The following is a 72,089-nucleotide window of genomic DNA, read 5'->3' as shown; positions in this document are numbered from 1 at the left end:
TTATGGTCTCATGATCCCTCCATTAAAGTTTATATGTACCTTTGACATTTTTATCGTACTTATCAACTGGGATAATATTTTGACAGTGCACAGTTTCTTTATGTGGCTAGTATATATAGCCGTGTGTCGCTTTCGGTTTACGTCCCTGTTCTTGTTAATCATTTTGTTCCGCACCCGTTTTGCTTTTAAATATATCCTCATTTTTCGAAGATAGCATCTAGTTCAATAAGTGATTCAATGCGTCGTTACTTTGTTTGTCACGAAAATTGTCATTGTCACGAAAAGCTTCGACGCACTAAGGGAGGTAACTCCAGTTTCTTGCCTGACGAGGCTTTTATCGATCACCCATTCAAACGCATTGACAAGCCATAATAATGGGCAGGTAATTACAACGTCTGTTTTGGACAATATCTACACTGGCTCCATCGCATACTTATTGCGTTGATAGATAAACGATAGCTGTTGTTTCTGCACTGTTGTATCGATGTTCTCGTTAAACAATCAAACCGCTAAGTTGTTCAAGATATACCATTGTAGAAATTAACGAATAACAATACAGTTTTTCTAACGAACACGCTTATATGGAACTGACGGATACGAATTGGGGGTGCGTACTTAATTCTAAGGCCGTTAATAGGAATAAACAGCTTTTGGTGATCCTTGACACACTAAATATGACAAACAATCCGACGATAAATTATAATTCAGTCAAATTCAATCAAATACATGTTAAAGTATTTGAACGGAATTAAGAGTGAATGAGTAAGTATGGTTTTACGCCGCTTTTAGCAATATTCCAGCAATATCACGGCGGGGGACACCAGAAATGGGCTTCACACTTTGTACCCATGTGGGGAATCAAACCCGGGTCTTCGGCGTGACGAGCGGACGCTTAATCACTAGGCTACTCCACCAGAGGTGACACACATAAGTGGTGAACATGTACAGATATCAACTTCTTAATTGTGAGTAACACGACGTTTCGGAGTATATTCTTACTCCTTCACTATCTTCCATAACCGGGGCGGTGGGGTAGCCTAATGGTTAAAGCGTTGGCTCGTCACGCCGAAGACCCGGGTTCGAATCCCCACATGGTTACAATGTGTGAAGCCCATTTCTGGTGTCCCCCGCCGTGCTGTTGCTGGAATATTGCTAAAAGCGGCGTAAAACCAAAACTCAGTCAGTCAGTCTTCCATAACCATTCACCTGATAAGGAGTAAAAATATATTCAAAACGTAGTGTTCTTCATAATAAAGACGATGACATCATTACATATTCACCGTCTAAAATAAATGAGGTTTATTCTATATATGGGACCAGTGTCCATTACAAAAGAGTGATGACCGCTTTACCATGTGCTATCCTTTTGAAATTCTGTCCTCTAAATTCCTTCTAGGAGAGTCATTTAGAAGTTGGCGTACTAGGGAAAGTTCCATATAGTGGAGGGTTATCGTAACGTATACCCTGGAGATTATCGAGGATGAGGAAAGTTAAGATATATAAATGATCACGTTCTTTATTACAATAAGAGCGACGTTTCGGTTTGGGGTCTAACTCCGTTATCAAGCTAGTGATGAGGAGAGCATGGATAGAGAGACATTTTTACAAATATGAGGATATGGCTTTACAGATCATTGGATTAGGACTCCGCTAGACCACACAATAGGGTGAGATCAGTGTAAAACACTAACAGGTGAAGCCTGTACAAAAAACAAAAGGATCATGAGTGAGTGAGTATGGTTTTACGCCGTTTTTAGCAGTATTCCAGCACTGTCACTCCGGGGGACACCAGAATGGGCTTCACACACTGTACCCTTGTTGGGTATCGAACCTGGATCTTCAGCGTGACAGGCGAACGCTTTAACCACTAGGCTACCCAGCCGCCCCACTGGAGGAACGATATCTTGTGGGTTGCCCGGGCCTCCGGCTTTAACCACTAGGCTACCCCACCGCAGCAAAGGATCATGACTGTTGAGAATCTTTGATGAGTTGATGGTAAGATGGAGGTGTGTAAAAGTCATGATCAAGTTAAGTCTTTTTTTAAAATCTGTACTTTACACTCTACCCTAATCCAATCAACTGTACACTTCCCAGCTTTTACATACATGCCTCTCTATCCATACTCTGTACATCCCTTGCTTAACTGATGCAATTACAACACAACGCAGGTTTCAAGTGAAAGTTACTAATGCTAGTTTTTTACCTGAAATCCATATTAAAATAATCATTGACGAATTAAAACGTCCGTAATTGAAATGAAAAAAGTTTCGTATACACAATTAAATTATTTTAATGATTTATATGAAATCAAATATGTAAAATGCTCATAATATCAATCACTGGCTGGTCTGGTTCAGACTCGATTAATCACATTCCGCAAAATAATAGCTGAAATATTGCAGTGTCTTTAATAACAAAGCTAAATGTACCATATATCGTACACGGCATTTGCTGCCAAAATGTTCTGTCCGTTCTCTTGAAGTGATGCAGACTGCAGCTGGTAAGACCACACTAGTAAGACCAACGAACACGGGTATGACAAAACCAGAAACAAAACAAAGGCGAAACGGGATTCAAACCCTCGCTTACAGGTTTCTGGAACAGCTTCAGAGCTGCATAAAGAAGGGTTGTGGCATGGAAGAGTAAATCCAACTCATATTGCATGTTTGCAATTAAAATATGACTACAAATAAGTTTGGAAAAAAATCATAAAAAGATGTTGATCTTTATATGATTGAGCAAAAGAGCATGGATATCGCCCATGACGAACATTGACAATGGAAATTATTACCAAAGGGACGTAACTCCAGGTATCCCAGTGGTTCAAGTAACCGATGCGCTATAATTGGCCTGTTGCGTAAGCAGCGGGAACATCTACTTATCGACCGCTGGAATTCCCCACAGATTAATTTGCTTTAACGATTAGTAAACAGAATACATGTATAACCTATTCTTTGATCGTGTATGAAATTGTATGGATGAGAATAGATTACAATATGCGACAGTAACGACACACACACACATGTACGCAACCATTTTATGATTACTTAATAGGGAATAAGGTGGACAGAGTTACCTCCCCTGCACTATTGACACAGTGCAGCCACGAGTTGGGCCGGGACACACGGCAAGGTAATAAGTTAATAATTTCACTCTTCAATTTCTTTAGAGCCAAGTAGGATGTTGGAGGATATTGTCAAATATATAAAAACGAAATGGAGTACACCGCATTACTTCATCCCGGATCGATTCATTATATCTAAAATTAAACCACACGTAATCTAGAGGTCACAGTTTCGGTTTTGCTGTGTTTATCTGTGTTATTATATTAGGGAATGTATCCATCGATTCCTGTGTTAGTAGTTTTATCAATTAATAAGTGAATCTGTATAGTGGTATGTTCATGTGGGACAGCAACAGGAATTCGGTCACTGGGTCACTGACCCAGTTAGCGAGGGAAAGGATTTTACTGGCGCTTCTAACAATAGCTTTAATCGGTAGATTAACGGTATCATAGGGACAGGTTATTTACTAATTTTGTATTCTGAATTTGAACTTTTCGGATATTGCTTCCAATCCAAAAAATATATTTTTGAGGGATAATCAAACCATGCATTGAAGACCAAAACCTTGTATTTGTTCAAGAATCCGGTGCTCAATTATGTTATTTGGAACAAAAAATAACGGCAGTGAGAATAAACACTGGTCGGTCCCTTAATTGTAAATATACGGCATTTATTTAAATTACCATGTAGTCAGTGACTCGATCTGCTCCCTCTGACCCTAAACGGTGTTATTTGACCTTCCCTTCCAACCGTTACTGTAATGCAACAGTCTATATGAAGCTAGTCTAGATTTTCCACAGGCTCTGAATCTCACTGGGACTCATTTTTATTTGTACGGTAGTTGTTTATGTTTCTATCAAAATGACCTATTTTCGGGGTAAGTGTTAGTCTGTTAGTGACCCTGTAACTGTGATTGAAACACAAGCTGAGGAAATTTCATTCGATTTCATTCCAAAAGTTAGTATTTGTTTATCACTTATACACCGAAACATCACCCGACAAGCATGGTCACCGCCTAGCATGTCCACCTGTTTAAACAGGCATTGTTGCCTCTTACGACAAGCTTAGTCACTTCTTAGCACAAGCATATTCACCTCTTACCACATAGTCACAAAATTAACATAAAATATGGAAATAGACGTTTTTCTCTAATTGTATAACTTATTTTGATGAAATTGTAAAATGCAGATCATTTTGTATTAATCTTTAAGTTGAGTTATGACGTAGATCAGGTCGATTTGCTTCGGAAACATACATAACACCGGGGGATAAATTTCCTCATCCGAAAATTGGAACAAGAAAACCTTTCCGGAGATCGGAACCAAAGAAAAATGTTTGAATTAATATGATACTGACTGACTGACGCCGGTTTTACGCCGCTTTTAGCAATATTCCAGCAACATCACGGCGGGGGACACCAGAAATGGGCTTCACACATTGTGCCCATGTGGGGATTCGAACCCGGGTCTTCGGCGTGACGAGCCAACGCTTTAACCATTAGGCTACCCCACCGCCCCGGATTAATATGATAAACGATATCATTCAATGATATACATATAGGAGTGTTTCATTATCAGTTGGTAATTGTTTAACGTATTAATGGTGATATCGAATGAATATAATATTGCTCACACATATTCGTTTCTGTAGAAACCATTAAGCCTACGAAAGCCCTATATACGCTTTATGCTCATCACGTGACATTAATCTCAAGTTATGGTTATTTATTATATTTCAGGTACATGTTTAGCATGTAAATTGTTCGGCATTCACATCCCCGCCACGATCATTGGTACGTTACACCACTTTCCCACAGCCGGAGCATACATATAAATGACAATGCGTGCTACGGGTTCAAGAACGTGCGACAGCCGGACTATAATGAAGTTACAGGGAAACAACGTAGGTCTGATAAAGGAATGCAGTGCAAACGATGAGCCATGATCATGGCAGTGACGGGATCAATGTTACCCAGTTGTTTCAAGACAAGACAGGCCTGTCTATGGTGTTTCTCGTCAAACTGTTCAAGTAAAATCTCACATGATACCTTCAAAGCAGTTGGTTCACCTGATCGTCAAGAATGTGTTTTAAACAGACCCATCGTATGATTCAGCTGGACATGATTTCTTAATGGTCTCCTGAAACCTAAACCTCAAGAAACGGCTTGTGCACATAAGGGCATAAATTTACATGCCAGAGAAATGCATTTTCAGAAGTGGATATATCTGCATTCCATTACGGGGATGTGAAAAACAATGAGGTTTAGGGTCCTGGAACAGTGAGCCCTGTACAGCCGTGTGTCTGATTATGATATGCTAAGCTGCATGTAAAATAGTAAGTGGCATTGTCATAGATACATCAGAGGGTGCATCGTAAGTGTCGTTGCCATGGATACATCAGAGGGTGAATAGTTGGTGTCGTTGCCATGGATACATCAGAGGGCGAATAGTTAGTGTCGTTGCCATGGATACATCAGAGGGTAAATAGTTATTGTCGTTGCCATGGAAACATCGGAGGGTGCATAGTAAGTGTCGTTGCCATGGATACACCGGAGGATGCCAAATCTGAAGCACAAATGGATGTTGGAGATAAATCATCAGCATGTGCAGACAAACTTCAGCTTCTTACACTTCGAACTCATGACATGGGACTGAACACAGAGAACAGATGTAAGTCACACAAAAACGAAAAGAAGCCCAAACGACCCAGCCTCAACGAATGGAACGAGTTGACCAAATTCATAAAAATCCGTGGCTTTGAAAACGTACGGGATTGGTTCGAGACTCGGGGTTTAGGTTCAAACGCCAGAGAATTCTGGGATATAAATGCCCATTGGCCTCTTCAAACTGCCGCAAAAACTGGATGTGTTGCCATTCTGGATGCTCTGCTGGAGTACGGGTTTGATGCTTCGGGGTTTTTCTTTGGGGACGGTCTTGTTAAGTGTGCTGCAACAAATGGCCACGTAGAAATGATAAGGAGATTGAGTCAGCTTGGTCTTCCTTTAACGTCAAACGACGACTATGGGTTCACGCACTTACACTACGCCGCAAAGAGTAGTGGTGATAATTCCCTTGCGATAAAGTATCTGAAGCAGAGAGGAATTGATCCCAACTCCAAGAACTGTTTCGGTGAGACTGCGCTCCATATAGCTTCCTCGGATGGATCAGTTCACAACGTGCGTGCTTTAATAGATGCTGGAGCTTCCGTGAACATCAGAACTTGTAGAGGCGTATCTCCTCTTTATAATGCAATACACAGAGATGATGGCGTTCTCGAACACGTGATGACCCTTCTTGAAGCAGGTGCTGTCTCCCTCTGGACAAAGAGCAAAAACTGTGAGTTCCTTGCAGCCAGTAGACTTAGGAACATGACTGTAATTTCGTTACTCGTGTCCAAGAACTTCTATATGACCGGAGAGGGTTGTGTTCTGGCGGAGACTCCATTGTATAACCTGGCCATGATGTCCTGCTCGGATAGGGAACTGGCCATTGATATCACAATCACAGGCGGTTATGATATCAAGCCCGATTTAGCTTGGATAATGGACGATAGACACTATAACGGATTTGTTGAGAAGGAAGCCCTCAGGAGGCAGTTATTATTTTATGCAACTAACCCACTGACGCTGGCGCAGTTGAGTTGTGTGGTGATACGGAAGGTGTTGGGTCCATCACTGCCGTCCACGTTACCCTCTCTACCTATACCGGAAAGACTAAAGGATCGCATAAGAATCCAATGATATCATGTACAGCTGTGGGCCTACCGATAATTTGTAACCGCCCAATCAGCAATAGGCCAATAGACGGTAGTCGGTATATAGTCGAATCGAGCCAGACAATCCAGTGATTGAAATCATGAGCATCTACGTAAATGGGATACGAAGACATCAATCAGCCATCTCAGAGAGCCTGACCACCAAATCCCGTTAGTCGCCTGTTTGGTTGCTGTGCTGCTGAAGACCAATTCCAAGTTCTACACAAAGGACCATCTTGGTGATTCCCATGGCCACTGGTTTGGTGCTAGCCTACCGAGGATCATGTTCAGGGCGAATGACGGCGCCTTAGAATATTCGACAATCCGTATGCTTGACTGCCGAAATTACACTGCCTAGGTTAACTGGAACCTCAATAATGTGGCCTTGTTATTCTACAGGCCTTGACCAAAGTGCCGTGACATTCACAAGACTCGCATCTCTCCACAACCTTCGGAATGACACAAGTGATCGCGAATACTGATACTGGTAATAACTATGTGATAAATCACCCATGTGTCCGCTACCATGTTATTATTGTCTTACAAGAATGAACTGTTAATAATGATCGATGTATAGTAATAACCAAGCCATTTCGGAGAACATTTCTCCATCGAAAACTGTATAATATGTATTTGTTAAAGGCTTTTCCACAATATATTTTATCAATTATTCAATAGGAATTGCTTACATTTATATGTTGATTTGTACTTGTTATTCCTGGTATGTGCATTACACCACCCAATATGTCTTGTAGTGCCATTGAATCAGTGCCATACATAATTCTTCGATGCTGGCGATGTTGCAAATTGTTGTACACTGTGTTGGTAGTGGTATATGTAAGTCTTCAGTTGTTATGTAAATACCGTTACATTTATCTGAAACAATTTCCAAATGATTTGTTTGTTTTTACCTATACGTTACTGCTGACATGTCTTTAGTAAACATCTGTTTGTTAAATATGCCATAAAATATGTCTTGCAATACCATAATATTTTAGCCAGTACCATATATACTAGCCAGAAAAAGAAACTGTGCATAAATGAAATTTCTTCTAAATTTGAAAGTATAACTACGATGAAAAGTTTACATGAAAATTTAATAGGTGGATATTGAGATCATAAGAAGATGGTAGAGCAAGCATGTTTAATATTCATGACATTGACGTCACAGGGGGCAACAATCTCGCCAACTCAATAACGGTATGCCAACCATGAGCAGCAAGAACAGCAGGGCATCGTCGACGCATGGGAATGGTAGGGCTGTGGAATGGCATGCCATATCCTCTGCAACTCTGCTGCCAAATCACGACCGTTCATCCGTATGAGGGCGGACATTATCCTCTTGGAATGTCAATCCTGGCCTATGACGGGTGAGAAACGTAATGGTCACTGGTCCGATAATCTGATCTTTGTAGACCACACCTGTCAAATGGACCTAAGCAACAACAACACGTGGACGACCTGCACGTGACCTATTGGCAGCTTCATTATTGCAACGTCACGATCAACAATGACAATGGGCATGCGCGACCACCTGACGTTGAGACATGCCCCAACGTATCATCCCAATAGCTACATGACCTTCTGCAGTCATGAGTCATGCCATGATGTGCGCACAACCGTGTTGCACGTGACCATACCGAATCGCCCTAGTACCTGCATGTGTTCAATAAAGTTGACTATTTACTGTTTACATGTGTATTTGTGTACACACACGTAGTTCCAATATACACTGTGATTTCCAATATGCACAGTTTCTTTTTGTTGCTAGTATATATTCCCTCAATACAATTATATACTTTATATATCGTTGTATATACGCTCCATCTGTTGTCATAGGAACAGTACCATTGCATTTGTCTCGGAATGCGGGGTTTATTTATGTGAGTGTCACATAGCATAATATTTTTGATTATTCGTTACAAACAATATGCATCTTCTGCCTCAGTGCAATTGCTGCTGTTTGTGCCTTATTTTCCAGAACCTTGTTGTCTAGTTCTTAGTAATCAGTAGTACGTGCGACACACCTCAAAACTGAAATATATCTGCAAGAGAATAAAGAAATCATGCTTTGTGATATAAGTTTAGTTTCATTTTGCTATGTCTGGAGGAACGAGTGAGTGAGTATGGTTTCACGCCGCTTTTAGCAATATTCCAGCAATATCACGGCGGGGACGCCAGACATGAACATCACACATTGTACCCATGTTGGGTATCGAACCTGGGTCTTCAGCGTGACAGGCGAACGCTTTAACAACTAGGCTACCCAGCCGCCCCACTGGAGGAACGATATCAGTGTCCTGGTATCTTCCAATGGCTTATGACCGCCTCCGTGGTGTAGTGGTTAGAGCGTCCGCCCGGAGAGCGGAAGGTCGCGGGTTCGATCCCCGACCGCGTCATACCAAAAGACGTTAAAATATGGTACTTGTTGGTCCCTGCCTGGCGCTCGGCATTAATGGGTACAACAAGGACTGATCGGCTCGGAGTCAGTATAATGTGTCTGAGTGGGGTATTCATGCTTCACTGCGGCATGGTATCTCAGTGGGCTAGCACTATAAACCAGCTTAAGTCTGGGCTAGTACAAGCAGCCGCACATACACATACACACGCATGCACTTCGTCATATGAGCGAAATATTCTCAAGTACGACGTTAAACCCAATTTCACCTCACCCCAATGGCCTACAGTCAGTTCCCGCAACGACACAGCGCAAGTATGCGCACGCACGCGCACACACATACATGCACACTATGATTGTATTCCCATGTTAAAAGTGTATTGTTCAACACATATTCATCAAGGGACTCCCTCCACCATAAGGTCGTGATTCATCATTTGCACGTGCATGACCATGCACCTCTACGTTTTGAAAATTATTGTGTTGTTTGAAGCATAATACAGAAGTAACTTTTTATTTGAACAGCTCACAACGATACTGTAGCCGATACTGTAGCCAGTGAGTATGGTTTTGCGCCGCTTTTAGCAATCATAGCAAATTACACCTGTTCACATATTGAACCCATGGGCCACAAATATATAAATGCACCTGCTTACTTAAATGAAAATCAGTGTCAAAGAACCACCAGTATGCTGCACTCCCGGAAAGTGTAAAACGAACATTTTAATATTCATTGAAACACAATATCTGTGGACACGTTCAGCACCCTTTGTTACATACGTTTTTAGCTACATAACATTTTTTGGGATGAGATGGGTCGATACTTACGACAGGATCAGGACGAAGCCTGATCCGAAAGTCAGTTGGATTTTAGTACAACACTCCATAGGCTGCTACTATGGTGTTTTACCGCCGCCGCTGACAGTATTGAGTTGTGCCTGTCTCTCTGTCTCCAATGGCCAGGTATAAGCGTATGGTTGTCTGGCATTTTAAAGTGAACACTTCTGGCCATTATTCTAGAATATGTCATTCTTCTGGCAAAGTTCGTGCAATTCGAGCAACAACTGCTTGGTTACATTTTTATCGAAGATTTTAACACACTCTTTCTCTGGTTCAAATTCAAAACTACATTCAAAAGATGGAAATAGAAAACAATTTATGTCACAATAATTTTTGCCTCACAGTACATAAACGTTTAGTAATAATAAGTTTACTTGCTCTTTTATCTGGTCAAATTTAGTATGTCAAAGGACAAGTCACTCCTTGCAGGGATTATCATCGTGTTATGTCAGTCGAGTGCAAGTCATGAGTGATTGTGTCACGTCAGTCGAGTGTAGGTCATGAGTGATTGTGTCACGTCAGTCGAGTGTAGGTCATGAGTGATTGTGTCACGTCAGTCGAGTGTAGGTCATGAGTGATTGTGTCACGTCAGTCGAGTGCAAGTCATGAGTGATTGTGTCACGTCAGTCGAGTGTAGGTCATGAGTGATTGTGGCACGTCAGTCGAGTGTAGGTCATGAGTGATGGTGTCACGTTAGTCGAGGGTAGGTCATGAGTGATTGTGTTACGTCAGTCGAGTCTTGGTCATGAGTGATGGTGTCAAGTCAGTCGAGTCTAGGTCATGAGTGATGGTGTCAAGTCAGTCGAGTGTAGGCCATGAGTGATGATGTGACGTCAGTCGAGGGTAGGTCCTAAGTGATTGTATCACGTCAGTTGAGTGAAGATGGTATCACGTCAGTCGTGTGTAGGTCCAAAGTGATTGTGTCACGTCAGTCGAGTGTAGTACGCCATGAGTGATGGTGTCATGTCAGTCAGGTGTGGGTCATGAGTGATGATGTCAAGACAGTCGAACTTCGGTCATGAGTGATAGTGTCACTTCAGTCGAGCGTAGGTCAAGAGTGATGGTGTCACGTCAGTCGAGCGTAGGTCAGGAGTGATGGTGTCACGTCAGAAGACAGTAAGTCCTAAGTGATGGTGTCACCTCAGTTAAGTGCAGATCACCAGTGGTTGTGTAATGTAAACCCAATGTACGTCCTAAGTCATAGTGTCACTTGAGCAGAGCGAAGGTCGCGGGCTTTAATTCGCCGTGATATTGCTGGAATATTACTAAGAGCGGCGTAAATCCAACTCACTCACTCGTGGGCTTTAACAGGCGCCTCAGTATGGAGGACATAAGTAGATCCTGTAAGTGGATGTTGCACATGTGTAACATGTGTAACATATTTAACCGATAACTGCATTGGACACGCTTGCATTGATCCTAAAAACACAATCAGAGATCATTACGACAGACAGTTTACAACTGATAAAAGTAAAACGTTCAGGTATGAAAAAAGGCGCTGCGTTATCATTGCTCAGGGATGTTCCAACATGTGGAAACACTGTCTCACGCGGTGACAGTAGCAATCATGCTGAACTGTCGATTTGTACGCTTCATAGAAAATAAATCTTTTAAAAGTTTATCGAACGATACATGACCGTATAAATCCATATGCAGTACGCCACAGTGACAAAGCCATGTTTGAGTTTATTGAAGACACATACTCAATCGATGACAGGTAAATAATGATGAGATTTATCATCGATTATGAATGGAACTGCGTGTATAGAAATACCATTGGAGGCGGTGGCACTGCTAGCATCAAATTTTAGTTTGGTGACTGCAAGGAAAGCACGTTAACACCCATGTCCAACAAAACGTACTAAAGGTGCCTGATTAATGTTTAATGGTGTATGTGAATTACACAAGAACAACGTGGTATTGTGGGTGCCATTGGATTCGACTTCGATTGTTTTTCGTAGGAAAAACGTTCGTCGGATTTAAGGATAGAACTTTGAAGCAGTCTATGAAATTCAAGTAAAGGACATCACAGAATCCGAGGCAATGGTTCGCTTTTTGATGATGATGGTTATGATGATGACGATGGCTTTGTTGTGGAAACAGGCTCGAGGTACGTGTACACCTTCATTTGAATGTCAAACACCAGGCAAACTAATTAGTTTAGTTGCTACCTTGTTTGCGTACGATATGATGATATTATAATTATAATTACAGGATATTAATATAGCGCACATATCCACGCAACTAGTACATGCTCAAGGCGCTGGTATATTTTCCCTCGATCATTGGACTGACTGACTGAGTACGCCGCTTTTAGCAATATTCCAGCAACATCACGGCGGGGGACACCAGAAATGGGCTTCACACATTGTACCCATGTGGGGATTCGAACCCGGGTCTTCGGCGTGACGAGCCAACGCTTTAACCATTAGGCTACCCCACCGCCCCGATCATTGGATGTCAATCTCAACAGCACATCGTATTTTTAATCTCAACTCCCTGGGGAGTATACATCTCTTGCAGCCACTAGGCGCACTAAGTTAATGTGACTTTCGCATCCTTACGATGATATTTCGAATAAGAATATTGTACCCCAATTGAGGATGTTCTGTATGTTGTTTTGAGCTGTATATAAAACATCAGCGCCAAAGGACAACCTCGGAACAGATTCCATGGAACATAAATATAATAAAACCAGTAATTAGGATCATATTAATGGATCAGTGAAGATAAGTGATGACGCACGGTTTCGGGAAGAGAGTAGGCACATCCTGTAACTATACACGCAATTACCAAAAGTGTAAGTCTTTACTGCTTAGCTCTGCACCCAGGGATATTCCTGCCATAGGGAGCGTTCATAATTTATGGCTTGGGGGTGGTGGGGTGGGTGGGGTGGGGTGATGATGAGTTTAATAGGTGTGCGTGTGCGAGTGTGCGTGCGTGCGTATGTGAGTGCGTGTGTATGTCACCCATTTTGTTCTGGGGAGATAGGGCGGGTCATCAATTTTGTACACATGTACGGGGTGAGGGTTGGGTGGGGGGTGTCAGCAATTTTGTACATAAAAATATTAACATATTATGCTTAAAAATCACGGGGGTGGTGGATTTTGTAGATGACATGGGGGTGCATAATTTATTGGGTGTGTGTGTGTGTGTGTGTGTGTTTGTCATTCCCATTGTACATGTTTCCCCATATAAAATCATCACCACAACCCCCAGCCATAAATTATGAACGGTCACTTACGACAGCGGCCTTCAAACAGTTAAGCCTAAACCAGACAATCCAGTTATGTTAAAACCACGTGGTTTAAGAAAGAACCCAGTTTGACCAAACTGGAAACGTTAAAATTTGAGGTTGCCACATATGTTTGTATTGTTAGACATTGATTCTAACTGACACAGACATTAATATCATAAAACCGTTTTGTCAAACCATTCGATGGCAAAATGTATTTATGAAAAGACTGTATGTAAGTATACTATGAATAATTGGTTTTATAATACGTTTTGGGAAATTTGCAGCTACAAACAGCCTGGGCGGCCCAGGTAAGTGGACAAATTCTTTTACATGTGGTGTGGTTTAACTTCGATGTGGTGTGGTGTGGTGTGGTGTGGTGTGGTGTGGTGTGGTGTCCTTTAATTTAGCATGACTCTCATTTAACATGTGAAACGTTCGAGTAAAACAATGTGTCTGAGTCCCGAATTTCCAAGTAAAATCTGAAAATCACATATAGATGTGAGCAGCGATGAACAGGCCATTGAAGAAGAAGCTTATTCAGTATAGAGGCCACAAGTCCGTATACATTACATAACAAACAATAAATACATACACCGTGGTGGTGGTGGTTCAAAAGCTGTACAGATGAAGGGTATACTATCATAATAGTGAGGAACGTATAGATAAAGCCTCTTTGGCATATTTTAAACACTTACTGAGGCCGATGAATCTTCAGAATTGAGTGTGTACATAAGCGGGTCTTTTATCTTAAACTGTATGTATGGCAATATGTCTCTCTCACATCATAAGAAATAGGACATTTAAACATAAAATGAACTTCAAGATGATAGCAACAAATGGAAATATCTAAATCACTTAGACTCTTTTCATGTGGGACGTTGGAGGCACTTCTTAAATTAGTAGCATAACGGTTTTCATAGCACAAGTCAATTATCTGGAATCAGATGGACCGACCCTTACGACAGGACCAGAACAAGTCGTAACACATACTGAGTTGGGTCAATGTTAATTTGACATTTGGAACAACGTCGATCCCCCAGGATGTCTTTAGTCATCTGGTATCTTACAATCACCTCACCTGTACGTCCCCTAAAGAGGGCCACACGTGATAATGACATTGATCTATGGAACCACAGACATGCCTGCTGGTTTTTCCTCGAAGCACGTAAGCTACTTTGTTATGACTGAGAGTTGTGACTATATACATTTCAGCTGAAAGTTCCGGATCGATAAGTGACCCTGGAGAGAATAGCCTTTCGGGTCAAAGTAATCGGAAACATTAATACGCTTATTGTTTGTTTGTTTGTTTTATTTATCCCCACATACAAGAATATACCAACTGCATAACGACAGTCAGAAGGTAATCGGGCCTTGAGCCCCCGAATATCATTAGTCAACATCTAAACACTACCGCTGCCTCGCCTGTATCATCCCAACAGAGGGCCCACCACAGGCCCTCGTGTCTTTGCGAGGATTAAAGATTTTAAAAAGAATTTTTGAGATGACCCCCGACTCGAAATGCTTCACAGTACAATACATTATGACCTTGTCATGATGTATTGTACTGTGAGGCATTTCGAGTTGGGGGTCATCTCAATTAATTTTTTTTAATCTTTAATCTTCGCAAAGACACGAGGGCCTATGGGCCAGACGTGATAATGACATGGATTTATAAAAGAACAAACATGCTTGTTGGTTATTCTCTGCACGCCTTTTGAGTTGTCACACAATTTAGACATAAGATTCTTAAAATATAATAACATATGTTATTGCACCCGGGTATATAGGTGGCATTTCCCCGAAGCACGTATGGTACTTTGTTATGAATGAGAGTTGTGACTACATATATTTCAGCTGAAGGTTCCGGTTCGGTAGCTGCCCCCGTAGAAAGTAGCGGCTCGGGTCAAAGTAAGTGGAAACACTATGTTGATTGATTGATTGATTTATTTATTGATTGATTGATTGATTGATTGATTGATTGATCTCCGCACTCAATTGCAAGAATACTCCAACACACATTTCAACAGTCTTGGGGAACTTGAGAATGCCTTGCAACAAGAGTGGAATGCATTGCCTCAAAACATTATTCAGAGACTTATCAGTTCAATGAGGAGACGTTGCACAGCTTGTGTTGCTGCTAACGGTGGTCATACAGGTTACTGACTTTCCAATTTGACTCCATCTTTCTTTCATGGTCAGCTGAATTAAAACTGCACTGTTTTGCTGGATTAGTTCTTGTTTCCTTTCTTTACCAATCACTGGACTACAAAGGTATGTAAAATTTACACCGATTGCTCATTTATGCTCTTGGAAATCCAAACTAATACAGGTGGTGCGTTTTCAATGATGTTCAGTATATAATAACATATGTTATTGAACCCGGGTATATAGGTGGCATTTCCCCGAAGCACGTATGGTACTTTGTTATGAATGAGAGTTGTGACTACATATATTTCAGCTGAAGTTTCCGGTTCGGTAGCTGCCCCCGTAGAAAGTAGCGGCTCGGGTCAAAGTAAGTGGAAACACTATGTTGATTGATTGATTGATTGATTGATTGATTGATTGATTGATTGATTGATTGATTTCCGCACTCAATTGCAAGAATACTCCAACTATACTAACGGAAAAAAGTGCATAACATAAAGTTGCATGAATAAAAGTTATTTGAAAAGTTACAATAACCCTAATTAAACAATTAGACTCTTGACTTCAGTATCGTTGTGACTGAATTTCATCCCAAAGATGTTCAATTGGGTTTAAATCAGGACTAAGGGCTGGCCACTGCATAATGTTGACAGCATCGTTTGTGGTTGTTACGACGTTGGCATGGTGTTGTGTTCTCCGACGAGTCACGTTTTCACTTGCGAAATGCTGACGGGCGTCGACGGGGAGAACGTTACCATCAGGACTGTGTTGTGCAAACAGATCGGTGGGGTGGAGCAAGCATTATGGTGTGGGGAGCAATCAGTTATCATCCTAAAACCGCTTTGGTAGTTTGTCGTGACAGAGTGAATGCCCTTTACTACCGTGACACCATTCTTCAGGACAACGTCGTTCCCTTCTTTAACCAACATCAAGATCTGCACACATTCAAGCAGGACAATGCTCGTGCGCACACTGCACGTGTTGCAACACAGTTTCTGGCAAACAACAACATTCCTCTACTGCCATGGCCTGCATTGTCACCCGATTTGTCTCCCATTGAACACTTGTGGGATTACATCGGCCAACGCCTCTCACGTCGACCACATTTCAACAGTCTTGGGGAACTTGAGAATGCCTTGCAACAAGAGTGGAATGCATTGCCTCAAAACATTATTCAGAGACTTATCAGTTCAATGAGGAGACGTTGCACAGCTTGTGTTGCTGCTAACGGTGGTCATACACGTTACTGACTTTCCAATTTGACTCCATCTTTCTTTCATGGTCAGCTGAATTAAAACTGCACTGTTTTGCTGGATTAGTTCTTGTTTCCTTTCTTTACCAATCATTGGACTACAAAGGTATGTAAAATTTACACCGATTGCTCATTTATGCTCTTGGAAATCCAAACTAATACAGGTGGTGCGTGTTCAGTGATGTTCAGTATATAATAACATATGTTATTGAACCCGGGTATATAGGTGGCATTTCCCCGAAGCACGTATGGTACTTTGTTATGAATGAGAGTTGTGACTACATATATTTCAGCTGAAGTTTCCGGTTCGGTAGCTGCCCCCGTAGAAAGTAGCGGCTCGGGTCAAAGTAAGTGGAAACACTATGTTGATTGATTGATTGATTGATAGGTTGATTGATTGATTGCACTCCTCCGCTCTCAGGAATACTTCAACCATACTAACGGAAAAAAGTGCATAACATAAAGTTGCATAAATAAAAGTCATTTGAAAAGTTACAATAACCCTAATTAAACAATGCCATGTAGCAAAGCACTTTGCATGAAATTTGATGTATCAGTATGGCAAGTGCATTTTGTGCACAATGAACTTACTCATTTTTGCATGCTTTTTGACACCCGAAGTTCACACACCTGATATTGAAAATTGAAGAACGGCTGATTATTCTCTAGCCTCTGACTGTTGTGGAAAACACGTTAATTTCAATCTAAACTGCGCGCACGTCAAGTCACGGCTTACAGAAAATCAGCGTCTCCGTATACTGGAGACTGGAATGGGCCCCTAATGAAGTGGCCAGACTTTTTGGTGTCCATCGAAACACGATCTCATCTCTATGGAGACGTTTTCAACATAACGGGAACACGAGAGATTTGCATGGGACCGGGCGCCCACGCGTGACGTTACGTCAGAAAGACAGATCTAAGGACATGCATCAAACAAATCAGTGAGCCAAGATAAATGACCAGCATGTCTTTAGTCATCTGGTATCTCCTAAACACTACCGCTGCCTCGCTTGTATCAGCCCCAAACAGGGTCACACGTGATAATGGCATTAAAACCACAAACATTTTTGTTGTTACTGTCTACATGTCTTTTGAGTTCACACAGAATTTACTTTAAGATTCTTGAAATATACTCAGCAGCATAAAAGATATCAGTACGAATTCAAAATTAGATAGGCACTGTAATCAAATCATTACAGAAATTGACATAATAAGCGGAGCAAAAACATTTTTGTGTACAATATCTTGACACATCAATAAATAACTCAGCACAATGTCAAGACATTACGTAAACGTTTGCAGACCATTCAGACTCTTGACTTCAGTATCTAGTGTGACTACCACGAGCATCAAATACATCGGCCAACGCCTCTCACGTCGCCCACAGATCAACAATCTTGGGGAACTTGAGAATGCCTTGCAACAAGAGTGGAATGCATTGCCTCAAAACATTATTCAGAGATTTATCAGTTCAATGAGGAGACGTTGCACAACTTGTGATGCTGCTAACGGTGGTCATACACGTTACTGACTTTCCAATTTGACTCCATCTTTCTTTCATGGTCAGCTGAATTAATCTTCACTGTTTTGCTCGATTAGTTTTTGTTTCTTTTCATTACCAATCATTGGACTACAATCATAATAACATATGTTATTGCACCCGGGTATATAGGTGGCATTTCCCCGAAGCACGTATGGTACTTTGTTATGAATGAGAGTTGTGACTACATATATTTCAGCTGAAGGTTCCGGTTCGGTAGCTGCCCCCGTAGAAAGTAGCGGCTCGGGTCAAAGTAAGTGGAAACACTATGTTGATTGATTGATTGATTGCACTCCTCCGCACTCAGGAATACTTTTGTGCACAATGAACACCCGAGTGAGTGAGTGAGTTATCATTTAACGTCACATCGGCAATATTTCAGCCATATCGTGACTTTGACACCCGAAGTTCACACACCTGATTTTCAAATTTGAAGAACGGCTGATTATTCTCTAGCCTCTGACTGTTGTGGAAAACACGTTAAGTTCAACCTAAACTGCGCGTACGTCAAGTCATGGCTTACAGAAAATCAGCGTTTCCGTGTCGTGGGTATACTGGAGACTGGAATGGCCCATAATGAAGGGGCCAGACTTTTTGGTGTCCATCGAAACACGATCTCATCTCTATGGAGACGTTTTCAACATAACGGGAACACGAGAGAGATTTGCATGGGACCGGCCGCCCACGCGTGACGTTACGTCAGAAAGACACATCTAAGGAATCGATTCCAGACTACCAGTTTGAGTGCTGGGACCATTCCTGGCTTAGCTCCAATCAGTTCCAGGGCCTAGATTTTCGAAGCTCTCTTAGCGCTAAGATAGTCGCAAGTGCCATACATTAACATTAACTTACGACTATCTTAGCGCTAAGAGAGCTTCGAAAATCTAGGCCCAGGACTGTACAGAACCGACTGAGGGAGCACAACATCTGACCCTGTTGGCCCAATTTTGCTCCAACGTCACCGACATCCACGTCTTGCCTAGTGAAGACATCTATGGTACAAGGGACAAGACTGGGATGGTGGTTTGTTCACTGACGAGACGAGATTTCATCTGGACAGCTCAGGTGGCAGGGTAAGGGTGGTACAGACGGCGAGGTGAACGGTATGCTGACGTGTGCGTTGTTCATCGTCGACAGTTTGGTGGCGACAACGTAATGGTATGTGGTGTCATCACATCTCATGGCGGGACACAACTTGTCATTGTAAATGACAATCTGACTGCGATACAGAGATAAGATCATTGGGTCTCGTGTGCAGCCGTCCATCCAAGGACAAAGATGTAACTTCACGCTTCAGCAAGATAATGCCCGTCAACATGTTGCTCGTGTTGTGACAGATTGCCTGAGACAGCAGAACATTCCGGTACTCCCCTGGCCAGCTCTTTCTCTGGACCTGTCTCCTATCGAGCACGTTTGGGGTGAAATGGAGCGCCGTTTACGTCAAGCCAAGAATCAATCATTGACGTTAGCTGAATTGGGACAAGCGTTGGTTCAGACATGGAGCAATATTCCCAAGCTTTCTTCAATCGCTTAGTGGCGTCTATGCGTCGTCGTTATCAAACCTGCATCAACACCAATGGTGGACACACACGATACTGAATTTGTGAACTGAATTTTGACACCACATCTGTTCAAGGGCGTGCCACGATGCCTAGTGTCTAATCATATAGATTTCGATATTATCCTGTCAACAGTTAAACAGTGATTAAGAAAAACACCACAAATCATTTTTGCATTAAAAATGGAATAGCATCAAATAATGCACAGTTACTTTATTCCAGTATTATAGCTAAAATACATGGAATTATCATGAAACGGCCCTCCCATTATCAGAAATTTGCGGTCCGCTGCAAATGATATTGGACCGCTCAACCTTAACGACGGGCCACTATCAGTTCTGTTGTCAAGTGACGTCATAGTTCGACATTAATTTGCTTTCGACTGGCAGATATTCTGGGTCAAACAAGTCAAAGCAACCCGAATTCCCGCTTCAAATAGCGGTAATATTGGCTTTCTTGCTGGTGCTAACCTTAACAATTGCACTATTAAGACTGTTGATGGACCAAAACCGAACACTGTCATAGCTTGACATGTTGCAGGCTATGGTCTTGTCAAAGGCCAAGGTCGAATATCGTCACTTTCTGTTGTGACGTCACTTGAATTGTTCGATGACGTAATTGCATTCGGGCAGTCAGGCCCGTCAGAAGTTGATTTTGGTAAACTTACAGTCAAATTCCTTCATTGTTTCCTTTTCTTTTCAACACAAATTCCATGTATTTTAGCAATTATGAGCGGTAATGCTATTTTTGAGGGCATTATCATTTGCAGAAGCCCTCGGTCTTTTCAACTGCCCTCCTTCGTCGGGCAGTTAATGGAACACCTCGGGCTTCAGCAAATGATAATGCCCTCAAAAATAGCATTACCCTTATAGTATACATAATGGTTGTCTATGTAATCGGGTCTGAATCAGGCAATCCAGTCATATCGATACACGCATATTGCTATACGATGGCATGCATAAACCCAATCAGCCAGCCAAGAAAATTTACGGCATTAGCTGACACTAACGGCAAACATGGTCCCTGAAGACCGAGTCTTTATGTGATCTTCACGGCTTGCTGAAAACTATCGTCATGTGCCCTATAGCTATTTTGCAAACACGAATAGCGAAATACGTGATAATGACATTGATCTATTGAACCCAAATGTTTGTTATTCTCTGCGCCTTTTTTAGTTAACGCAGACTTTAAACATACGATTCTTCAAATGTAATAGCATATGAGTAATTTCACATCTTATTACAAACAAGTGGTAATTACGCGAAGCATCGTAGGTATATTTTGATGCATAAGTGTTGTTATTATGTATTTCAGCCGCTGATACTGATACCGCGACTGCACCCGTAGAGGGTAGCGGCTCTGGTCAAAGTAAGTGGAAATATTATTATTTGTTTGTTTTTTTACATTTATCTCTGCAGTAAAGAACTCTCCGCATAACGCTGGTCTGACAGTAATCGGGCCTCGACCAGGCAATTCGGTGATTGACATATTGAGCATCGATCCACGTATATTTGTATACGATGACATGCATCAAACAAATCAATGAGCTAAGATACAGCATGTCTTTAGTCATCTGGTATCTCCTAAACACTACCGCTGCCTCTCGTTTGACATCAGACATGCATCCCAAACAGGGTCACACGTGATAATGGCATTAAAACCACAAACATTTTTGTTGTTACTCTCTACATGTCTTTTGAGTTCACACAGAATTTAGTTTAAGATTCTTGAAATATATTAGCATATAAATAATGTCACTAACAATTAAATTATTACATCGGGATAAATAACTCGTAATTCCTCGAAGCACGTAAACTACTTACTAATGAACGCGTGTTGTGATTGTATACATTTCAGCGAGTGAGTGAGTTTAGTTTTACGCCGCACTCAGCAATATTCCAGCTATATGGCGGCGGTCTGTAACCAGACAATCCAGTGATCAACAACATGAGCATCGATCTGCGCAATTGGGAACCGATGACATGTGTCAACCAAGTCAGTGAGCCTGACCACCCGATCCCGTTAGTCGCCTCTTACAACAAGCACGGGTTACTGAACCCGGGCCTTCACGGGTCTTCAGCCAGTGGTTCTGGTGAGACAACTACACCCGTAGAGAGTAGCGAATACGGGTCGAAGTAACGGAAAACATTACGCTTATATTTTTCGTTCTTTCTTCGTTTATCTCAGCACTAAAGAGCACTCCAACTACATAACAAACATGTTTGTTGGTTATCCTCTGCACGTCTTTTGAGTTGGCAGTGAATTAAGACATACGATTCTTCCAATATGACAGCATATAAATAATTTCACTGATTATTACATCCAGACAAATAGCAGCTACTTTCTTATAGAGGAGTGTTGTGATAATATATATATTTCCTCTGTAGGTTCCGGTGACACAGGGAGTAGCGGTTCGGGTCAAAGTAAGTAGAAACATTATTATATTTCTTTCTTTTTTATTTATCACCGCACTCAAGAATATTCCAGCTACATACAGGCGGTTTAACAAGTTGAGCACCAGTCCACGTTGGTTGGTTGGTTGGTTGATTGGTTGGTTGGGTTAACGCTGCACGCAGCAATATACCAGCTATTTGGTGGCTGTCTGTAAATGATCGCGTCTGGACCAGACAATCCAGTGATCAACAACATGAGCATCGATCTACGCAATTACGATACGATGACATGTGTCAACCAAGTCATTGAGCCTGACCACCCGATCCCGTTAGTCGCCTCTTACGACAAGCATTGGTTACTGAAGGCTCATTCTAACCCGGGCCTTCACGGGTCTTCAGCAAGTGGTTATGGTGAGACAACTACACCCGTAGAGAGTAGCGACTCGGGTCGAAGTAACGGAAAACATTACGCTTATATTTTTCTTTCTTTCTTCGTTTATCTCAGCACTAAAGAGCACTCCAACTACATAACAAACATGTTTGTTGGTTGTTCTCTGCACGTCTATTGAGTTGGCAGAGAATTATGACATACGATTCTTCCAATATGACAGCATATAAATAATTTCACTGATTATTACATCCAGACAAATAGCAGCTACTTTCTTATAGAGGAGTGTTGTGATAATATATATTTCCTCTGTAGGTTCCGGTGACACAGAGAGTAGCGGCTCGGGCCAAAGTAAGTAGAACATTATCATATTTCTTTTTTTATATTTATCACCGCACTCAAGAATATTCAAGCTACATACAGGCGGTCTAACAGGTTGAGCACCAGTCCACGTTGGTTGGTTGATTGGTTGGTTGGTTGATTGATTGGTTGGTTGGTTGATTGGTTGGTTGGGTTAATGATGCACGCAGCAATATTCCAGCTATTTGGTGGCTGTCTGTAAATGATCGCGTCTGGACCAGACAATCCAGTGATCAACAACATAAGCATCGATCTACGCAATTAGGATACGATGACAAGTTTCAACCAAGTCAGTGAGCCTGACCACCCAACCTCGTTAGTCGCCTCTTACATGGAAACCTGCCTCGGCTCTACATTATGTTGTCAATGGATATGAATATTCTGAATATCCCGGGATGAACGGAATGTGGTCAAGACTTTGCATAGGCTTACGTTTATTTCATCCTTTTGATCTTAACTACAATTCTCGATTAACCTTTTTCAGTGCCTTATACGTGTTTAGCAGCTGGTCAGAATACTGTCTTCCGGGATGACAGTAGAGATAGGTGGTGGTGGTGGTGGTGGTGGAATTGGGTTTAACGTCGTGCTTGAGAATATTTCGCTCATATGACGACGTGCATGCGTGTGTATGTGTATGTGTGGCTGCTTGTACTAGCCCAGACTGAAGCTGGTTTTATAGTGCTAGCTCACTGAGATACCATGCCGCAGTGAAGCATGAATACCCCACTCAGACACATTATACTGACTCCGAGCCGACCAGTCCTTGTTGTACCCATTAATGCCGAGCGCCAGGAAGGGACCAACAAGTACCATATTTTAACGTCTTTTGGTATGACGCGGTCGGGGATCGAACCCGCGACCTTCCGCACTCCGGGCAGACGCTCTTACCACTACACCACGGAGGCGGTCGTAGAGATAGGTCTCAGTCGTAGTGTCGTAGCACTTCTCGACTAATGTTATTGTTGTTGATGATGAGGGGGAGGATGTTCATGATGATGGTGGTGGTGATGATCTGAGCATGTATATCATATAATTATTTCAGCTACTGTGTCGGCTACAACTACAAGCGTGCCGACTTCAGCGTCAGCATCAAATGAACCGACAACTTCAACGACATCAACTTCACCATCAACATCAGCTGAGCCGACAACTTCAACGTCTACATCAACTTCAGCGTCAACATCAAGTGAACCGACCACTTCAACGTCTACACCAACTTCACCATCAACATCAGGTGAACCGACAACTTCAACGTCTACATCAACTTCAGCGTCAACATCAAGTGAACCGACAACTTCAACGTCTACATCAACTTCAGCGTCAACATCAAGTGAACCGACCACTTCAACGTCTACACCAACTTCACCATCAACATCAGGTGAACCGACAACTTCAACGTCTACATCAACTTCAGCGTCAACATCAGCTGAACCGACCAGTTCAACGTCTGCATCAACTTCTTCCTCAACATCAGGTGAACCGACCACTTCCACGTCTACATCAACTTCAGCGTCAACATCAAGTGAACCGATAGCTTCAACGTCCACGTCAACGTCAGCTTCAGCTTCAACATCAGCTGAGCCGACCGCTTCAACGTCTACATCAACTTCAGCTTCAACATCAGCTGAACCGACCACAACCTGGACTTCAACGTCTACAAGTGAGCCCATGTATTCTCCATCATCCCTATCCTCATCCTCAACCACAGTAACAACAACAGCTACACCAACCAACTCCAGCCTGTCGGCATTTCAGCAAGCAAAGATTGATTTCCTAGTTTCCTGTCGGAACGTCAGTTCCGGTTTCCGCCAGAGGATGAACAGTGTAAACACATTCTCGCATGTCTACTCACGACAACTGTCTAGTAGACCAAGTTGCTCGGCTCTTTGTGAAATGATGTCTGAGTGCGTCCTTTTCACATACCTGTCGGGCACCTGTAGTTTATATGAAGCAAATCCTACAGGAACCATTATATCTGGCGAGGTTTGGGTGAAATAAGGCTTCAAAATAACAGCACACACGGAAGTTGCTATCTTCTCATGGAGCTCCCATGCGGGATTGGGCCAGGTGTCTTTATCCTCACAGTTAGTTCTCTTACTGCCCTTAGTCATACCAGGATCCGATGACCGAAAATGCAGAATTGTTTTGACTGTGATTCTTGGCTTGTCAGGAACAGTAGCCGTGTGTAGCCATCACTGCATCATTTTGGATCTTCTACTACATAGAGCTGACATGCCGAGATAGATGTGGACCAAAATTCGCTGACCTATTCACTTATCCACTTGTGAATAAAAAGTAAAATGTGAACTGTTGGATACTTTATTTATAACCTGCAACTACTATTACACATACGCACACACACAGGTATAGAAACAAACAGAAAATCCCCTCATCACAGAGAGACTGATACAGACACATCGATAGAGAAGCGATAAAGAATATTGTGCTTACTGAGATTGCACGAGCTGTTGCTAAATTGTGCAAAATGAATCAAACAGACTTTATGTCTAGAAACAGCCATATATACCTACTCACCGTATTTTAAAGATATAGAAGTATATATCATAATCATACTTCTATGTACCCGTGAGGATCCAGGTTAGAATTGATCTTCAGTAACCCACGCTTGTCGTAAGAGGCGACTAACGGGATCGGGTGGTCAGGCTCGCTGACTTGGTTGACACATGTCATCGGTTCCCAATTGCGCAGATCGATGCTCATGTTGTTGATCACTGGATTGTCTGGTTACAGACCGCCGCCATATAGCTGGAATATTGCTGAGTGCGGCGTAAAATTAAACTCACTCACTCACTGAAATGTATATAATCATACTTCTATGTACCCGTGAGGATCCAGGTTAGAATTGATCTTCAGTAACCCACGCTTGTCGTAAGAGGCGACTAACGGGATCGGGTGGTCAGGCTCGCTGACTTGGTTGACACATGTCATCGTATCCCAATTGCGTAGATCGATGCTCATGCTGTTGATCACTGGATTGTGTAGGCCATACTCGAATATTTACAGACCGCCGCGACATAGGTGCAATACTGCTGAGTGCAGCTAACCAATCATACATCTATGTACATGATCATGTACATGTTGTCGTGTTTCATTCTTTTAAATGATAATGATAATTCAGTAAAACGATAATGCATCTGTACATGGCCAATGGTCATTAAGTAAGAAATAAACTTGATTGGTCTGATTGTAGCTCATGATATATTAGATTCTCATTTCAGCAGAGATTTCTCATACATTTGGTTTTGTCATTCTTATTTTGTATATTTCTCGACAAGACATCGGTATGTACCTTTCAGGATCCGGGTTAGAAATGATCTTCAGCAACCCATGCTTTCGTAAGAGGCGACTAACGGGATCAGGTGGTCAGGCCCGCTAACTTGGTTGACACATGTCATCGTATCCCAATTGCGTAGATCGATGCTCATGCTGTTGATCATATAGCCGTCATATAGCTGGAATACTGCTGAGCGCGGCGTTACACAACAAACAAAACAAACGCAGCCTAGCAGTCAGAAGTCCATCAATCAATCTCTTATGAATCTATGAATTCATCTTGTTATATTCACCTACCCGTTATTGACTATATACAGTTGTGGGTCGATGCAATCGAAGACCTAGCGATCTTTGCTTTCGGTTGAAGAAATCTTTTGTATTGACGTTAGTCACCAATGCTGTCTGAAGTGTCCCAGATTAGGACAAAGATCAAGTCTTCAAGAACAAGAGTTCATCCCAGTGTGTGGTGTACTGTTGGTCTTGGCTTCAAGGTTTATCAGTTCATCATCCTTTGTCGTTTCAAGAAGTGATTGATTTATCGAGTCTGAATGACTGCGTTGATTGGGTACATATAGATCTTCCAGCGCGTTACCGTTCGATCAGGACACATACATTGGAACCAGTCGCCACCTACGGTGTTACCAAATTGGGTGGGAGTGTCGAGATTGGTCTGATCGTTTGTAGGGAAGCATGGTAAACACAATTCTTTAAGTGTTGAGAAACATTCAGTCTTTACTCCGCCATCCCCACCGAACAACCATCTCGCCTTTGACGGGAACGCGATCCATTTCGTAAAAATTATACGCTTTCAATGAAAGGATGGTTTTAATTTCTTATGACGATCTCTTAAGGTGTTTATTTTTAGCTCAAAGGGTACAGTAAATTTTCGTCACATTCAAACAGGCGAATGACCTCGGTAAGAGCTTGGGGACAAAAGTAAGGTTGATGGACTATATATTGTCCCAATAGTGATCTCTAGTGACCCTTCTAGTGAGTATGGAGAGGGTGTCGGTTAATCATCAACCTCGAGCTCTGTCACGAGGTCTCAGATTGACATTGGTTTGAGTTCACTTCGACGTCGCCAGACACGACCAAGAATAGGTACTCTTCTGAAATCACGTGACCACTACCCCAATTTCGACGCTGTGTACACACACCAGTTATATCTGTCTGGGGTGGCACACCACGTGACCGTCGAGCACGTCTTGGCCCGTGACTTGATTCGCAGTCTCTTTCCCTTGACCGTGGACGCGCTAAACGAAGTCAATCGTTGACATTTTTGTTGTTTTGGGGGGGGGTCCTGCTCCATAGTCTGCTTATCACAGATTGTGATCGATGCATGAATGAAATTCCAACTGTGGTAGGCAGAATCAGTAACAGTGACAGACACATTGGTTTACACAAAATTTTCCACAGTGTTAATACCAAGAATTACAGCAGCATCACTGCGGGGGACACGCATTGTACCCATTTACGGAATCGAACCCGGTGTTTCAGCGTGACGTGTGAACGCTTTAACCATGGCCACTTGGCTACACCGCCGCCCCGAACGTTCCTGCAGACGATGTTTCAGGTAAACACCTTCCCCTGCTCAAACACGTCGATATTAACATTTAATTCCCAGGACCTCTTTCATATTTAACAGTATATGATTGGATAGCACATTAATATCTTATAAATCATGTTGCTTCTATGCTTCAACGGGGCGGTGGGGTAGTCTAGTGGTTAAAGCGTTCGCTCGTCACGCCGAAGACCCGGGTTCGAATCCCCACATGGGTACAACGTGTGAAGCCCATTTCTGGTGTCCCACGCCGTGATGTTGCTTGAATATTGCTAAAAGCGGCGTAAAACCAAACTCAGTCAGTCAGTCTATACTTCAACCTGTGTGGTATCAACGGTTTGTGTTTTTCTGGAGGATTTCTTTTGCAAATATCGAAGATCCCGTTTCGATGCAGTATTAAACACACGCCGAATTATTTTTTAAATTATAAGGAATTAAGACCGACTAACTACACACATACGCACGCACGCACGCACGCACGCACGCACGCACGCACGAAACCCTCAATTAATCGCAGTCCCGAGTTAGACAAGGAGGTAAATGTTAGTAATACTATACTTTTTAGTGTGTCAAGTTATTAAACTGCGTGACGTTGTTGCCACTATTGGCATGTAAGCTGAACCACCCTACCGATAGCTTTACGTGGAAGAAGAGCCTCAAGTGACGCACCATGCAGAATACACTACTTAAAAGTGAAGGGAGCGGCTGTAGACACATTATCAGATTCAGATTGTGTGTTCATGTGCCAGGTCACATGATTTAAATTACGTTTGGTCTTTACTAGAGGCGGATGTTATCACTGGGATTTGAACTGGTGTCATCGGGGAGGCTTTGGAGTTGATGTTATTGCTGACGTCGGAGTTCCTGCCTCGCAATAGTAAATTTGGATTTTTGTTTTCACTATACGAGGTCTACCAAGATTAAACGAAAGTATCTAAAGAATCTCCATTCGTGAGTTTCGACCATGTATCTGAAGGACTAGCGATGATGTAAACACAATGCGTTTAAATTTGCTGGTACATGCATCTCCCAAAGACAAGAGAGTGTACTTACTAACAGTACAATGTATATATCGTCTGTTAACTCCCTTGTCTCGAGAAAAAGGATAATTAAGCTCAGAGTCATGACACTGCCCCGGGCCGATCAGTCCTTTAGTCACTTAATGCCAAACGACAGGTAGGAACAAATAGCTTTCCCTGTGGGGATCGAACAACCATGTCATCCCTGTCCGGGCTGACACCCTATCTGCTGTACCACGGAGCGCCTACTGGTAGTTACCTACCATGGATCCCTATGTCACTCTGATAAAACTGAAAATGAAGGCTATCATCTTTAACGTCTAATTGTATGACGCTGTCGGGAATCGAACAACCATAATACCGCTGTCCGGACTGACGCGCTATCTGCTGGACCACTGGTAGTTACCTGCCATTTCTATGTGATTTTAATCAAATTGAAAATAAAGGTTACTTTATTATATGTTGCTAAAGTCCATTGGGTACAGCTCGACGGTTTCCTACAAGTTCGAGTATTGTCGTAAAGTGTGAGTGAGTGAGTTTAGTTTTACGCCGCACTCAGCAATATTCCAGCTAAATTTATATGGCGGCGGTCTGTAAATAATCGAGTCTGAATCAGACTATCCAGTGATCAACTGCATGAGCATCGATCTGCGCAATTGGGATGCGATGACATGTGTCAACCAAGTCAGCGAGCCTGACCACCCGATCCCGTTAGTCGCCTCTTACGACAAGCATGGGTTACTGAAGATCAATTCTAACCCGGATTTTCACGGGTATTATCGTAAAGAACATACACTTAAGAATCTCAAGAATTTCCAAATGTCTTAACTCACATGACCTTGGTTCTAATTTCGTCAACATGTATGTTAATGTTTTATCATCTGTTATCAACATATCGCCGTTTGCGTATCTCTTAAGACAAGGTTTTGAATCAGAAGTCCCGAAGTAGAACCCAAACTTGTCACTATCAAAAAATGATAAGTCTTTTGATAACTGGAAGCGTAATGATGGTAAAGAAGTTGTGAGCCGTGCAGGTGCTCGTGACGGCGATAAGGTCTACAGGCTGGGTGGAATTGTGGAACCAACTGGTGGCTATCTCTTAATGGACGTCTTTAGATAGAACAACGTTATATAAGACCACTGAGCTTGGTCAGAGTAGTTGGCCCAGCGACTCAACAATGGTAAGTACAGGCGACAAAGCATTCTACATATATGTGGAATTCGAACCCCAGTCATCAGTGAAAGCAGAAACTACTCGGTTGCCTTATAGGCAAATTTGAGTGACTGAGTTCGGTCCGACGTCGTAATACCGAAGTGGTGCAGGTTGTAGGTATTTCCCCCGACGACAATATGTACCAAATCAAGGATCATTAACCAGGGCCACGCAGACGATAAAATGCCTAGAATAGCAATATGTACCAAAACATAAGACAATATAATGACCGGGAGTGCATTATTTGAACACAATTAACTAAATAAACCACATATTTGATTAATAATTCAGTGGCCGTTCTTGGAGAAGAAGAATATATGCAAATTCAGATCTTTTACTCAATAACGATACATCCTTGCATCTCCGGAACTATTTGATCGGCCTGCTAATTCTCGGTACGAGTCAGCGAACATTTAATGAAGTCAATCCGATTTCTTTATCTCGAAAACGAAACAAAATGATACTCTGAAAGTTGAAATTATTGGTGGTGTATATTTCACGAATCATGTCGTTTCTGAGCGTTATCGAATCTACGCCCAAGAACAGTTGTGTTCCATTTGGGTTTTCAGTTGTACAAAGCGAAAAATGTAAATTGAGGGGGTGAAAATTCAGTTTAATCGTTTCAAAAAGCTGATTGCGCCATGAACCCAAGGCGACTCTTTCAGATTGGGCGATTAACGTTAGTTCAGTGCTGATTTTAATGAGGCTGAAAATAGAGGCTAAGTTCATTGCATGTTCCATGTTTTCAGATCCGCTACGCCAGTTTCGCCCTGTTGGTCTTGACTGTGTGGGGTGATTCCACACCCTTCCCCCAGGCCGACTACCAGAAACAGATTGATGAGTTCTATGTACAGATGGACAAGATCCTGCGTCAGCTGATGATGCAGCAGACGTTTGTAGAGGAAAGAATCCGATCTGATGGACAGTCCGGTATCAAACAGATCAGACAATACCACGACGGCACAAGACCCTATTATTCCGAGACACACACGTACAGGTGAGTTAGTCAGGGTGAGTTAGTGAGTGAGTTGGGTTTACGCCGCTTTTAGCAATATTCCAGCAATATCACGGCAGGGGACACCAGAAATGGACTTCACGCATTGTATCCATGTGGGGAATCGAACCCCGGTCTTCGGCGTGACGGGCGAACGCTTTAACCACTAGGCTACCCCACCTCCTCTCAGACTTAAGGAGTTGTCCCTACACCTACGAAAACTAAACTCAATCACTCACTCACTCACTCACTCACTCACTCACTCAAACAAAACACTTCTTTAGCAACTCTGTTCCAAAGATACTAACATATAACTGACCACTTCAAATGAGGGACTTGGGTTTCTGGGCTTGTGTTGCATTCAGTCCTTTTGTTGGTATCTCTTCCGTATCTATTTATTTACTAGATAATGGTACCCGTGAAGATCCGGGTTAGAATTGGTCTTCAGTAACCCATGCCTGTCGTAGGAGGCGACTAACGGGATTGGGTGGTCAGGTTCGCTGACTTGGTTGACATATGTCATCATATCCCAATTACGAAGAACGATGTTCATGATGTCAATCACTGGATTGTCTGGTCCAGACTCGATTATTTACAGACCGCCGCCTTTGGAATATTGCTGAGTGCGGCGTAAAACTAAACTCACTCACTCACACTTGATAATAGTATAAAACAGACTTCACATTCCGTGTAACCCCGCAAAGCAATCCAGCTTTTCGCAAGTGTGCACAAATTGTATTCTTTCAGGGGAGCTTCAGCTGCTCACGACCATTCTAACTACGACAGCACCGTTGGAATGGGAGAAGTAAACATGGTCATGAACGGCATTGACTTCAGAACGAGGCACAACGACTACAAACTACGTAGACCCGCCACGAATGGTACAACGTATCTGCTTTCTGAGGACGTTCCGTTCCCAGAAGTACCTAAGGAAGTGACGTCAAAGAAAACACTCGTTGAACAGGTGATTAAGGAATCCTTAGTCTTTTCAGTGTGTGTGTGTGTGTGTGTGTGTGTGTGTGTGTGTGTGTGTGTGTGTGTGTGTGTGTGTGTGCTTGTGTGTGAGTGAGAGAGAGAGAGAGAGGTTAGGGTGCTTTTTGTCACACGATTTGACTGTGTGCGATAAACATCTTTAACGTAGAGTTGAATCTATAATGCTAATTTCATAAACTTCTGTCCGTATTATTTCCTAAAACACTGAAGCCACATTTAATGATTTGAAAGTTTGCCTCTATCTGTTTTACAATCTAAACAAAACCATTGTTTTCATTTTCTCTCTCTCGTTTTTATAAAAGTTAAAGACCACATACACCAAAAATCCATAATTTTCAACTCACGTGTGTTCCTGCTCGTTGTTTCAATTATTAGCTGTGACAATTGACATACAAAATGCGTGAGAGGCCAGAGACAATGGCTCGTACAATAACAGTGATGGCTAGTGAAGTGCAAAAAACAGAGAAATAGGGTCCCATGTATACTGAGGGAAACAAGTAAGGTAACACCACTACATGCAGTGTTCCATATTTATTCTCAGATTTCCTCCCACAGCGCTATTCAAAGCTGGTGATGAAAACTGGAAAATATTAAAGGAACGCTTGAATTTCCCCGTGTTCCTTTATTTGTTTCTCTCAGTATATTAAGTGTCAGTTGCTGACGTTGGAAATGGTTCTGTCGATTTTACTCCTCTTTTAGTTAGTACCATTATTTCTGTGACAGGTGGCGGAAATGAGAGAATGGTACCGAGCCTGGAAAGATCAAGACCACAGCGTCCGAGACTACAGGAAGTACTTCAAACCCCTCCTGTGTTACATGGAAGGATCCTGGACCCTTGACACTAATCACTTCAGAGAGCCGTTCCACAGCGAACGACACGCCATCGACGCCACCAGCTGGCATGACCTTCAGGATAAGATCAGGTTCACGTCCTACTCCGGCACAAAGAACGTCATGGAGAACTTCGCCTTCCTCCCAACCAAAATCTTGGATGTGAAAGATGGCAAGCCCGAGTTCGCCCAGTGGAACTACCGTATCCTGTGCCATCCACTGAAGAACGACCTTCCCTTGAAGAACATCCATCTTCAAGATGACCTCTCTGTGAGATTTGCTCATGGTCAGAGCATGGAGCAGTTCTATCTGGACCGATCAGCAAGATTTGCTATATACGACGACAGGTAAACATTGGTTTGACTGGACTGGTCCATCTTGAAGGGCATTATTTAATGTTTACAAATGGTCTCCCTATTTTGTTTAATGTTTTTATATTCGCGACAATCCGTATGGTGCTCGAACCCACGATCATCGGATCTTAGCACGTGTAAGGGACATAACTCTGCCAGAAATCACACAACTACGCTTGGGTCCCTAACAAACTGTCAACAATATAGAGCCCAACAGAATTTATGGTTCCATTTTAAAGATATACTACTCACACTTTGCTAAGGATCACAAAAATTCACAACTTTACTTAAACGTAGATTTATATTTTGAAATTGTATCCATTTAAAACTGGATAAATAATGATATGGTAACCCCTCTTTAGGCAAACAGTCACTTTAATCTAACCTTATGCACTTGATACATCAGTAACCATAAACATGGTTTTCATGGCATCAATCAACCATTTTGCATGTCATGGAACGAGTCATTGACAAGTACACAACACCTGTCAATAGCAGGTATGGGATCCACAAGATGCAGTGACATACTGAAACCTAGGATCCATGCTTACAATAAGCTTAGAGATTTAAACCAAATTTGACCCCACATCATAGCTTTCTGTTGAATCAATTATTTGATCCTTAGCAAAGTGTGAATAGTATATGTTCTGCCCACCTTCTAGGAATGTTTGTACATCATCAATCTTTCTACATATATTGTTTGTTTGTCTATCAGGAATGATACCTACACTCTCATGGACGAATTGATGAGCGAAATTCCCGGCAAAGATAATTACTATGCCCATCTGACGGAGGACGTCTTCGGTGAGACCCTGTACGATGCCTCAAAGCCAGGCAACGTACCCCTTAACACGGGTAAGTCCATCCTACCTGTTCATCAGCCAAGAACTCATGCCTCAATTCAAATTTTATGTTTTAGACAGTTTACATTATTCTCGGAAAGGAAGGGAACAGAATCTCTTTCGGACCCTTAACAGAATTTCTTTCGGACCCAACATATTTTTTCAGTGAACGAGTGTATTCTTTAAACATATTCTAATTTATAGTGAGTAACTATGATCCACTGTACGTTCAGGAGTTTATATTGCTTTCATAACAAAATAGATGTCACACATTATTTCCATGTGGGAATTGAACCACGGTCTTCTGTGTGAACACTTTACCCACAAGACTACCCCTTTACACTCCTGTAGAAATGAAGAATTAATAATAAAGCAACAAGCTTTTCTTTAAAAGCAGAGTCCATTTTGAATTTCCGTTTCAATCATACAATATGTTTATTAATGACTATCACTATGTATATTTCAATCAATTTGTACAGCTGCATTTCTGCAATTGACCTGTGCTCCGTTCACGAAAGTCACAGATTTGGACACAGACTAAGGACGGTCGTAGTTCTAAGAATGCTTTGTGAAACGGGGTGATGCTGTCTAACAGTCTGTGACTGGCACCCGCTGTAAACAAGATAGATACATGCAGTTGAAGAGCTGAGGCAGTGTTTATTAGATCACTCGATTTTGTCATATGTTTTGCTTGTTACACAGGAGTAACTGGAGCGCTCAGTATGTGTACGCAAAGTTTGTTTTAGGGCGCTTCGAGATAAAGCAAATTGTGCACTCCGTGTGCATAATATGTAATTGTTTGGCATTACAATAAACTTATTTGAGTGGCCTTTTAGAAGTTAGGAAGTACAATATTGAACAAACTTTATGGATAACAACTTCTTTTATTTAGTGAGTTGCTACGTTTCGATACAGATTCTTGTGCCGTTGTCAAGCCGGTGACAACCATAAAACTTGTTCAATATTACAGTTATTTACGGTTGAAACAGTGGCCAAAGGTCGTCACTAAGTTTAGATCGTTATGAGTGAGTGAGTGAGTTTAGTTTATGTCGCATTTAGCAATATTCCAGCAATATCCATTACAGGGACGCAAGAAATGGACTTCACACATAGTACCTATTTGGGGAAATGAACCCGGGCCTTCGGCGTGAGGAGCAAACGCTTTAACCACTAGGCTATCCCACCGCCCGTTAGTTCGTTATGCGTAATTCGTTATGCGCATTTAGACTGAAATGTACAGCAGGTGGGCGGGGCTAAAAAGCAGTTCGCTTTTCCCGACAGGTCGACATAAACGTATTTGTTATTTTTCCAGCTTATTACCACCGGTGGTACAAGGTGGGGAAACCTGGATCGAAACAAGAGGTGGCGCACCGTGGATTCTCGGACAGGAACCTGTGGGTGGCGCAGACCAGTCAACCAATGATAGCCCCCATGACCGTGAAACAGTGTAGACAGGACCCAGTCAATAACAAGCAGGTGTGGCACTTCAGAAAATGTACACTGAAGGGGTCGGGGTGGAATCCCCACATGGATACAGTGTCTGAAGTCCCATATGACATATGTCCCATCCAGTGATATTTCCGCATCGGCTCGCTCACTCACTCACTCACTCACTCACTCACTCACTCACTCACTCACTCTCACTCACTCACTCACTCACTCACTCACTCACTCACTCACTCACTCACTCACTCACTCACTCACTCACTCACTCACTCACTCACGTGAAGAGCCGAAATAGTTAACTACCGCTCAGGTCGTTTGAAAAAAGCCACAATTAGTTAAATGGACAAGAGAGTGCAGTTTTAAGCCAGCGTAAGCTATACATCAACCAAGAGAAGTCCCAAATATGAGAATCAAACTGTTCTTTAAAGGCACAATGTCACACCACATTTCTCTAAAAATACATAATGCATTTCTCTCAATCATACTATCAGCCCTCAGGGAAGCTACCATATAATCTATTAAAAAAAAATCGTATTTATACTGTAATATTAAATTGCATTAAATCGACTCTTGCGCCCTCTACCGGCCGAACATTATTTCAAGCGAATCCCATAGAGTTATGTCCCTTGGCACGCCCTTTACGAATATCCTATAACATAAAACGCAAATTGTGACTGAAACCATTTCAGCAAACACCGACAACACCCCGTGCGTCAGTTTTCGATGTACGGAGCAATCGTTTACATTCCATTTATGGCAACTGTTATCTGTTTGGAAGCTGTTCGCCTCGAAGTTTCAGTTATCGATTTCATGCAAGTCTCGAGGGATAATAAGTCTTTTACTGCATCAATAGGAAGCTAAAGTGAGTGTATATGCCCCCAATATATAAAGTATAGGCCAAAATATTGTCGAAAATGTGTGACATTGCCTTTAACCTTTAGGCTGCCCAAATAAGAAGGTGGAAACCGGACTAGGTTCAAGGATTCTAAAAGCCCTCCAAAGAAAACATGAAACCTTGAAAATTAAATTCAACCAGAAAATTGCAAACTTTATCAAAAAGACTTAAGATGGAAAACACAACCATAAGTGTAAGGTCAAATACACCGGGGTGGGGTAGCCCAGTGATTAAAGCGTTCGCTCGTCACGCCGAAGGGCCGGTTAGATTCCCCAACATGGGCACAATGTGTGAAGCCCATTTCTGGTCTCCCCTGCTGTGATATTGCCGGAATATTGCTAAACACGGCGTAAAACCCAACTCACTCACTCACTCAAATACACTTTCTTGTTGGTTTAGCCACCGCAAACAAGGGCGTATCTTTCTTTTTGTTTATCCGATATATCGACTTTCATCTGAAAGTTAGAAGTCTATTACGTGATGGTCATTGACCATAATCATTGAAACCCAAATTACGTTACCATAAATTACGTACGTTGACTACGTTTTTAGGAGTTAGGGGTTGGTTAGCCCAGGTGTTGCAGGTACAATGTTCGAATCCCCTTCTTGGTGTACCCCGTCCATTGGCGGTTTAGGGGTGCGCACCCCCCTTTTGGCCTGAAAGTCCATTGAAACTCGGGTGAAAATGAAGTCTGCACTCCTCCTTGTCTCAATAGTGTGCACTCCCACCCCCACCCACCCCTTCTCAAAAAGCTGTATCCACCCTTGCCCGTCATAATATGGACGGATGCCGAAGACCCGGGTTCGAATCCCCACATGGGTACAATGTGTGAAGCCCATTTCTGGTGTCCCCCGCCGTGATGTTGCTGGAATATTGCTAAAAGCGGCGTAAAACCAAACTCAGTCAGTCAGTCATATTATGGACGGAGTATTGTTTATGCGGCATAAAACGTTAGCTTTACATTCTAGGAAATAACTGTTCTTGTTACATGTTTAGGCGTGCCAGTCTTGGACTCGCCGTTACTCCTACGCCCTTCCCTTAGAAATCATCTGGAGTACCCCCATGTTCAGCTGGAACCCATTCAACCTGAAGTTCTGGCCAAAGGGAAAACAGCAAAAAGATCCACTAAGGGTGGGAGGCTTCACGAAGGAAACGGCATACAATGGCACAAGCGGCGTTAACTTCTACCACACACCATCTCAGATGTTCACAGGCACAGAAGTGTCATCAGATCCTGCCGACACCACCAAGTCGAATGTTGGGATACTGGACGAACAAGGGAATCTCCATCACACGGCCGCATCGGGAACTAGGATCGTTCTTCCCAATATCCCGGGGATAGGGAGACTCAGGATGCGGTACCACGTCGTCCCCGTCCATGGGGAGGGGTCTGGCGTCTGGAAGGAACTTGACGCTCTCAAGGACATGATGATGGACATCGAGAAGTACAAAGGACTGTTTGATAACCCCCGCCCTCAAGGACACTGGTACCGTTGCCAAACCCGTTGATGTGAGTATTACCAAATATAATTACAACGGTAATTTAGTATGCAGGTGCGGTTCAATTAAATATTTAAAAGACATACTAGTATTTCATTCATTATGAATAATATATTTATTGATGCATCTTCTGAACATCTTTACTATACTACCCCTCAAAAGTTTAGACTCACTAGTGTAAATATAGCCACTTACTTCAGTCAACTGTTCTAAACTTGAATTTGCAAAATATTCCAATCAGTTTAAAGGTACTCTTTACGCATGAACCAATGTATTGTAAAACAAACTCGTTACGTTGAAAAGATTATTGTCATGAGTTCAGTTAATCATGAAAATCATTGAAAATTGGCAAATTCTTTAAAAAAAAATACACAAAAACGCAGCTGTTCACACGAACGATATTTGCACATGCTTTTCGTAATTTGATGCATGATCCTCGTGCAATTCATCCGCATAAAGTTTGCAGTCGGTTCCCCAAAGTTAGTAGAGAAATTCATCTTCAATGTAACTATATATAAACATAGCATATAGTGAGTGCTTTAGGTGAGTCTAAACTTTTCATGGGTAGTCAACAAAAACATTTAATGATAATTTTGTATTATCCAGACCACGCTACACCTGAGAACCGGCGTGGCAACAAAGAACCCACCAGGTCCACACGTCCATGATCTCTTCTTGTCCCACGACGTTCAGGACAGTCTGAAAAAAGGTGAACACAAGACGATGTTCACAGGTGAAGCGCTCGGTCACACCCACCAGGTGGTGATAGCCTACAAAGACGACTACAGCATCCTACAGTGTGACGGACTGACCCAATGCTGGGACGGCCATCCTTCCACTTTGTACCCTGTTAAAATGGACTAACGTCCTCTTAAAGTTCTGAATAAAGTGCATGCAAAGACGTAAATGTTGACATTTATACAGGAGTGAGAGAGTGTGGGTTTTTACGCCGTTTTAAGGAAAAGGCAGGCAATATCACGGTGGGGGACGCCTGAAATGGGATTCACTAAGGTGATCGTAAGTCAATAAGGTAACCTTAGTGCAGTGTTAAAGAATGGGAGTTACGGTTAACCTTAGTAAAGGTTGCTTCGTGAAAGGAGACCCGGATATAGCAAGGCGTCAACTTGATGCGAGAGTGAATCCCAAATTGATGCAGATAGCAGATATTTACGTCCTTGGTGGAACCGCGATGTGTGGGCGTGCGTGCGTACGTGAGTGCGTGAGTGAGAGCGTGCGTACATGTGTGCGTGAGTGAGTGTGTTCCTTATACCAAAAGAAGCTTTTCTATATCCTTAGATTCGTCAGTTCGTTATCAACGTGTTGGTTATATAAGTAATTGCATTGTGTGTGCGTGCGTGCGTGTGTGTACACGATGAATGGTTGAATAGTTTTAAAATGTAGCCTTTGAAGTTATTATTTTTTCTTGTTAGACATCAGTGTGCATTGATTGCGTTGATGAAGGTTTTAACGTAACTGTTCACACTTTATAAACAGAGAATTTTTTTAAATGCAAAGATCAGTCCATAAAGAGGGGTCACTGTGACTTTTCGATAAAATGTAACCTCCTTTCAAGAACAAGGTCACTCGGTACTAATGTGATGGAAACCTGCTTCCCTTGGTTCGAGTGGCAATACTAGAAAAACCCACGTTATAATGTCCCTTGTTAGTGGCGTAAAACGTCACTCAGTAATCACTCACATCACACTGAAATAACATGAGTCGGACAACACAAAGTCCTTATTGCTACATCCGCGTTGGAAAAAAGTAGTCCATACCACGGAAAAAAATGACAAACCATTATGACATCTTGTCAAGGCTCGGATGTTCTACCAGGATACACAACACTTTCAATAACAGGCAGTCAGAAGTAAATCAACCGGATCATCAGTATTCTTTTAATATTTATCGTTTGAACACAATCTCCACGCAGATTGTACTTCTCCGCTCTTCATGTTTTAACGTTGTCTGCTGTGTATATTAACACTGAATACAATCTGATGTAATGTAATCGAAAAACTGGCGGCCTTTATAGTTCCGGTTGAAGAAATGTTTTGTGTGCGTTCTCGCATGCTGGCGAGTGTCAATACTGTATGTTGTTTCGGATTTAGATAAAATAACATTATGTCGACCCGACCTTCATTGCAAGTCCTCACCTGCCTTTGGTATTTTGCTTCATGGTTTGACATTTGCTCGACATGTGTACTTTCAAGCAGCGCGACTGATCATTATTTGTGACGGGGTGAGTTGGTACACCGCATTTAGGTTTCCAGTGTACTATTTAATCTCCATTTAGTTGGATCCATTACCCTGGATCTGATCTCCACCCTGAACCCGAGGCCAGGACATGACGAAACAATTAACCGTCCAATAAAATTTCACTATTTTTTCACAATGGAGACACGGTGATTGGATTATTTGTTCACATGTTAGAACATTAATATTATTATATATCATATGTAGTGAGCTCGTATTTTTAGCGATATGCTATGGGTAACAGGCATGAGAGTTATGCCCCTTAGGTCATGGGAGCGAGGAATAAAAATTAACCGTCCAATCAAATTCCACTGTTCTTTCACGGTGGATACGGGGTGATAGGATTATTTGTTCTGATTTTAGCACATGAATATATCATTTGTAGTGAGACAATATTTTTAGCGGCATGATTTGTGTAACAGGCATGAGAGTTATGGCCCTTAGGTCATGGGATCGAGGAATAAAAATTAACTGTCCAATCAAATTTCACTGTTCTTTCACGATGTAGACGCGACGATAGGAATATTTGTTCACATGTTAGAACATGAATATATCACAGTGCTATGATATTTTTAGCGGCATGATTTGTGTAATAGGTATGAGAGTTATGCCCCTTAGGTCGTGGAAACGAGTAAGCATGGTTAACGATAAGAGTCTTGCATCGCCGATACATCCCGGCTGTTTTGTCGTAATGGTATAGGAACCCCTCAGTCTTGGTTCTCGTTTAACGGCCCAATCGTTGGACTGCGATATGTCAATAATCGAGTATTCACAAGACGTACAGTCCAGTGCCAGTGATTGACTTCACGAGCATCGATTTTCGTCTCTGGGATACGATGACGTCGATGTCATATGGAAACCATATCAGTGAGCCTGAAAAGAAATGTTAGTCGCCCCTAACGACAAGCATGGGTTACTGAAGACTAATGCTAACCCGGATGTGTACGGGTCAATCAATTCTAAGCCAGATCTTAATGGGTTCTACGTTCTAAAAAATTGTTTATTACATATTCAGTAATCCATAAAAGACACAATAATCTTCTTAGGACATGTTGGAGAGGGCAGACATGTTTTATGTAGATATGTGCATTTCAGATATTTTGAATGACTGTTGATTTTATGCGAGACATAAGTATAGTGGGTCCGAGCGACGTCGCTTCCCAAACGACACCTCAAGTTTTTTATTGGTTCAGAGTTTATATTTATTTTAATCGATAATAAATGAATATATACATAGTAGAGTCGATAATCGATTATGGATTTTGTAAATGCTTGAAGTCAGGAAACGAGAGTAATGTTTACTGTTACGGTACGTATCGACCATATACGGTGGAGTAAGGTGATATACGTGCGCTGCCGGTGTAATAGAAAGTAGTTCCTCGTGGGAAATATTACCGGTGTAAAATAAATCTGTTCACGGGTTAGGCATTATACAACACATTTGAGCTGTGCATAACAGAAAGCGTCACTTTGATATAGGGTAAAGCCTACAGGCGGTACACCTTTATAGCTTGTATTCTTCGTTACTGCTAGTATTTCCAACACCAGTTTCATTAATATGGGACCTATCACTCTTTTAGTATACCTGATGGATATCTGAGAGCACCTCTGTAGGAGGTAGGGTGCGATGAAAATTCGTCTCAAACAGCGTCGAAACGAAGCATTGAGAAGAAAGTCATCTGATTTCGATATCACAAACACGAATTGAATGTTGGAAATCCGAATGCCAGAGATGAATAATTATCTTCTCTTGTCGTTTCTGAGTGCAATGGCATGTCCACCCTTGTAAACTTGTACTCTCGTAGCATACCTTGGTAATAAAAGAGAATAATCTTCAGAATACAATTTCTATAGTATATGTCCAAAGTATGAAGAAACAGCAGAGTACACAATTGCTTTCGACAGACTGGTATATGGCAAGGTTTCACCCAAAAATTACCTGAATCTCGGCAAGCAAGAACGGAGAGGGAGGTCGCACACTTCGCAGTCTGTGAGGATGGAGCCGGTGCTTTTGGATTTGAAGATATAACAACTAACTTCAAAAGAAGTTGGGCGTCGAGTCCAGTGCTAGATATTGCTGATGTCACCACGGGCATCGGAGTTCATTCCACCAGTGGCGTCGGAGTTGATATGTAATCATTGGCGCCGGAGTTGATGTCACCATTGTCGTCCGAGTTAATATGTCCTCACACTAACGTCGGAACTGATGTCACACTGGCATCGGAGTAGATGTATCACTGACATTGTCGTTGATGTCATCAGTGACGTTATCATTGACTTCTGAGCTAATGAAACAACTAGCGTTGGAGTTGATGTGGAGTTGATGTCACCACTGGCGACGTAGTTGACGTCACCATTGGCGTCAGAGATAATATGTCATCACTGGCGTCTCAGTGAAGTTATCATTGACTTCTGAGCTAATGAAACAACTAGCGTTGGAGTTGATGTCACCACGACGTTGGCGACGTAGTTGACGTCACCATTGGCGTTAGAGTTAATATGTCATCACTGGCGTCTCAGTGAAGTTATCATTGACTTCTGAGCTAATGAAACAACTAGCGTTGGAGTTGATGTAGCTGATTTCACCGAATCGAATTGTAGATGAGAATAGTTATTTGTTATAGAGTGTATCTTAGACACTATGTGTTCTTCACGCTTAAAGAGGATATTAAAAAAGCCAAATTCTTGACGTCAAGTTTCCCTTCGACAGTCATGATCTGAAGTAATAACGCTTGTGTGAACACAAAGTTTTGTGTCTGTACTCTGTGTCGTGCAGTTAGCACGATTTTGGTTTAAGTGCTGCGATGAAATACAATGACATTCTCGTAATTAATCGGTATCATTGTAAACTACCGGGCAAAAGAAAGTTATCACCGATTTCACTTGACCAAAAAGTAGAAACAAAGACGTATATGTGACATTTATGATAATGATTTTACACACAGAAATAATTTTCCAATAATTTGATTGAAAATCCATTGTAATGCCGGTCCTGCATTTGCCGCAAGTCAAGGGGTCAAAATTAAACATTACACAAATCAGAGTTCATTCAAAAAGTTATATAGAGTTATATAATGAAACAGGAGTCAGAGGGACACGTCATCAATAGTGAGTGTGACCAACATGGGCATCCATACACGCCATTGACGTCATCAGTCGACGGTTGACGTCAGCAGGAATGCTGTTCCATAAGTCCAAGAGAGTCTGTTCAAGTTCCAATCGGTTCACTGGAGGTGGTTCACGCTGTCTCAGCTGACGATCAAGATTATCCCGGAGATGTTATATGGGTTCATGTCTGGACAACGCGTTGGCCAAGGCAATACGTTGACGTTAACGTTGTGCGGGTATTCTCGAACAATTCTGGCGGCGTGAGGCCTTGCGTTGTCGTGCTGCAAAATGACTCCTCTTGGCTGTTGTCAAAAAAAGGTCACCACAAAAGGTCTCAACACTGTATCGCTCTGTATCGATGGGCATTCAGATTTCCTCAGATAACCAGAATTCCTGTTCTCTGGCCACTAATGCCTACCAATACCATGTCACCTTCTCCATCAAACGGATGAATTTCCTAAACGCATTTAGCGCCAGACGTTCTCCTCTACGTCGAAAAAGTCGAACTCTGCCATCGTTTCAGAACCGACTGAACCGACTTTTATCTGTAAAGAGCATTTTCACCCAGTCACGTGGCTGCCACCGACGTACAGTTCATGCCAATAATGCATTGCAGTCTGCCTTGACGGTATAGACAGGTCAAGGCCATTCCACTGAAGGGCACGTATACCAGCCATACCAAGTCGATGAAGGACTGTTCGTCTGCTGATGGCGTGTCCTAGTGCTGTCGTCGCCGTCACGAATCTGTTCCGGAGGTGGATCTGCCGGGTGTAGCAGTATTCGACGGGTGTCGTGACTCGTGGTCTTCCCGATTTTGGGCGGTCATGGGTCTGGCTTGTTTGCTGGCACTGGTTTACCAATTTCCTGATGGTGGCCTGGCTGCAGTGGACGGTTCTTGCCTGCTGACGTTGTGAAGCCACCATATTGGACATACCGATCGCCCTGTCTCGTTGGGCTTGCGTAAGTCTTGGCATATTCGTGGTGGATTTTTTGCTGCTGCATGCTTGCTCTACACAACATCGGTATTTATGCCACAATCATGCACGAGCATTTGAAAAATGCACGATTCATACGAAGTTTTCGGACAGCTGCGTTGTTATCGGGACCATGTTGCTTTTTTGCGAAAACCTGTATCGGCGTTTTCGGTTTTTATGCAATTACATCAAAAATAATAACCTGCTTTTGTCCGGTAGTTTATGTTCTCATAAACCGAATACTCAACGAGTCCTATACCAAACAATTGCATTCAGCACTTTAAATAACATTGAAATAGGTTTGCTGAGTAAATTCAGAGCGTAAATATAAAATATCTTTCTTCAAAAGATTTTAACAGTGAGTGAGTTTAGTTTAACGCCACACTCAGCAATGTTCCACCTTTATGGCTGCGGTCTGTAAATAATCGGGTCTGGAGTAGACAGTCCAGTGATCAGCAGCATGAACATCGATCTATGTTCATCGATACGATGGCATGGTTCAGCCGAGTCAGCGAGCCTGACCACCCGATCCCGTTAGTTGCCTCTTACGGCGGATTGCTGAAGTTCAATTCTAACCCGGACCTTAGAATGTCAGTCAGACAATTTTAACATGAATATTTCACTCAGACAAAATATGCTGACCAGTTGCTATGTTATCCGATTCATGCGCCAGGCTGGGTAGCAACAACAACTACCATCTGTCGACATCTTTATCACAAACCCGGGAATCGAACCAGACGCTGTTTCCGCTACCTTGCGTTCCGCATAACAGGTTTGAAACAAGCGCGAAGTCAGTATATGTGCCTTAGTGGGCTATTATGTTAAACTGGAATCTCGGTTATTCTGTTCTTATGAGATAAAATGAAGAAATCAGATTTAACGGAATGCATGATAATGTTTTGGCTGAACTATACACACCGCGAGACACTCCCGTCTCCGATTGTAACAGGAACATGTATCTATGGAAACACAGGTTAACATGGGCACTGTACCATATGTCATAGGAAACAGTTGTATCTTTACCCAAGGGGCTCTACATGCTTCTTCTCTGGTGTCAAATCATTTCCAACGTCTAGTGTTCCCATTTTAGCCTATAAGCATAGCCAGCCAACGAGTTAAAATATTATTGGGTCCCTACCCGTGAAGATCAACAAGGGGTTAGAATCGGTCTTCAGCACCCCATGCTCGTATAAAAAAGAGGCGACTGCCTTAACACACGATCGTCGGTGGTCAGCACGACGCTCGCTGACTTGGTTGATCCGGGTTACATGTCAATCCCAATGCTCGTAGATCGATGCGAATCTAACAGGATGTTGATCACTGGATTGTCTTGTCTAGATTTGATTATTTACAGACAAAAGTTTTATATAGCTGTAATATCACTGAGTTTGGCGTTCAACAACGAACAAAGTTAATGGAACCTGGGTAGCCATTCACTATTGAAGTTCATACAATGGATATTTTAATGAATTTCGAGAGAGTATTGTGGAATATGGTTCGCTATTGAGAGAACTTACATTATCGTACCAGTTTTATCATCACTGATATTTTCGAAAGTATTTTCACCTATGGTGGACAATTGTATGTCTGTTTACAATTTTTAAATAGTAGGATATATTCCAATTTGGGGTGATATTATTTTGGAACCAGTTTGTTTGATTGTATATGGATGTAGAAAATGACTATTACATTCACGTGAACTATGAATTCCTTTGGTTACGCGAACATGGTCAGGGTAAAATTCATAGTTTACCCCGGTGGGATAAGTCATGAAACCTCCTTGCGCCTCGCAAGGCAGCTTGGGTTATCCGGGATAATGATAATAATAATAATATAATAATCAGTTTAGAGCAGGGTATGAAGCCTGGAAAGGCGCGTTATTAATATGCCTCGTCGAATCAGGGATGTGTTTAGATTAGCGGCTGACGTACCCGACACCAATGACTGACTTGTAATAGTAAATGACGTGATGGACAGTAAGGGTGAACGTGTGTGAGTTTAGTTTTACGCCGCACTCAGCAGTATTCCAGCTGTATGGCGGCGGTCTGTAAACAATCGAGTCTGGACCAGATCCGTTAGTTGCCTCTTACGACAAGCATGGGTTATTGAAGATCAAATCTTAACCGGATCTTCACGGGTCAATGGACAGTAAGGCAATCATCTAACCAAATCTATGGTCATCTGACGTTCAACGACTTATGCAAATCTCAGTCATACTATCTATATATTGTTACACTATCTATCTCATTAAAAATATAAAATATCGATAGTTGTGACGCCATTTTATTGAATATCTTTTACTTTTGTTAATGGTATATATAGATCACGTGTTATTTCAGATGTTGCAGCCTTAGATATCGTTCGATGACTTCCTTTAATGCGTTTTGTGTTAATGTAAAGAACATACGCTTGGGAATCTCAAGAATTTCAATATAAATTCTGTCACACCGGACCTTGATACTAATTTCGAAATGCCGCGAAAAGAATTTAATCATGAATTTTAATGTTTTATCACGTTTTAGCAATCTATCAACAATTGTATAATTATCTATTTAGATAAGGTTTTCAATTCAAAAGTACCAAAGTAGAAACTTAACTTTTCACTATCGAAAAATGATAAGTCCTTTTGATAACTGGAAGCGTAATGATGGTAAAGAAGTTGTGAGCCGTGCAGGTGCTCGTGACGGCGATAAGGTCTACAGACTGGGTGGAATTGTGGAACCAACTGGTGGTTATCTCTTAATGGACGTCTTTAGATTGAACAACGTTATATAAGACCACTGAGCTTGGTCAGAGTAGTTGGACCAGCGATTCAACAATGGTAAGTACAGGCGATAAAGCATTGTAAACTCACCAGGGATTCGAATCCCGTCCATCTAGGAGAGGAGTGAACGCCTCAGTTACTCGACTAGCAAGTGTGAGTGAGTGAGTGAGTTAGTGACGTCATTGAACAGCATATGTATCACTCCGCGGCTGTGGTGAGAACGGCCAAAATGACGCCAGTCACTGGATGAACTGAGGTCACAGTATCTGTGTGATGCTCCGAATAAACAAATGATATGGACTTGTCGCTGCACTAACGCTGCACAAACGCTGCACTAACGCTGCACAAACGCTGCACAAAGCTACAAGCTGACGTAGTGTTTAACAAACTGACAATCGATCCAAATCGATCATATACGCTTCTACAAAGATCACGTGTCTTGATTGAAACACAATGCAACATTGTTCACTTTCTAAGGCCGTTGAATTCAAACAGGAGTACTTATCGTGATTTCTGTGCCTCGAAAATGAACCAAATGACAAATTCCAAAAGTAATAAGTGTATCGTTGTGGATTCTCCAATACATCAGGAGAGGTGGGATAGTCTAGTGGTCAACGCATTCGCTCGTCACGCCGAAGACCCGGGTTCGATTCCCCACGTGGGTACAATGTGTGAAGCCCATTTCTGGTTTCCATCCGCCGTGATATTGCTGGAATATTGCTGAAAGCGGCGTAAAACTCAAGTCACTCGCTCACTCACGCCATGTCGTATACATCATGTCGTTTCTATGCGCTATGGCATCTACCTGGAAAAACATGGAAAGATGTTTCATCTTCTGTTTGTGTTTTTTTAATTTATACAAATTGAAGTGTCCTAATCGAGGTGGTGAAAACTGAGGTCGAATCGTTTTAGAAAGCTGTTCTCTCTGGTTCATGAACCCACGAAGTGTCTTGTATATCTGGCGATCAGAGTTAATGCAGGGATTTGAGTGAGTGAGTTTAGTTTTACGCCGCACTCAGCAATATTCCAGCTATATGGTGGCGGTCTGTAAATAACCGAGTCTGGACCAGACAATCCAGTGATCAACAGCATGAGCATCTATCTGCGCAATTAGGAACCGATGACATGTGTCAACCGAGTCAGCGAGCCTGACCACCCGATCCCGTTAGTCGCCTGTTACGACAAGCATGGGTTACTGAAGATCAATATTCTAACCCGGACCTTCACGGGTACGCAGGGATTTGAAGCCTAAGTGCACCGTGCAAGAAACTTACGGTGGCGTGTTTTATGTTTCCAGATACGCTACGCCAGTTTCGTGTTGCTGGTCTTGGCTGAGTGTGTGTACGCGCGCGTACACATCACCACCACAACCACACCCTTCCCACGTGGGAACCTCCAGGTGAGGATGGATAACTTCAAGGTCAAGATGGAGGCCATGCTTCAGCAGATGATACAACAGCAGCTCTACGTGGAGGAAAGGATCCGCTCTGACGGGCAGTCCGGCATCAAACAGATCAGACAATACCACGACGGCCCGAGACCCTATGATTCGGAGTCGCACACATACAAGTAGGTCAACCAAACAGATCCCTTTATAATGTGAAAATATCGTGGACACTCACTCACTCACTCAGTGTCCCTCTCTCCTGCCCTCTCTCTCTTCCTCCTTGTGCATTTTACAACATTGACATGGGCATATCATGGAAGGGAAGTAACTCTGTACTAGTCACTAACATATACCAAATTTTATTTTGGCATTTGCTTGTAAGAGGCGACTAACGGGAGTGGGTGGTCAGGCTCGCTGACTTGGTTGACATGTCATCGTATCCAAATTGCGTAGATCGATGCTCATGCTGTTGATCACTGGAATGTCTTGTCCAGACCCGTTATTTACAGACCGCCGCCATGTCACTCACTCACTCCGGTTTCGTAATAAAGCACCGAAAAATGTCCCTGCTTTCGTGCCACTGTCTACAGTGTTTGTTGAAAATTAAATAAGCGACATGTTTTTGTGTGTTTTTTGTTTACTGTTGACAGAGTATTTTAATAAGGACTTAGCCTACTTGTAGATACAACAGTAAAATCCCATCTCCACACTTTAAGAAAATCCACTAAGCGCACACGCTGGTTATACGTATATACGTGCATAAGTGTAAATTCGTATTAATAATAAATGTCTTTCCTTCCAGAACTGCTTTTGCTGTACACGACCACGCTAACTATGACCGCACCGTAGGAATGGGAGAAGTCAACATGGTCATGAACGGTGTTGAGTTCAGAACGAGGCACAACGACTATAAACTGCGCATGCCCAGTAGGAAATCTGCTGCCTATCGGGCAACCGAAGACATTCCGTTTCCCAGTGTACCACCACAAGTGACGTCAAAGAAGACGCTACCTGAACAGGTGATTTGAGAATATTTACTTAGGGTGCTGTATCATGGGGACATTGTTCGTTAAATATAATATTCTTGGTATTTATCCTTCAATTAAATTCTAATAAATAATAAAATACTTAAATAATAAAGCCAGCTGAATCTCGTTGAATGAATGAATGAATGAATGAATGAATGAGTGGATGGATGAATGATGTGGTTCAATATAAAAGCATGTTGTAGCGATGTTCGTAAACGCTCTTGCGCGTGTTCCTGTATGATTGAATGAATGAATGAATTCGATATTGTTCCGACCTGCACATTCGTTCTTGCGCATGTATTTGTATGTGCGTGTGGGCTTGCGCGTGCGTGCGTGCGTGTGTGTGTGTGAGCGCGCGCACGAACACCTGGTATCATAACTGTTTGCTATCAATTCTAGTGTGTCATTAGGTCCCTGAAACAAATATCCCGAAAACAGCCCAAGCAAGTCTGGTTTACTGCAGTTCCAGAAAAGGACACGTGTCTCTTAATTCCTATATATTCTATTTCAATAACATAATTTGATAAGTGTCCTTTTATATGCAATGTCACAGAGACTAGATGTCTAATGGCGATCCACACACGTGTTTATGGCGTGTTTGGAGTCGTGCAGCAGGCCCTGTGTTTGGCAGAGGTTTCAGGATGATACAAATAGTTTTGTCGCTATGTATATTTAATCATTGTCCGTCACAGGTGGCGGAAATGAAAGCATGGTTCAAAGCCTGGCAAGATCAGAACCACAGCGTCCGGGACTACCGGAAGTACTTCAAACCCGTCCTGTGTTACATGGAAGGAGCATGGACCCAAAACACCACACACATCCAAGAGCCCTTCAGCAGCGACAGGCACGCCATCGACGCCACCAGCTGGGAAGACCTTCAAGAAAAGGTCAGGTTCACAACGTACTCGGGGAGCAAGAGCTTCCAGGAGAACTTCGCCTTCCTCCCGACTACAATCATGGAAGTGGTAAACGGCCAGCCCGTGTTTGCCCAGTGGAACTATCGCATCCTGTGCCATCCTCTGACTAGAGACCTTCCCTTGAAGTATCTCAATCTCCAAGATGACCTGTCTGCAAGAATTTCACGAGGTCAGACCAAGAGCCAGTTACTTCACGACCCAGCAGCACGATTCTCTCTCTTCGATGGTGATGAGTAAGTGCATGCTAGTTTAAAGTACTGGTCAGCTCCAATCATTAAGGGACAGGTCTAGTATATTCTCTACAGATCGGTACCATCACAAGGTGAAGCCCCAACAAGGATTGTTTCATATAGAATACTTTTACTAACATCGCAACAGATGCAAAATTATTGACAATTTGCTTAAAAATAAAATACCTTAGTAAGGGACAGGGACAGTTTATTCTGTACAAACCAATACCATCACCAGGTGAAGCTCCAACAATGATTGTTTCATGAAGAACAAGTTTAATTACTTCCAAAAGATGCAAAATTATTGACAGATTGTTTACAAATGGACTGAATTAATTTTCTGAGCAGACTTCTGACAAGAATAGATTTAGGTTTTAGAAAGTAATGCTCGTGTTCAGATCGCCAAGTAAGACTCCATGTTATGCCCCTTAATCGATATTTGAAAACATATGACATGATAGAAAACTAACACATTGTTTATTGACTTTTAACATTTGTTACCAATTTCCTGTTTTTGCACCTCTGCTTTTACATGCAATAAAATGTAGATCGTAGGTCAACGGTAGAGGGCCAAGATAAGTTTTGGTCCCGCTTGAGTGATTTCTGTCCACTTTTAGCTTGTATGTCATAAATCTTTCTTCATATATCGTTTGTCTTTCAGGGGAAGGAACTACACACTGCTGGACGAACTGATGAGCGAAATTCCCGGTTTGAACAACTACAATGCCAATCTGAAGGAGGACGTCTTTGGCCAACAACTGTATGACGTCTCAGACAACGCCCCAATGAACACAGGTGTGTGAACCCAGTAATCAGCAGTAATCTGTAAATAATCGGGTCTGGGGGGAAATTCTTTCCTCTTTCACAGAAATATGTGCTTACGCATGAGATCTGGGTGCCGTTGTACAAAGCGATCTTAGGGCTAAGGTGACCACAACTCCCATACCTTAACATACACGCAAGGTAGTGTTAGCGATAAGGTTGTTTTGTGCAACGGCACCCAGGTCTCATGCGTAAGCACATATTTCTGTGAAGGAGGAAAGAATTTCTCCCAGACCCGATTATTTACAGACCACAGTCATAAAGCTGTAATATTGACGAGTGAGGCGTTAAATAAACAAACAAACAAACACCCAAACGCATGCTCGTAATATAGTCGGGATTCTACATTTTCTTACATTGTCTGCTGTAACGCTTATATTACCAGAGAGCGTGGTATGCGTCAAAACACGTAATTTTATGGGCGCTTCAAGCTGCAACTAATATCGCACTCCGTGTCTATACTATTTGCTTTTTCTATGTTTTTTGTAGCTAACTACCACCGGTGGTACAAGGTTGGGAAAGGTGGAGCTAAAGAACAGCTGATGCATCGCGGCTTCTCCGATATGAGCCTGTTTGTGGCGCAGACCACCCAGTCTGAGATATCCCCCATGAAAGTGGAGCAGTGCACAGTGAACCCTGTCTCTAAACACAAGGTTTGGCATTTCAGATATTTTATAGGGCCGGGTTCGATTCCCAAAATGAATGGGTATTGATCCCCATGCCAGATGTCCCCACCGGGATATTGCCGGAATATGTCTAAACACTCACTCACTCACTCAAACGCCTTGCAGTATTCGACAGAAACAGCTTCAATAATTGTTTCTGAGTTTATTTAATTATTTAAAGGGTTATTTCGGTACGCGAAGTGCATGACCAATAAAAAATGATAAACCACCGATCAGAATGTTTCAAGAAAACTACAATGGAATTACAAGAACAAGCGTTATTGAATAATGTTTAAAGCGAGTGTAAGTACTATTCCAGCTTTATCAACTTCAACAAGAAGACCCTCGAACACGATCTTGAACCATCACGCTGGCTCGCCTAGGTTGGAAGATGAATACCGCACTGGGCTCGGGGAACGTAACTGAAAGAAATTATACACTGAAAATTACGTTTGAGCAAAGCGTTACAAACATTATCAAAATGTTACTTGTCTAAAAAGAGTCATGGATCATGGGCGTTCGTCACGCTGAAGACCGGTTTCCATTCCAACAATGGTACAATGCGTGAAGCCCACTTCTGTCCATCGCCGTGATGTTGCGGCGTAAAATTAAACTCACTCACTACGGTACTTACATCAAATACACCACCATGGAATAAAATTTACCTGTTTGTGTTTAATTTTACCCACCATCAAACATGGGTGTATTCGTTCTTTTCCCGGCAGTTTACATTCAACCTCAGATGTATCGATTTCAGTGGTTGCTGTAAATCAATTAGCACTTCGTTACGCTGATAAACAGTAACGTAAATTACTCCCAGGGGATTACAACTTGGTTTGTAATAATCGATAATTCGATGTAGCTTGCATACTGTTTTTTTCATGAATTGACAATAGGACGCCCTTGTAATGTATAGGAGGTAGGGAGGGTTGGTCTGTTGTTACAGGTTGTTGTGAGAATCCCTTCGTGCTGTGCCCCGTCATACGACGGAGGGAATATCGTTTTATGTGGCGTCAAACGTTCACTTTAAAGTTCTAGGCAACTAATGTTTTTTTCGTATATCTAGACGTGCCAGTCCTGGTCTCGGCGCTACTCCTACGCCGTTCCCCTTGAGGTGATCTACCTGACCCCCGTTTTGAGCTGGAACCCTTTCAACTTGGACTTCTGGTCAAAGGGTTCCCAAGGGCCCAACAAGCAAAGGGTGGGAGGCAACACGCCCCAAACGGCATACAACGGCTCCAGCTACCACGCCTACTACCGTACTCCTCCGACGTTGTTCTCGGGCCAAGGGGTGTCATTGAATCATGCCAGCATTGTTGGGGTACTGGACAAACACGGAAAGGTGCAGCAAGTGGCGGCTTCGGGGCCAAGGGTCCTGCTCCCCAATATCCCGGGGATGGGAAAGATCAGGATGCGGTACCCCATCGCTCCCATCCATGGGGAGGGGTCTGGCGTCTGGAAGGAACTTGACGCTCTCAAGGACATGATGATGGACATCGAGAAGTACAAAGGACTGTTTGAGGAACCTCCAACCATGGACGGCAGCCATACGGTGAGACAACATTACCAATATTGCCAAAATGTTCGCACCTATAATTAATCATGCAAGTGCAGTAGCCTGGAGATGCAGTTTACAGGTGAGAATGGTGCAGATTAATGGTGCGTCGTTATTAACGGGTCACTCGTGTTTGTTGGATGTCAAACATGAACATATAGCAGCAAGCGGCAATATGTCTGTTGTTTGTTGTTAAACGCCGCACTCAGCAATATCCCAGCTATATGATGGCGGTCTGTAAATAATCGAATCTGGACCATACAATCCAGTGATCAACAGCATGAATATCTATCTACGCAATTGGGATGCGATGACATGTGTTAAACATGTCAGCGAGCTTAACCACCTGATCCCGTTAGTCGCCTCTTACGATAAACATGGGTTACTGAAGACCAATTCTAACCCGGATTTTCACGGGTCAACAAGCGGCAATAAGGCTGAGTACGTTGACAATAGGAATAAAACGTGTTGTTTATGCCTGGGCAAGACGGATTCCACATTTGTATGGAACTATCAAAACACAATGAAAAATCTAACACTGATTTAAAGGAAAGGTAACCAAAACACCAGAACGCAACCAGCGGTTTAGCAGTGATTGTGCTAAACATAATACAGAAGTCCAGTTCACTGTGCAAAATAATGTCCCTTAATAGATCACCTTGGATATGATCCTCAGTAACTCACAAGACTCGATACGGCACCATAGGTTCCTCCGGGTGTAATAGACTAAAAGACTTACCTCGGGCTCTCCTCACGCGTTATAAGTCGTGATATATATGAAAAACAGTTCAAAGATCACTCAAACTTAAGGGCGATAGAGTGGTTTGAAGCTTAAAGCGTCGCTTGTCACGTCGAAAGCCCGGGTTCGATTCCCAACATGGTTGCAAGAGTAAAACATATTTCTGGTGTTCCCCCACCGTGATATTGCTGGAATATTGCACAATTTCATACTCTATCACGCATACATCCTCAGATTTGTGAAAGGAATTCCCCCGGATAAGGCGATGGGCTTGGTTTTAATGTTGAGGAAAGACCACTGTCACTGTAGAATGACAGTCATTTACGTTAACTAAAATTAATAACATCGTTGATATTGTATTTTTAATATCAAGGGATGATGTAACATTATGAACGCCATTGTATTATCCAGGGAATGTTACATCTGAGAACAGGCGTTGCAACCAAGACACCCCCAGGTCCACACGTCCACGAAATCTACGTGTCCCAAGACGTTCAGGCGCAAATGGCAGGCGGACGTCGCGTAAGGATGCTGACAAGCAAAGCCCAAGGCCACACCCATCAGCTTTTAATAGACGGGAGAAATCACAAGTACAGCATTTTTAATTGTGACGGAAAACCGCGCTGCTGGGACGGCCATCCTTCCAGTTTATATGTTGTGTGAACTGCTTAGCATCTTGCTGAGGTCCTGAATAAAGTGCATGCAAAAACTGACAGTTATTACAGAGATATTTATACAGGAGAGAGTGGGAATGGTTTTTACGCTGTTTTTAGCAATATGCCAGCAATATGGCAAGGGACGTGAAAAACGGGAATAGCTTGAATATTGCTGAGTGCGGCGGAAAACTCAACTCACTCATGTCCGGCTCCTCGGTCCAGTTGACACAGCTTCTGCCGGGAGAGCGGAAGGACAGAGGTTCGATTCCCGGTCGCATCATTCTAAAATACGTTAAAAAATGGTTCTTGTCGCAACCCGTCCAGTCGGTGGGAGGTGGGAGGTGGAAAGAACAACTGGTCTGCTCATAGTCCGTTTACTAAGAGGAGTACCCATTTTATAGAATAGTACAGCATAGCATATCAGAGGTCAAGCATTATAAACACAGCAATAGCCCGGACAAATTGTTTGCTTGTTAATGCCAGACCCAGCAATGTTCCAGCTATATGGCGGCGGTGTGTAAATAATCTAGTCTGAACCAGACAATCGAGTGATCATCAGCATGAGTATCGATCTACGAAATTGGGACACGATGTATCAACCAAGTCAGCGAGCCTGACCACATGATCCCGTTAGTCGCCTCTTAGAATGGCTTGAAGACCAATTATAACCTGGATCTTCAAGGGTTTGCCTGATGTTCACTAGACGTCAGTGACAAACCCATTCCACATCAACCACAAACAATGATTTCGACTTCATCGCGGGCGTGTGTTTATGAATCACTATCAAATAGTAAAAGAGACCAGGCCAGCTATTCTCGAAACGTTCGTAGCCCTACGAACTTCTTAAGCCCACTCTTCTTTTGCCCATTTTGTTCTGAGTGAGGGAGTTTGGTTTGGTTTTACCCTGCCATTAGCAATATTCCAGCAATATCACGGTGGGGGACACCAGAAATGGGCTTCACACATTGTACCCATGTGGAGAATCGAACCCGGGTTTTCGGAGTGACGAGCGAACGCTTTAACCACTAGACTACCCCACCGCCACCATTTTGTTCTGGGGAGGTAGTGGGGTCATCAATTTTTGAACACATGGACTAGGAGGTTCAGCAATTTTGTACATAGGAACATTAAAACATTATGGGGAATATAGGGTTGGGGGCATTGAATTTTGTACATGACATGGAGGCTTCATCATCACACACACACACACACACACACACACCTTGGCAACATGTCACGTCATGTATCTTGGCAACTATTCAAATGTGATGTACTGTGACTATTCATGTGATGTATTATGGCAACTATCCATTGGATGTACTTAGCAGGCTATCATCACGTGATGTACCTTGGCAACATATCACGTGATGACCTTGGCAAATATTCATGTGATGTATCCATGGGATGTACTTGGCAACTAATCATGTGATGTACCTTGGCAACATATCACGTGATGACCTTGGCAACTAATCATGTGATGTACTTGGCAATATATGATACATGTGATGTAATTTGGCAACTATTCATGTGATGTACTTGGCAACTATCCAGTGATGTACTTGGCAACTATCCATAGGATGTACTTGGCAACATATCACGTGATGACCTTAGCAACTATCCATGGGATGTACTTGGCAACATATCACGTGATGACCTTGGCAAATATTCATGTGATGTACTTGGCAACTAATCATGTGATGTACCTTGGCAACATATCACGTGATGACCTTGGCAACTAATCATGTGATGTACTTGGCAACATATCACGTGATGTATCTTCAAACTATTCATGTGATATACTTGACAACTATTTTGCTAGTCCTTCAGTCGAATTATACAATAACCATCCTTTGAACACCACATCTATTGCACAAGAACTGCAGATAATCTGTGTATTTGTGTAAATAAAACAATGTCATACCAAACAAATAATGCTGCTGGTACACGGATACGCATGGATATGATGAATATGTAACACTTTATAGCATCATTTTGCGCACATATCAAACTTTATTACCCAATAGCAGAAGACTTTGTGCATTTACCCATTGTACAAAACTGTAAACCTTGTAGCATGACATCACAGCTTGCATATCTATTTCAGTAAAGGTCTTGATTAATTGATCTCATTAACACAAAGAGTTTTCTTTACTGAGCAATACTCATAAGAGAGTGAGTGAGTTTAGTTTCACCGCTTTTAGCAATATAAGCAGCATAAAACTAATCTCACTCACTCTCTTTTGCAAGTCAAACCATTAAAAAACAATTATCATTCACTGCCCTTCAGTGTATACAAGACAATGAAGTATCACCATTCATAAATAAAAGCAACAATATTCCTTTAATAAGCGAACAAATGCTCAGCTTACACAATCATCCACTGGAAAGAAGCTAGTAAAATCTAGATATTTTGTATATTTAAATACTTATCCTGCATTACTCCTTAATGCATTTACTGCTTTTCTTTGAAAAGACGAAGCTGTAAGATCGAATCATCGAAGAGAAGTTGTTCCAACTAAGCGAGCCGCCATACTGCCATGCACTGCCATGCACTGCGCCCACGTGACCCGGAAAGTGCTGACGTCACGTATCTTCAAATTACTGCTGGATTGTGACATCTGAAGAAAACCATCGTGGGGAGGTAGTGCAGCGATGGGTGGGCGTCGAGACTGAGTAATGCAGGATAAGTATACAAATATAAAAAATATCTAGATTAATACCTTAATGCATCTGTATCCGACAGAAAGGAGGCGAGCAAACCTTCAGATGGGATACTCATGATAAAAAGAAACCTCTCACACCGCAGGAGATAATCCATCAGTAGTCATGGTCGATGAATCCCAGAGACCATACCTGCCAGGATAAAAGAGAGTGTGAGGAATGAAAGGCGTCCAGGTTGGATGGCAGTAAAAGAGAAACAAACACTACAATCTGAAACTGACCTACCGAGAGAATGCAAACAGCATGGAACCTGCTCGTCTAGGGTGATGTACACCAAGAGTCACAAGGCTTGCTCAGGACTGCCGTGGGATTGGTAACCTGTTGTGCCACCACCAGGGGACCAAAACTGTGTACGCCCTCTTACGTCTTCCAGTGCCACATCCCTCAAGTAGTGACTGGAAAAAACTGTATCAGATTTCTAAAAGCATCCTTCCATGATGGATCTAATGGAACAATTACTATGGATGGCCATCGTGGAGGCTACCGTTCTGATCTCATGAGGGTTGTTAGCTTCATAAGCCTGGAGAATGGTGGCTCGCAACCATAACGCCAAAGTGGTACGACTAACTTCCGCCTTGGATGTCTTGGAGACAGGAATAAAGAGCTGTTTCCTTGCACCACAATGAGCCTTAGACCGACGAAGAAAACATCGCAGTGCACAGACCGGGCATAAATGAAGTTCTGCGTCATCCTCAGATCCCACAATTGAAGAGAGAGGGGGAATCGTGAAAGACCTGTTGGGCTGTCCAGGGAGTTGACTTTTTGCAATGAAGTCCCAGCACAGTCCCAGGTGGACGGCTCCATGTGGGGTCCGTTCAAATCAAACACGGGTGACATCGAGAGCATGCAGCTCACTCATCCTAGCTGCCGTGGCCAGCACAAGGAGAAAAAAAATCTTCTTGGTGAGGTCGTAAAAAGATATGGCATGAAGCGGCTCGAATGGTGCCTCCCGCAACAAACAAAGCACAACGTTCAGGTCCCAAGCAGGTGGCCTAAACTTGACCTTCTGGTCCTCTAGACGAAAAGAACACATCAAAGCCTGTACTTCTGGAATCTTGGTCATGTTGGTCATCCTCTGGAACAGCCAACACCGCATTCAGAGCTACCAAATACGTCGTAATGGTACTACCCCTGAGGTGTCTGTGATTACGCAGAAACAGAAGAAATTCAGGCAGTAATTGAGGTGATGCAGTAACAGGAACTTGATGTTTGTCCTTGCAAAACCTCTCAAAGGATCTCCATTTGTCGTCATAAAAACCTCGAGTTGAGGGTCTGTGTGCCAAAGTTATGGCCCTTGGCGCTTAAAGCCCTTTGCAAATGTACCAGGCGTGCAGACGAAACTGACCTGGAGCCAGGTGTGAAAGCCTGCTGTGTGGGTGTATCAGCAGATTTGGCCACTCTGGCAGCTTTAGAGGATCGTGGGTGACGAGCTTTCTTAAATCCACGAACCAACTCTTCGCTGGCCACCAAGGCGCGATCAAAATCAAAGAGAGGTGGTGAGTAAGCTCTGAGTTGGGATGTCTATATTGGGAGGCTTAAGACAATTGATGTTGAACACCTCTGGGTGTAGCTCCCATTCGTGGGTGCTTTCCTGTCTGGAAAGGTCGTCCGCTAAGAATGTTTCGCAACCCGAATATGCTGTAATGCGATGAACTTCAAGTCCAGGCGATCGACGACAAAAAATCAAAATGCCTGATGCAACAGGGATTGAGAATGAGTCGTTCCCTGGTTGGCGAAGACACCAGATCATCGTGGTGTTGTCCGTCAATCAATATGATGAGTTCGGCATGCTGACGACGCGTGACTGCCAGTGAGACACGGGCCAGAATGACTGCCTCCAACTCCAGATTGTTGATGGAGATCGACTGATCCTGAAAGCCTGATGAATGGGGCTCGGAAAATTTTGATCAGGCGCGAGTTGAAGGCGACCCCTGGTTGTCAAATCCTGAGCTGGCGTTAGTAACCCCAGAAGTACTTGCCACTGGTGAAGAGTACGAGATTGATGGAGCGCTGGATAAAGATGCTGTGCAGAATCTTGAGCCAGCAGTCCCTTGGAACGGATAAGAGGTTCAGATGTGACTTGAACAATCCCCTATGAACTGTAGTGTGCAAGAGGGAGTGAGTTCTGACTTCTGCTCATTGACAAGCCATCCCAGCTGATGAAGCAGGCGTCAGCTGATTGAGGAGACAGTCATCGATGTATGACTCAAATTGAATGTTCCTCAGGTGTAGATAGGCTGCTATTGGCTTGGTTATTCGTTTGAAAAGCCATGGGGCCGAGGAAATTCCAAACGGGAGTCCCGCCCATTGGTAATGGATACCATTGAAAATAAACCTGAGGAAACGCCTGTCGCTGGGGTGGATTGGCACATGCAAATACGCGTCCTGCAAGTCAAGACTCATCAGGTAGTTGTGAGCGCTGATTCTGGTCCTGAGCAGTCTCAACGCGTTGTCATTTGAAAGTGAGGCAGGGTTCCAGATAACGTTAAGTTGAACCGAGATAGATTTTGGATCATTCTGAACTTGTCGGAGTCCTTTTGGGAACCAGAATACTGGGGAGTAAAAACCTGGTGTCAAAGTCGGCACTATCTCAATGGCTCTCTTGTGTAACAAAATGTTTATATTGTCCAATAAGATGTGATTTTGGTTGGGGGGGTAAACATCCGTTTGAGGTGAGATTGTTAACAGTGGATTGTCTATCAGTGAAAGTCGATAGCCTGACGGAGGATGTTGGTCTCCTAATAACCACCAGTTCTTCCAATATCGACCCAATCTCCCACCTACTGAGGTGTTTGTGACCGGTACGGCTGGGGGTGGGAGTTCCCAGTCGTTGTGTCCAGCACTTCATTGCTTGCCCCTCCCTCCCTCTACCAGAACTCCTGTCCCTGCAGGGCTGGTAATTCCCAGATTGTCTCCCTCTCTCACGACCTCTACCCCGACAGGGCTGGCTGGATTGTGGCTGGAGAGAGGTGCACCCGGGTTGATAATTCCCTACCCTAGGAACTTTAAGCGCTGAATTCTTCGAAACTTGTTCCAGGGCCTTGAGGGCCGTCTCATCACGAGCATAATCAGAAACACGGGAGTGTGTGTTGGAAACTTCACCATTAAAAAGGGAGGAAGCAGACCAAGGCTGACGAAGTAGACGTCGTTTAAATTCAGAGTCCCATTCCAAAAGAGCCAAATATCCCAGGCGTCGTGTTGACGTGATTTCAGCTAGCATTGCCTTCAGAAGATTACTCATATGCTCAGTTTGCCTCTGTTGAAAAGTCATCACAGTGTGGAGATGGTTTATACGATTCAGATTGTTTTCAGATAAGTCACGACTAATCGCCCTCAAGGAGGATGCCAGTGCCGACAAAGGTTTGAGGGAGCATCGAATTTCCGTCTCAATAAAGGCTAAACAAGTGTCCAGCATACAGAGCGTTGCAGGTTTAGATGAGCTAGTCAGTAAGTCCTCATCAAGCGTGTGAGGCAAATCCGCCACTTCAAGAGCATGGATAGGAAAATCATCCTTCCGAAAACGTGGCACCTTAATGGATGGAGTAAGAGATAACGTGGCAAAATCCTCGTCAAGAGTCGTTATCAAATCCTTGATCATAGGATCCGGTGGGATAGAAGTTGGGTCCGACCAAATAATATCCCTCTTTTCAATACCCGGAACTGGGGAAGGAGCCACCTCGGATAGACGATCAGACATCCGCTCCGGGACTTGTCGAAGTCCTAAGTGAGCATTAATTTCTGGAGATGAGTCTTCATCAATCGGTACAAAAGCGCCCTCTGATGAATCCGAATGGTGCTTATAAGACCTGCATCTCTGTTTGGTGGATTTCCTGCTATGGCGCGAACTAGAAGTAGAGGCGCTACCCGTAACTGTTGATGGTGTCAAAAAAGGAGATGCCGAGGGCGCCACACACGCTGGAGCAGTAACGGAAGCTACAAGCGTCAACGGAGTCGGAGACGAGAGAACCAGTGACGCGGCAGGTAAAGGCGGTGCAGACTGTGCAGTAGACAACAGAGGTACAGTGTGCGCGGGAGGAGTTGCCATCAGGAGAGGCGCCCCAGGCGCTGCAAACACTGCATGTCCTGGGAGGGAAGGGAACGCCGGCTGTGGAGTAAATGGAGGGACCACCAAAGGTGCCATCCTCTGTTGAAACATAGACTGTAAAAAGGACTGCATCCAACCTGGGTCCATGTAGGGCGCTGGAAGCTCACACTGGTAGGCAGGAAGGCTAGGCGGCGCCACAGTCGCTGATGCTGTCATCACAGACGACACTAGAGGCGCCGGACAAGTAGATGGTGTCAGAAAAAACAGTGTCGAAGCTGTTGAAGACAAAGACGCCAGGCAGTGTCGACAAACCACTCAAAGATGCTGTAGTAGATAAACCAGACATCACCTTAGTCGGTGGGGTTGATGTCTCCTCCATAGAACCACATACCTCCGTAGCAGCCAGGGAGATAATAGAGTCTTGAGAAGCAGACATCCTGCGTCTGTAAGCTTGTTGCGTAATTCGCTTCCTAGAAACCTGCAAATACTTATTGAAAGCTGTGGGAGAAAGAGCACACTTGGATGTCAGGGAACACTGCCAAGTACAGTTTAAACACCTCGGATGGGGGTCCCTGCTTGACTTGCTGTCGTTGCAGGCAATATAACGCGGCATAAATCTGCAACATAAGCAGAAGCCCAAAACCAATAAAGTGTGTAAGAAAAAAACACAAATAAAGAGACAACCATTATTTCCCGCCTACCAAAAACATGGTTAAGGGAAAACTTAATGCTTGTAACAATATACTGGACAAGTTACAGATACATTTAGTAACGAATATTGTAGTATATAAACAGAACATTGGTAAAGTAGCATAAAAGAGACTACCAAGGAATAAAACCTGCAAAAACAGAGCAGAACACGAGGCCGTGTTCACGTGCACTGAATGCAACATGGCTAAATGGAACAAGCAGACGACACGATATAAACATGAATCAATTAAATAACGTGCAGACCAGGGAAAAACACAATTACTCTTCTCTTTAAATAAATAGTCACAAACCGTTTCTTGAAGAAACTATCCAAAAGGAAAAACGACAAAAGAAAACACAGAAAAAACGTGTAAAGTCGCAAGTTTGATCCCAGCAAAAAATCGCACGGCCTGTCAGGCTGGTGACAAGCAGTAATGTGAAGATACGTGATGTCAGCACTTTCCAGGTCACATGGGCGCAGTACGATGGCAGTATGGCGGCTCGCTTAGTTGGAACAACTTCTCTTTGATGCTCCATCTCACAGCTTCGTCTTGTCAAAGGAAAGCAGTAAATGCATTAAGGAGTAATGCAGGATAAGGTAAAAAAAATTCCCCATATTTCAGGGGACACTCATTTCTGTTGACAAATTGGAATGATCTGAGTTAAATCAACACTCAGAAAATAAATAGTTTAATGTCATTTTTATCTGCACAACAGAATCATAAGGAATAAAAATATGAAAAATACAGCTAAAATCATCATTCAGAATTAATAAATAATAATAATAATAATTGAGCATATACATAATGTGCTCATTTGCAGCGTGCTCAAGGTGCAAGAATTAAAAGTACATAGGAAGGGATGATGACAAAAGTAAACATGATTCATAGAACTGGCAGAAACATTTGTGAGAAGCAAGTGGAAAGCTGCTACCTCTCGCAACTACTTACTGACAAGATACACTGTATAAACCTTCAAAATGAGCACCTTATAAATGTGTTTGTGTAAATCTATTTTATATAACAGTGTTCGGATAGGTTGCTTTGAGTGAAAAACAAATGCTAATGCTTTTAGAAACATGGGATGTTTATTTTTCCGTTATATCTATTTACTTCTGACATTGTACAGTTTGTCTCTTTACTTAAACATAATTTGTTGCTAAATTAAATGAATTCAGCACATTTATAAGGTGCTCATTTTGAAGACAAAACACGTCCATTGATCCAAGACTTTGTTTTCACACAAACAGATGGACAGACAGAGATGGACAATGGATGATTTGCGAGGACATAAGTCCACATGGCCTTTCCAGTGAGATGAGCTAAAATTCATAAACATCACAAAGTGTTGCGATATTCACATTACAAGGTGAGACAAGACAAGGTAAAACGGGGGCTTTGGTTCACAGCATTATTGCATTCTCAGGGGTGGAAATAACTTTAAAATTGCTAGTGTACTCCGGTACAGTGGCACATGTAAAATCACTTGCCCTGATCATTTTTCCACTATAACAGCCGTTTTCTTGTTGATTCTTTAAATAAACAACATAATTAACATTGGAAAGTCAACTGGACACCGGTACAGTGTGATATACAAATTTGCTTGCCCGACAGAAAAAAACGCTGGACTCAGGCGTCGGGCAATGGGTTATTTCCACCCCTGATTCTTGGTTTCACAAACAAAACACTCATAAATAAATAAAATATTACAAAAACACATCCATTGGAAGCTTCAAATTTTCATAGGCCAATTGGCCAATATAAAAATACATGTGATGATAATTGGTACATGATACGAGGAGAGGCAGTTTTGAATGTAAGTACAATGGGTTCTGTTGATGGAAGTTATAATCCCCTTCGATGTCCACAAACCAATAACGCTGTATTGTCTGAATCCTCAGGCTCAGAACATCTCAGCCATACCCTTTATACAAGCCTGCTTAAAGGCACCATATCACACCGCACTTATCTTAAAAGAAATAATGCATTTCTCTCAGTAATACTAACTATCAGCCCTCAAGGAAGCTACCATATAATTTATTCCACATTTTTTTTACGTATTTAGATTGCAATATTATATTAAAAAGTTGGAATGAATTAATGCAAAGTTGCATTAAATCGACTCTCGCGCCCTCTACTGGCTGAACATTATTTCAAGTGAACCCCTTAGAGTTATGTCCCTTGGAGCGCTCTCTACTAATATCCTACCCACAACCTATGATTGAAACCAGTTTGGCAAACACTGGCAACACTGTGTGCGACAATTTTCATTCCATATAAGGCAAGTGTTTTCTGTTTGGAAGCTGTTCGTCTCGAAGTTTCAATTATAGATTTCAGGCAAGTGGTAAGGGATAATAAGTGTTTTATTGCATCAATAGGAAGCTAAAGTGAGCGCATATGCCCCAATATATATAATATAAGCCAAAATATTGTTGAAAATGTGTGACATTGTGCCTTTAACATTTGCTCTTTATATGAAACATAAGGACTATGTCACCATGACTTCTCCTGACCATTGGGTTGCTTGGTTACATATCATCATTCAGACAAATTCTTTCAAAATTAAGAAAACTAACTTGATTATCTTATTCTATCCTATTCACTAATTCAACGTTAAATCAAAGACAACCTCACATGGTATGAATACTAAACATTAGTGTTAGGAATTGGTTAAAATCTCATAAATTGATGATTGGTTCATTACAACCAATCAATCATCGAAGATATTTGGTTAGCGTCATTTATCAAATTTTCCTGGTTATGTTTGTTAATGCATAAAAATATAAAGAAAAAACATGTAGTTCTTTCATAATTTTTATTTTTTTGCAAATTGGACAAAATGCATTTGCAAATTTCACATCTTTAGTGATGACTAGTATGTTAGGAACATAAATTTCCTGAAGTCTTTAAGGAAAATTCAATCATGACTTGGAACGAACTTTTTGCACTTATGAAATGTAACAGGCAAGACAAGGCAAGACCTTGTGAAAAATATTGTTTGAGTTCGATAATGAGAAAACATGATCGACTGTGTCGCTTATTTCAATTAATCAGACCGCCAATAAAGCAATTTATTACCCATAAGGTGAAATATAACCAGTGTCATATATATATCAAATTACTTTTCACAATAATCCAGTAATATCACAGTATGGTAACCAGAAATGGGCTTTACATTTACATTTACAAATTGTACCCATGTGGAGAATCATACCTGGGTCTTTTGTGTGAGTGGCAAACACATTAACCACTAAACTACTCCGCCACCCCTTCAATAGAAGAGTGGGGTAGCCAAGTGGTTAAAGCTTTCGCTTGTCATGCCGAAGACCCAGGTTCGATTCCCCACATGGGTACAATGTGTGAAGCCCATTTCTGGTGTCCCCCGCCGTGATATTGCTGGAATATTGTTAAAGTGGTGTAAAACTACACTCACTCACTCACTCACTCACTCACTCAGTAGAATCGAGGTATGGGGTCCTCCGTGTAATGGCCTTTAGGTATTGTTGTTGCTGGAAAGAAGTCTTTGAACATGTTGTCCGAGGTGCGTCTCCCGTACACCGCCATCCGGTACAGCAGGAACTCAAACTGATACATCTGTTGCGGAGATAAGTAGTGGAAGCTGACGGAGAGTTGGCTGCAGCAGGATGGACCCTGAACACAAACAAAACAGAGGCATTATTACAGTTTGGTTTGGTTTACAGAATAACCTTTCAAAACAGTGGCATTAATACATTTTGTTTTGGTTGACAGGGTAATCTTTCAAAACAATGGCATCAATACATTTTAGTTTGGTTGACAGGGTAATCTTTCAAAGCAAAACAATGCCAAAATGATTCTTTGGTTTGGTTGTTGTTTAACGCCACACTCAGCAATATTCCAGCTATATGACGGCGGTCTGTAAATAATTGAGCCTGGACTAGACAATCCAGTGATCAACAGCATGAGCATCGATCTACACAACTGGGATACAATGATGTGTCAACCAAGTCAGCAAGCCTGACCACCCACTCCCGTTAGTCGCGTCTTACAAGCAAATGTCAAAATAAAATTTGGTATATGTTAGTGACTAGTATAGAGTTACTTCCCTTCCATGATATACCCATGTCAGTGTTGTAAAATGCACAAGGAGAAAGAGAGAGAGGGGGAGGGGAGTCAGTCAGTCAGTCAGTCAGTCAGTCAGTCAGTTTTACGCCGCTTTAAGCAATATTCCAGCAATATCATGGTGGGGGACACCAGAAATGGGCTTCACACATTGAACCCATGTGGGGAATCGAACCCAGGTCTCAAGTGTGATGAGGAAATGCTTTAACAATTGTACCCCGACAGAGGGACAGAGGGGGTGACAAGCGGAGGGGTACTTCTATTTGGAATAATTTCAAAGAGTGAGTTTTATTATGTCTTCAATGTTATACCCTTTCCAAACACCTTCAAAATGCTTCAATAAGTCTGTGAAGATCAGAAGTTAATTCTCAGTTACCTCCCTTATATGCGTGCACATTCTTACACTTCCATCAACAACATCCTAGTCTTAAAGATGGTCAGATGTTATCACCAACATCTTGTTCTCTTCTATTTATGATAAACTTCAGTTCATGCAGTGTTTCAGATTGTATCTGAATTCAAAATTCTAAATTATAATACAGAATACTATTATTTAACCCAATATATCGTGATTTATCGTGATACGTACGGCCATGTGTATCGCAACATATTGTGATACACTTTGAACCTCCAATACCTGACCATATATGTATCCTTTTACAGAATTGCTAAGGCCAGACCAATTTTATTTCTTGTTTTATGGATATTTGTCCTCAGAAAACCTAAAAGCAGGAGGTAAAAAAATAATAATGATAATTAAAAATCACCAGTCAAAGTAATATTCCTTTTACTTACTAAAAGTATTTATCTTTTGGCAATTCATGAAGCGTATATGAGGCAAATAAACAATCTAAAAAAATTCTTGTTTTACATGTTTGGCTAATAAAATCTTTTGAGCGGGTAAAATTAATTTTTATCTTTTTTCTTATTCATGAAAAAATATGACCGACGGATCCATAAAACAAGAAATAAAATTGGTCTGGCCTAAATATAGAAAAACCTTTCACTTCATAACTATAATAATGTTGGCAAAAGAAACATCAACTAGTAATAAAATCAAATTCTATATTTCATCAATGGCCGTTGAGCCCGACGTGCAACACAGGATTCCGAAGTATCAGTCAACACTCACTATATGTATAGGTTCTTTAACCTGGACGGCATGGAGCTTGACTTTGTCAAACCAGTACATCATCTCATCGAACCCAAGGCCATGGAAGCTGTTCCTTCCAAGGATGTCCTTAGTCTGGTAACACTGTATCCCAATATTTTCCATGCACCTTCCGAAGTCAATATCTTCCCCCCAACCATCCGAGACACATAAATTGGATTTTTCTCCGAAGTGTCTCAAAGCGGCGTTATTTATAGCATAGCCCGCTCCCCCACTCATATAGCCACTGTCGATGTATCTCTTGAAGTGATGTCCGACATAAACTTTGTTTGATGGGTCATGGAGTGACAATAAATATCGCAAATTCTCCATGACGAAAAATGTGTCATCGTCTGCTTTGAGAAACCAGTCAAACTGGTCCAAATAATGGCTGAAGGCATATTTGAACATAGCCATAGTTTTGGCAGTCAAATGGTTTCTGCCGTCTTCAACACGTAACACCAAAGATGGAAGATCCTCCAGCATTTCCGATGTGACAAACAGGAGTTTCGTACATCTCCTCCCCCATGTCTGGTTGACGGCAAGAGCTCGCGATTCTTCATTCTCTTTCAAGGTCATTACCAAACACAAAACACGAATTCTTTGTTTAAGTCCTTGAGCGACGCTGTCCTCTGCATGAACTGAAAAATATATAATAAAAACATTGTCAACATATTGTGTATTATTCAACGAGACATTCAGCACAAATCCACCTCTATGACAAATGATTCAATCTGGACCACATAATCCAGTGATTGATATCATGAGCATCAATCCAAGCAACCACAACACCGACGACAACCATAGGTTATTGGGGACCTATATTCTCACCCAATATCCATGGGATAATTCTTGAAAGAAGAGGATAAGACAGATTGTACCTTCAATATTCTAACCCGGAACTTCACGGGTGCCGGAACATAAGTAGAAGCAGACTATGTAGGTGCAAAAATATACTAAATCTGAAGCAGCAACAAAAGTGCCTTGACATCAACAAGCAATCAAAATGCCTCTTGTAAACACTATAGTACTCACGGAAATAGAAATAAAATGGGTTTTGGCATTTATTTGTTCATTACTTCATTAAAATCAGTGTTTAAAATTCCCGCCTGCCCGACCGACCGGAACGGTCTATTTTCTTCTCGGACGGTCAAATTTCAAAAGTAGCCTGTCCAGTGGTCTGGTAGATATTTTTACCCCTAAGAGTAAATATTTCATAGTATCAGATGGGCTCTCTTGTCATCAGTTTGAGGTGTTTAAGGTATTAGGATAATTATGTTAAACTACTTACGATTGGACAGTTCATGCTACGATAACCAATCACAATCATGTACGTTCAGTTTTACCTAAACTCAGTGCATTGCCTGTTTGTGCTATGTAGTTCATTCCGATGCCTACAAACAGTGAATGGAGCTTGCGTGAGTTGGAAATGGCAGTCACAGTTTTTAATTGTTGAAAACCGGACAGGCAAGTTTCTATCCGTACTGGTATTTTTTTAACGTTACCAGTCCGGCTGTCTGGTTTGGAATTTTGGGAGTTTTAAACACTGTTAAAATAGGTAGTTTTAACAAGTATTAAAAAATATTTTTCCCAACTAGGCCTTTTAATTTGGTCCTCTAATCATCATCCAAAAGGTAAATTTGTACTTGTAAAAATAACAAAAATTTGCATATTATCAACAAATTTAGAAACATGTTATAACAATCAATCAACAGAGGGTGGTAACAACTAGCTGCAGCACTGTTGAGAGGGGAAGATGCATTTGCACGTGCAAAGCGATTGTGCATTTGACAATCAAAGCTATGTATGAACTCGTAAAAATAGTTAACTTTCAATAAGAGTACAGGCATGAAAAATGTAATGAGAAAATCCCTAAATCAATCATTCTGCATATCAATTAGGATAAAAAGAAATAAAGGATGAATGGTATATGACGTTTTTCATAAACTATATTATGTATGGCGAACAAAGTCAGCCGCCTAACCTGCTCAACCACTGCGGCTTGTGGAAGGCAAAAGCTGAGCAGGTTAGGCGGCTGACTTTGTGTGTTGGCGATTAGATGCCTGACTCTGTGGGTGTGGGTTCGAATCCTGGTTGGGGCTCAACCCCACAGTACTAGAATCTGTACTTTACTAAGAAAGTGTAATCCCAAATATAACATATGTTACATTTGACCACTTTCTAAATGGCAATGTGTAATCTACCAGCTTTGTCATGGCATCTTTAGTACAAGAAAGCGGGAGGTATGTCTTTATGCAAGATGCTCTGGATGTATAAGTGACATTCATACTGACATGTATATTTACTACAAGCCATAACGACACATACAAATTGGATAAGGACAATCTTTATGATTGACTGATTGAGTTTAGTTTTACGCCGCACTCAGCAATATTCCAGCTATAGTGCGGCGGTCTCTAAATAATCGAGTCTGGACCAGACAATCCAGCTCATGCTGTGATCAACAGCATGAGCATCGATCTACACAATTGGGACACGATGACCCAACATGAGATCTGACTTTCTTTTTTTGCAAGTGATGATCTCCACCACTGACTCAGAATGCGGTGTTTGTTGTTTAAAGCTGTGATCAGCAATATTTAAACTATATAGGCAGTCTGTAAGTAATCAAGTCTGGACCAGACAATCAAGTCATCAACAGCATCCATCTACGGGATGGTAACATGGGATACGATGGGTACACGCGCATTGGGACATTTCAGCAATGGTATATTTTGTCCGTCGTATAGCGGTATTCCAGGTTTATATCAGCCAGCTGTGAATAACCGAGCCAATCCCTTGACTGACATCATGAGCATCGATCCACTCAATCACGATGACATCCTTTAACCAAATCAGCGAGACGCCACCTGATCACTTTTGTCACATCTTACAACAAGCATGGGTTGCTTGAGTGTAGTTCTAACCTGGATCAGCACAGGTTGATTGGGAATGAACAGTGAGCGAGTTTGGTTTTACGCCGCTTTTAGCAATATTCCAGCAACATCATGGCAGGGGACACCAGAAATGGGCTTCACACATTGTACCCATGAGGGGAATCGAACCCGGGTCTTTGGCTTGACGAGCCAACGCTTTACCCACTAGGCTACACCATCGCCCCGAATGAACAGTGAAAGAACAAGGAAAGAGTACCAGTCCACGGACTTGATTTAGAAAAGAACCACCGGACGTGTATTGGTACTAAGAAAGAAGTTTAGAGTTGAAGCCCGAAACAGGTCACAGATCCAAACATATACCTTTTTATTTTACAAGCTGGTCAATGACCATCTCAATGTGGTATCTGCCTCATGGCCATATCTGCTCATTATAGGTGTGTTGTGAACATCCATATTTGAAATGGTTCACTGGTTTAAGGCAATAAGCAGTAATCAAAATTACCAAATGGATCACATATACCAGTTAAGGTATTCAATACATGGAGTGAGTAAGTTTAGCTTCAGCCGCACTCAGCAATATTCCAGCTATATGGCGGCAGTCTGTAAATAATCGAATCTGGACCACACAATCCAGTGACCAACAGCATGAGCATCAATCTACGCAATTGGGATACGATGACATGTGTCAATCAAATCAGCAAGGCTGACCAACCGATCCCATTAGTCGCCTCTTACGACAAGCATGGCTTACTGAAGATCACTCCCAACCCAGATCTTCATGGGTCCTTCTATACATGGCTCCATTGTTTCTTCCTACAGTGTTAGCATAGCAGCATTAGGGAAGAAGCGTACAGCTTGGCGAGTAACAGGAAACATTTAATTAATAGTTAACAGTTATTGATTGAATAAAACATAAAAAAAATTCCTTAGTTTATTTCCATACTTACTGATTGGTTGAAAAATTATATTATTTACATAGCATTCATGTCTCTGCTGTATTTGCATTTTTTTTACAAGGACTGTTATTTCTTAAAGAAAACATTTAACAACTAAGTATAGAATTTTACCAATTGAAAAAATTCTTAATTTTTTATAACAGAGTTAGTAATGGAAATCATTAATCAGAATCAAACAAAAGAATTTTCAAGATGACATCTTCTCACTACCAGCAGTGCAATGTGCATGGTTACCATGGTGACAGTTTCACACAGAATATACCTTGAACTTTGTCCACAGAGCCCCAGGAATATCGGGCGTGACCTGGCGTTGGATGAGCATCCTCTACAACTTGAGTCACTAGGAGATTAAGAATTCCCATAGTTTTGTGAAAAGAAACATATTGCGTATCGCAACCATATAAGAGAAGTCAAACACATTTTTAAAAAAATGTGCGGATTGCGTTTCATGGTAATGTGCTTCATTCCATATCTTGTTATATATAAAAATTGGCATCAATTTTCATGGCTTTTACAGGGGATAGCCTTAAAAATGGGGTGGCCTCATAGACAGCAATAT

At 42.2% G+C, this 72,089-nt stretch overlaps 6 protein-coding genes across 9 annotated transcripts in view; 4 read left to right on the top strand and 2 right to left on the bottom strand.

Annotated features, from left to right (window-relative positions):
- The first annotated feature begins 3,079 nt into the window (after positions 1–3,079).
- LOC124285018 (serine/threonine-protein phosphatase 6 regulatory ankyrin repeat subunit A-like) lies at positions 3,080–8,897 on the top strand. The gene is made up of 2 exons (XM_046721161.1): positions 3,080–3,132; positions 4,804–8,897. Exon 2 carries the CDS (start codon positions 5,605–5,607, stop codon positions 6,802–6,804), a length of 1,200 nt encoding a protein of 399 aa, XP_046577117.1. The 5' UTR covers positions 3,080–3,132; positions 4,804–5,604; the 3' UTR covers positions 6,805–8,897.
- A 2,954-nt stretch (positions 8,898–11,851) lies between these two features.
- On the top strand, positions 11,852–25,574 carry LOC124284963 (uncharacterized protein DDB_G0271670-like). Its single transcript, XM_046721092.1, has 8 exons — positions 11,852–12,166; positions 13,579–13,602; positions 14,507–14,560; positions 15,149–15,202; positions 18,431–18,484; positions 21,105–21,158; positions 22,887–22,922; positions 23,974–25,574. The coding sequence occupies exons 1-8, from the start codon at positions 12,100–12,102 to the stop codon at positions 24,927–24,929; spliced, it is 1,299 nt and encodes a 432-aa protein (XP_046577048.1). The 5' UTR covers positions 11,852–12,099; the 3' UTR covers positions 24,930–25,574.
- A 4,302-nt stretch (positions 25,575–29,876) lies between these two features.
- Positions 29,877–38,772, top strand: LOC124284988. The gene is made up of 8 exons (XM_046721124.1): positions 29,877–29,986; positions 30,768–31,015; positions 31,760–31,976; positions 32,729–33,183; positions 33,905–34,044; positions 35,344–35,507; positions 37,370–37,883; positions 38,480–38,772. The coding sequence occupies exons 1-7, from the start codon at positions 29,984–29,986 to the stop codon at positions 37,880–37,882; spliced, it is 1,740 nt and encodes a 579-aa protein (XP_046577080.1). The 5' UTR covers positions 29,877–29,983; the 3' UTR covers position 37,883; positions 38,480–38,772.
- An 8,123-nt stretch (positions 38,773–46,895) lies between these two features.
- LOC124284987 lies at positions 46,896–55,028 on the top strand. Its single transcript, XM_046721123.1, has 8 exons — positions 46,896–47,029; positions 48,270–48,541; positions 49,162–49,378; positions 50,080–50,537; positions 51,196–51,329; positions 51,846–52,009; positions 53,088–53,573; positions 54,727–55,028. The coding sequence occupies exons 1-8, from the start codon at positions 47,027–47,029 to the stop codon at positions 54,976–54,978; spliced, it is 1,986 nt and encodes a 661-aa protein (XP_046577079.1). The 5' UTR covers positions 46,896–47,026; the 3' UTR covers positions 54,979–55,028.
- Positions 55,029–60,200: 5,172 nt separating this feature from the next.
- On the bottom strand, positions 60,201–63,847 carry LOC124284989. 2 transcript variants are annotated; one of them, XM_046721126.1, is made up of 2 exons: positions 60,507–63,847; positions 60,201–60,266 (listed from the first exon to the last, which is right to left on the bottom strand). In XM_046721126.1, the coding sequence occupies exons 1-2, from the start codon at positions 61,951–61,953 to the stop codon at positions 60,205–60,207; spliced, it is 1,509 nt and encodes a 502-aa protein (XP_046577082.1). In that variant the 5' UTR covers positions 61,954–63,847; the 3' UTR covers positions 60,201–60,204. The 2 variants fall into 2 exon arrangements, with proteins under 2 accessions (XP_046577082.1, XP_046577081.1); XM_046721125.1 differs by having other exon boundaries at positions 60,201–62,157; positions 62,655–63,847.
- A 1,932-nt stretch (positions 63,848–65,779) lies between these two features.
- The window catches only part of LOC124284990 (glycoprotein-N-acetylgalactosamine 3-beta-galactosyltransferase 1-like), a 14,947-nt gene continuing 8,637 nt past the window's right edge, over positions 65,780–72,089 (bottom strand). For 2 of the 3 annotated variants that reach the window (XM_046721127.1, XM_046721128.1), the window contains exons 5-7: positions 71,793–71,870; positions 67,660–68,318; positions 65,780–66,077 (exon numbers count right to left, since the gene is read on the bottom strand). In XM_046721127.1, coding sequence (XP_046577083.1) covers positions 65,880–66,077; positions 67,660–68,318; positions 71,793–71,870 — 935 coding nt within the window. In that variant the 3' untranslated portion in view covers positions 65,780–65,879. The remainder of the gene's footprint in view (positions 66,078–67,659; positions 68,319–71,792; positions 71,871–72,089) is intronic. The other variant, XM_046721130.1, reaches the window with a different exon arrangement.

The sequence above is a fragment of the Haliotis rubra genome, unplaced genomic scaffold (assembly GCF_003918875.1).
Source record: "Haliotis rubra isolate DU_JTF1 unplaced genomic scaffold, ASM391887v1 Scf35, whole genome shotgun sequence".
NCBI classification, from domain to species: domain Eukaryota; kingdom Metazoa; phylum Mollusca; class Gastropoda; order Lepetellida; family Haliotidae; genus Haliotis; species Haliotis rubra.
Note: the sequence above shows the minus strand (reverse complement) of the source record. Positions and strands in the feature narration are given on the sequence as shown.

Excerpts from the sequence above, each read along its gene's own strand:
- LOC124285018 (XM_046721161.1), top strand. The coding sequence starts at position 5,605 with ATGGATACACCGGAGGATGCCAAATCTGAAGCACAAATGGATGTTGGA.
- LOC124284963 (XM_046721092.1), top strand. The coding sequence starts at position 12,100 with ATGGTTCGCTTTTTGATGATGATGGTTATGATGATGACGATGGCTTTG. Across the intron at positions 12,167-13,578 it reads GTTGTGGAAACAGGCTCGAG|CTACAAACAGCCTGGGCGGC; the intron begins GTACGTGTACAC and ends GGAAATTTGCAG. Across the intron at positions 21,159-22,886 it reads GGGTAGCGGCTCTGGTCAAA|GTTCCGGTGACACAGAGAGT; the intron begins GTAAGTGGAAAT and ends TTTCCTCTGTAG.
- LOC124284988 (XM_046721124.1), top strand. Across the intron at positions 31,016-31,759 it reads TCCGAGACACACACGTACAG|GGGAGCTTCAGCTGCTCACG; the intron begins GTGAGTTAGTCA and ends GTATTCTTTCAG. Across the intron at positions 33,184-33,904 it reads TTTGCTATATACGACGACAG|GAATGATACCTACACTCTCA; the intron begins GTAAACATTGGT and ends TTTGTCTATCAG.
- LOC124284987 (XM_046721123.1), top strand. Across the intron at positions 51,330-51,845 it reads CAACGCCCCAATGAACACAG|CTAACTACCACCGGTGGTAC; the intron begins GTGTGTGAACCC and ends TGTTTTTTGTAG. Across the intron at positions 53,574-54,726 it reads CCATGGACGGCAGCCATACG|GGAATGTTACATCTGAGAAC; the intron begins GTGAGACAACAT and ends TGTATTATCCAG.
- LOC124284989 (XM_046721125.1), bottom strand. The coding sequence starts at position 61,953 with ATGACAGCATCAGCGACTGTGGCGCCGCCTAGCCTTCCTGCCTACCAG.